The sequence below is a fragment of the Triticum aestivum genome, chromosome 2A, assembly GCF_018294505.1.
Source record: "Triticum aestivum cultivar Chinese Spring chromosome 2A, IWGSC CS RefSeq v2.1, whole genome shotgun sequence".
NCBI classification, from domain to species: domain Eukaryota; kingdom Viridiplantae; phylum Streptophyta; class Magnoliopsida; order Poales; family Poaceae; genus Triticum; species Triticum aestivum.
The window spans coordinates 484631399-484703487 of record NC_057797.1 but is presented as its reverse complement, the minus strand read 5'-3'; positions in this window follow the sequence as shown (position 1 = coordinate 484703487).

The following is a 72089-nucleotide window of genomic DNA, read 5'->3' as shown; positions in this document are numbered from 1 at the left end:
ATTTCAGATATAAGAAAACACAACCCATTACATTGTCTTCCTTGTCCAACATCAACTTTTTAGCATATCATATTTTAATGAGTGCTCACAATCATAAAGGATGTCCAAGATACTATATTTATGTGAAAACCTCTCTTTCTTTATCACTTCCTATTAATTGTAACGATGACCAAAACTATGTTTGTGAACTCTCAACAACTTTTATTCATCATACTCTTTATATGTGAAGTCATTACTCTCCATAAGATCAATATGATCTCGTTATTTCTTTTATTCTTTCTCTCCTTCCCTTTTTTTCTTCCTATATTCCCTTAAGATCATAACAAGATAACCAAGCCCTTGACTCAGAACTAATCTTTATTATATATAGCTCACAGACTTGATTACATAGATAAGGATCAACACAAAACTCAAAGCTAGATCATACTAAACTTTATTCTACTAGATCAAGATATAACCAAAAGGATCGAACTAAGAAAAACGGTAAAGATAGAAGTGTGATGGTGATACGATACCACGACACTCCCCCAAGATTGGCAGTTTCCAAGGGGAGTGCCCATACCCATGTATTTATGTCTCCTTCTTCGGAAATGGTGATGTGATATTCTTGGCGATGATACCCCTTAGGATATGATTCTCTTCCTCGAGCTTATTGACTTGCTGCTTGAGATCCATTATTTCCCTGCGGAGCTTACCCGTGATGGCTAGAGCTCCTTGCACACATGGATATTGCATAGCTGTGGGAGAACAAGTAACACTCTTTTTCATATTTTCATAAGAAAGAAATCTAACATTGGGAGGAATGACCGAGTTTGGAATTGCTGAGCTCTGAAGTTCCTCCGTCGTAAATCTGTCCTAGAGACGAGAGGTAACTTCTTGATCTTCCTCCATGGCGTCTATCCTTTTCAAGTTGGCCTCCATCTCTTCCTCAGTTTATGGCCCAAAGTGATCGGCGTCGCTGTTTGCTTTTGGCCATGGTGTCGGGTGAGATACCCGGTTCTCCCCGACCGACTCTTGAGAAGACATCTTGATCTAATCTGCGGCAAAAACAACTCAAAACAAAAACAAAGGATTTTGTCGTGGTATGGTGGTCAAAACCTTCGGGAGATTATATAATGAATTTTGACCAACCAAAAGAAGTATCGTGCAAGAAAACGGAGTCCTGAGGGCACACGAGGTGCCCATGAGGTAGGGGGCATGCCCAGGGGGTAGGGCGTGCCCTCCACACTCGTGGACGCCTCGTGTCCTTTTCGGACTGCTTCTTATTTTCCTATTTTCTTAAATATTCGAAAACGGAGAAAAATTACTATTATAACTGTTTTGGAGTCGGTTTACTTACCGTACCACATACCTATTCCTTTTTGGACTCTGAAACATTCTGGAAAGTGTCCCTTATGTACTCCTCCGGGGTTACGGTGTCAATAACATTGATTTCAACATTTATGGGATTACCTGAGATATAATGTTTGATTCTTTGATCGTTCACCACCCTCGGATTTGTGCCTTCGAAGTTGTTGATTTTTATGGCACCGGAATGATAGACTTCCTCGATAATGTAAGGACCTTCCCATTTAGAGAGGAGTTTTCCTTCAAAAAATCTTAAACGGGAGTTGTATAACAGAACATAATCACCTACACCAAACTCACGTTTTTGTATCCTTTTTTCATGCCATCTTTTAACTTTTTCTTTAAATAGTTTGGCATTCTCATTGGCATGGGTTCTCCACTCATCAAGTAAGCTAATGTCAAATAGTCTCTTCTCGCCAGCAAGTTTGAAATCATAATTGAGCTCTTTAATGGCCCAATATGCCTTATGTTCTAGTTCGAGAGGTAAGTGACATGCTTTTCCATAAACCATTTTATACGGAGACATACCCAAAGGATTTTAATATGCAGTTCTATAGGACCATAATGCATCATCAAGTTTCTTGGAGCAATTCGTTCTAGACCTATTAACAGTTTTTTGCAAAATTAATTTAAGCTCTCTATTACTCAGTTCTACTTGACCACTAGATTGTGGGTGGTATGGAGATGCAATTCTATGATTAACATCATACTTAGCAAGCATTTTATGAAAGGCACCATGAATAAAATGTGAACCACCATCAGTCATTAAGTATCTATGGACTCCAACCTTGGAAAAATAACTTCTTTAAGCATCTTAATAGAAGAGTTATGATCAGCACTACTAGTTGGAATAGCTTCTACCCACTTAGTAAAGTAATCAACAACAACAAAATATGTGTATACCCATTAGAGGAAGGAAATGGTCCCATATAATCAAATCCCCAAACATCAAATGGTTCAATAACGAGTGAATAATTCATAGGCATTTCTTGACATCTACTAATATTACCAATTCTTTGACATTCATCACAATACAAGACAAACTTACGGGCTTCTTTGAAGAGAGTAGGCCAACAAAATGGATCGCAATACCTTATGTGCAGTTCTATCTCCAGAAGGTGTCCTCTATAGGCCTCGTAGTGACACTTGCATAGGATCTGTTCCTGTTCATGCTCAGGTACACAATGTCTAATAACACCATGTACTCCTTCTTTATAAAGGTGTGGGTCATCCCAGATGTAATGTCTTAAATCATAGAAAAACATTTTCTTTTGCTGGTATGTGAAACTAGGTGGTATAAATTTAGCAACAATGTAATTAGCATAATCAGCATACCATGGAGCAGTATGAGAAGCATTTATGACAGCTAATTGTTCATCAAGAAAGCTATCATCTATAGGTAGTGAGTCATCAAGAACATTCTCTAGCCTAGACAAGTTGCCTGCAACGGGGTTCTCAGCTCCTTTTCTATCAATAATATGCAGATCAAATTCTTGTAGCAAGAGAACCCATCTACTAAGTCTAGGTTTAGCATCTTTCTTTTCCATAAGATATTCAATAGCAGCACGATCAGTGTGAACAGTAACTTTAGAATCAACAATATAAGGTCTAAACTTATCACAAGCAAATACAATTGCTAAAAATTCTTTTTCAGTAGTAGCATAATTTCTCTGGGCATTGTCTAGAGTTTTACTAGCATATTGGATAACATTTAATTTCTTATCAACTCTTTGTCCTAGAACAGCACCTACATCATAATCACTAGCATCACACATAATTTCAAAGGGTAAATTCCAATCATGAGGCTGAACAATAGGTGCGGAAATCAAGGCTTTCTTAAGTATTTCAAATGCTTCTACACAATCATCATCAAAGACAAAAGGAACATCTTTCTGTAAGAGATTAGTCAGAGGCCTAGAAATTTTTGAGAAGTCTTTAATGAACCTCCTATAAAAACCGGCATGACCAAGGAAACTTCTTATACCTTTAATATCCTTAGGACACGGCATCTTTTCAATAGCATCAACTTTAGCTTTATCGACTTCAATACCTCTTTCAGAAACTTTATGACCCAAGACAATACCTTCATTAACCATAAAGTGGCACTTATCCCAATTCAAGACAAGATTAGTTTCTTCACATCTCTGCAAAACTCGATCAAGGTTGCTTAAGCAATCATCAAAAGAAGTTCCATACACAAAGAAATCATCCATGAAAACCTCAACAATCTTTTCACAAAAGTTAGAGAATATAGTAGTCATACATCTTTGAAAGGTAGCAGGTGCATTACATAAACCAAAAGGCATACGTCTATAAGCAAATGTACCGAAAGGGCAAGTAAAACTGGTCTTTTCCTGATCCTCTTTTGACACAGGTATTTGAGAGAAACCAGAATAACCGTCTAGAAAGCAAAAGTGTGTATGTTTGGATAATCTTTCTAGCATTTGATCAATAAAAGGTAAAGGGTAATGATCCTTTCTAGTAGCTTTATTAAATTTCCAGAAATCAATTACCATTCTATAACCTATAACAATTCTTTGTGGGATCGATTCAACTTTATCATTATGAACAACAGTAATACCTCCCTTCTTAGGGACACAATGGACAGGACTTACCCACTGACTATCGGCAACAGGGTAAATCATACCTGCCTCCAGAAGCTTTAGTATTTCATTTCTTACCACTTCTTTCATCATAGAATTTAACCGTTGTTGGTGTTCAACAACCGGTTTAGCGTCTTTCTCCAATTTTATTTTGTGCTGGCGTAGAGTGGAACTAATGCCCTTAAGATCATCAAGAGTATATCTAATAGCAGCACGGTGCTTCTTTAGAGTTTTCAATAATTTCTCTTCTTCCTGCTCTGAAAGGTTAGCACTAATAATAACAGGATATTTCTTCTTTTCATCAAGATAAGCATATTTAAGAGTATCAGGTAATGTTTTAAGCTCAAACACGGGATCACCCTTGGGTGGAGGAGGATCCCCTAGAATTTCAACAGGCAAGTTGTGTTTCAAAATAGGTCCATGTTTAAAGAATACTTTATCTATTTCCTTTCTTTCATTCATAAACATGTCATTTTCATGGCCTAGCAAATATTGTTCTAAAGGATCACTAGGAGGCACGGCATTAGAAGCAAGACCAATAATTCCATCTTTACTAGGAAATTCTTTATCATGGGGTTGTCTATGAAATTTAGCAAAATTAAAATCATGAGACATATCCCCTAAACCAACATAAACAATATCCTTTTGCAGTCTATCTTAGCATTAACAGTATTCAAGAAGGGTCTACCAAATATAATGGGAAAAAGTCATCTTGTGGGGAACCAAGAACAAGAAAATCAGTAGGATATTTAACTTTCCCACACAAGACTTCAACATCTCTAACAATCCCAACTGGTGAAATACTATCTCTATTGGCAAGCTTAAAAGTAACATCAATATCTTCTATCTTAGCAGGTGCAATATCATGCATAATTTCTTTATATAAGGTATGAAGTATTGCACTCGCACTAGCACCCATATCACATAAGCCATGATAACAGTGATCTCCTATTTTAACAGAAACAACAGGCATGCCAACAATAGGTCTATGTTTATCTTTAGTATCGGGTCTAGCAATTCTAGCAGCTTCATCAAAGAAGTAAATAACATGCCCATCAATATTATCGACCAAGAGATATTTAGCCATAGCAATACTAGGTTCAACTTTAATTTGCTCAGGGGGTGTAGGTGTTCTAGTATTACTCTTATGAACCACAGTTGAAGCTTTAGCATGATCCTTTATTCTAACAGGGAAAGGTGGTTTCTCAATATAAGCGGTAGGAACAATAGGATCAATATTATAAGTGATAGTCTTTTCTTCAACTTTAATAGGTTCAACTACTTTTACTTCAATGGGAGGATGATACTTAAACCACTTATCCTTAGGGAGGTCAACATGAGTAGCAAATGATTCACAGAAAGAAGTTACTATCTCAGAGTCAAGTCCATATTTAGTGCTAAATTCACGAAAAGCATCGGTAGCCATAAAAGATTTAACACAATCAAACTTAGGTGTTATACCTGACTCCATACCTTTGTCGAGATCCCAATTTTCAGAGTTGTGCTTAATTCTTTCCAATAAATCCCATTTGAATTCAATAGTCTTCATCATAAAAGAACCAGTACAAGAAGTATCAAGCATGGAGCGATTATTGAGAGAAAGCCGATCATAAAAATTTTGAATAATATTTTTTCTTGAGAGATCATGATTGGGGCATGAATATAACATTGACTTAAGCCTCCCCCAAGCTTAAGTAGTACTTTCTCCTTCTCGAGGCCAAAAATTATATATATAATTACGATCATGATGAACCAGATGCATAGGATAACACTTCTAACGAAATTCCAATTTCAATCGGTTGTAGTTCCACAATCCAATATCATCACATATCCAAAACCATGTCAATTCCTTTCCCTTCAAAGATAAAGGGAAGACCTTCTTGTTGATAACATCCTCGGGCATACTTGCAAGCATAAATAATCCACAAACTTCATCCACATAGATTAGGTGCATATCGGGATGTAATATTCCATCCCCTGTAAAAGGATTAGCTAGCAGTTTATCTATCATACCCGAAGGAATTTCAAAGTAAACATTTTCAGTAGGTTCAGTAGGTTGAGGAGCAACTCTTCGCTCTACTGGTCAGAGTCAAGATACCCTGAACAAGCCCCTCAAAGGATTGTTTTCCATAGTAACAAGTGACGGTAAATTTCAGCACAATATATAAATTTTTCCTTACCAAAGGCGCTTCACTCACCGGAAACGGTGCCAGAAAAGAGTCTTGATGACCCACAAGTATAGGGTATCTATTGTAGTCCTTTCGGTAAGTAAGAGTGTCGAACCCAACGAGGAGCAGAAGGAAATGACAAGCAGTTTTCAGTAAGGAATTCTCTGCAAGCACTGAAATTATCGGTAACAGATAGTTTTGTGATAAGGTAATTCGTAACGGGTAACAAGTAACAAAAGTAAACAAGGTGCAGAAATGTGGCCCAATCTTTTTTTTAGCAAAGGACAAGCATGTACAAACTCTTATATAAAGGAAAGCGCTCCTGAGGACACATGGGAATTATCGTCAAGCTAGTTTTCATCATGCTCATATGATTCGCGTTCGTTACTTTGATAATTTGATGTGTGGGTGGACCGGTGCTTGGGTACTGCCATTACTTGGACAAGCATCCCACTTATGATTAACCCCTCTCGCAAGCATCCGCAACTACGAAAGAAGAATTAAGGTAAACCTCACCATAGCATGAAACATATGGATCCAAATCAGCCCCTAACGAAGCAACGCATAAACTAGGGTTTAAGTTTCTGTCACTCTAGCAACCCATCATCTACTTATTACTTACCAATGCCTTCCCCGGAGGCCCAAACAATGGTGAAGTGTCATGTAGTCGACATTCACATAACACCACTAGAGGAAAGACAACATACATCTCATCAAAATATCGAATAAATACCAAATTCACAAGACTTCTCCCATGTCCTCGGGAACAAATGTAACTACTCACAAATCATATTCATGTTCATAATCAGAGGGGTATTAATATGCACAAAGTATCTGAACATATAATCTTCCACTGAATAAACCAACTAGCATCAACTACAAGGAGTAATCAACACTACTAGCAACCCATAGGTACTAATCTGAGGTTTTGAGACAAAGATCAGATACAAGAGATTAACTAGGGTTTGAGAGGAGATGGTGCTAGTGAAGATGTTGATGGAGATTGACCCCCTCCCGGTGAGAGGATCGATGGTGATGACGATGGTGGCGATTTCCCCCTCCCGAAAGGATGTTTCCCCGGCAGAACAGCTCCGCCGGAGCCCTAGATTGGTTCCGCCAAGCTTCCGCATCTAGACAGTGGCGCTTCATCCTGAGAGCTTTCTTCTGATTTTTTCAGGGAAAAAGACACCTTATACCAGAAGATGGGCATCGGGGGCCTGCCAGGTGGCCCACGAGGCAGGGGGCGCGCCCCCACCCTCGTGGACGGTGGTTGGCTCCCCTCTGGTGCTTTCTTCGCCCAATATTTTTAATATATTCCAAAACTGACTTTTGTGTAGTTCCAGGACTTTTGGAGTTGTGTAGAATAGGTATCTAATATTTGCTCCTTTTCCAGCCCGGAATTCCAGCTGCCAGCATTCTCCCTCTTCATGTAAACCTTGTAAAATAAGAGAGAAAAGGCATAAGTATTGTGACATAATGTGTAATAATATCCCATAATACAATAAATATTGATATAAAAGCATGATGCAAAATGGGCATATCAGAGGTCTCATACCTCTCGATCCGGGCATTCTTCTCAAAAATAAAATTCATCTTCTAGAACATCTCATATGCTCCATGATGTTCAAAACACCTTTGAAGTCTCGGTTCTAAGCCATACAGCATGGCGCACTGAAGTACTGAGTAGTCATCAACACATGACTGCCAGGCGTTCACAATGTCCATAGTCGCTGGAGGGGGTGGCGCACCAAGTGGTGCATCAAGGACATAAGACTTTTGGCCAGCCATGAGGATAATCCTCAGATTATGGGCCCAGTCTACAAAGTTTCTTCCATCATGTTTCAGCTTAGCTTTCTCTAGGAACGCATTGAAATTCAGTGGAGCTACTGCGCGAGCCATTGATCTACAACATAATTTTCAAAGATAGTTTAGACTATTGTTCATGATAAATAGTTCAATTAATCATATTACCTAAGAACTCCCACTCAAATCAACATCCCTCCGGTTGTCCGAGTGTAACATGATCCAGATTCACCAACCCAAGTCCGATCATCACGTGACATGAGGTGATTTCAATGGTGAACATCTCCATGTTGATCATATCTACTATATGACTCATGTTCGAAATTTCGGTGTCTTGTGTTCCGAGGCCAAGTCTGTACATGCTAGGCTTGTCAAGTTTAATCCAAGTGTTCTTCATGTGCAAAATTGGCTTGCACCTGATGTATGCGAACGTAGAGTCTATCACACCCGATCAACACGTGGTGCTTCGAAACAACGAACTTTCGCAATGGTGCACACTTGGGGAGAACACAATTTTATCTTGAAATTTGTGTTAGGGATCACCTTATAATGCTACCATCATCCTGAGAAAAATAAGACGCATAAAAGGGTTAACTTCACATGCAAATCATAAGTGTAATGATATGGCCATCATCTTGTGCTTTTGATCTCCATCTCCAAAGCACCGACATGATCTCCATCGCCGCTGGCATGACACCATGATCTCCATCATCGTGTCACCATCAGGGTTGTTACGCCAACCATGCTTCTACTACTATTGCTATCGTTTAGTGATAAATTAAAGCATTACATAGCGCATAATGATTGACACGCGGGTCATACAATAATTAAAAACAACCCTATGGCTCCTGCCGGTTTCTGTCTTCATCAACATGCAAGTCGTGATGAACTATACAAAACATGATCATCTTATACATCAAATGTATCGCATCATGTCTTTGGCCATATCATATCACAACATACCCTGCAAAAACAAGTTAGACGTCCTCTAGTTTGTTGTTGCATGTTTTACGGGGCTGCTACGGGTAACCAGTAAAAACGATTCTTACCTACACAAAGACACAATGGTGATATGCAAGTTGCTATTTAACCTTCTACAAGGACCGCCTTTATTGAATCCGATTCAACTAAGGTGGGAGAGACAGACACCCGCCAGCCCTCTTTATGCAATAAGTTGCATGTCAGTCAATGGAAGCGGTCTCATGTACGTGGACATGTAAAGTTGGTCCGGGGCGCTTCATCCCACAATATCGCTGCATCAAGAAAAGACCAAGGTAGGAAGCAATCTGAATATCAACGCCCACAAACTCCTTTGTGTTCTACTCGTGATGTCATCGACATATAGACCGAGCTCATGATGCCACTATTGGCGAAAATTGCCCAGGAAACAAAAATTTCCTATGCTCACCAAGATCAATCTAGGAGATGAACATCTACGAGAGGAGAGATTGCATCCACATACCCTTATAGATCGCTAAGCGGAAGCGTTAAGAAACAGGTTGATGTAGTCGAACGTATTCGCGCATGATCCGTCCACGAACTCCCGATGAAGTGTCGAACGGACGACGCCTCCGCGTTCAACACACGTACGGCTTGATGATGCCTTCACCTCCTCGATCCAGCGATCGATGGTGAAGTAGTAGCCCGAGTCCTCCGGCAGCACGAAGGCATGGCGGCGGTGGTGGTAGAGAAATCTAAGAAGGGCTTCGCGAAGCCTCGCGGAGAAGAAGGAGGACTGCGAGGGAGAGGAAAGGCAGTGTCGTGGCAATGAGGGGTGCGGCTGCCCTCCCTCTGCACCTCTATATATAGTGGAAGGGAGGAGGGGAGGTGCCCTAGGGGGCGGCGGCCACCATATGGGGGTGCCCCTAGGGAAATCCTAGGGTGACTTGCCCCCCAAGCCAGGTGGGGCGTCGGCCCTAGGTGGGCTCCCCCACCCTTGGCCGAGTGGGATGGGGAGAGGGGGTGTGGCCAACCTCTTGTGGGCTAGTGTTCCCCTTCCCTTTGGCCACGAGCCCCCCCCAACACTTGTCGCCCCTCCCCCCAAACCCTTTTCGGTTCTCCGATGATAACCCGGTACACCCCGGAACTCTTTGGGACTCCGATACCCTTCAATATATATATATATATATATATATATATATATATATATATATATATATATATATATATATCAATCTTTACCTTCGGACCACTCCGGAGTTCCTCGTCATGTCCGAGATCTCATCCGGGACTCCGAACAATCTTCGGTCACCACCATAACAACTCAACTATACTTATATCATCACCAAACATTAACTGAGTAGACCCTGCGGGTTCGAGATCTGTCCAGACATGACCGAGACACTTCTACGGTCAATAACCAATAACAGGACCTGGATATCCAAATTGGTTCCTACATATTCTATGAATATCTTTATCGGTCGAACCTCGATGCCAAGGATTCAACTAATCTAGTATGCAGTTCCCTTTGTCCATCAGTAGGTTACTTGCCCGAGATTTTGTCGTCGATATCTCCATACCTAGTTCAATCTCATTACCGACAAGTATCTTTGCTCGTTCCGTAATACAAGATCCCGTGGCCAACTCTTTAGTCACATTAGTACTTCTCGAGCTTGCATTGCTTTTTCCCTTGAAGAGGAAAGGGTGATGCTGTAAAGTAGAGATAAGTATTTCCCTTAGTTTTCAGAACCAAGGTATCAGTCCAGTAGGAGATACACGCAAGTCTACAATCTATGTACATGCACAAACAATCAAACACTTGCACCCAACGCAATAAAGGGGTTGTCAATCCCTTCACGGTCACTTGCAAAGGTGAGATCTGATAGAGATAGATATAAAAGATTACTGAAACATAAAACAAAATAAAATTAAATAAATTGCAGCGAGGTATTTTTTGGGTTTTTTGGTTTATATATATGAAAATATGATGGAAAATAGACCCGGAGCCCATAGGTTTCACTAGAGGCTTCTATTTTGAAGGAAAATAATACGGTGGGTGAACAAATTACTGTCGAGCAATTGATAGAAAAGCGTAAAGTTATGACGATATCCAAGGCAATGATTATGAATATAGGCATCACGTCCGTGTCATGTAGACCGACTCCTGCCTGCATCTACTACTATTACTCCACACATCGACTGTTATCCATCATGCATCTAGGGTATTAAGTTCATAAGAACGGAGTAACGCGTTAAGTAAGATGACATGATGTAGAGGGATAAACTCAAGCAATATGATGAAAACCCCATCTTTTTACCCTTGATGGCTACAATACAATACGTGTCTCACTACACTACTTTGTCACTGGGTGAGATCACTGCAGGATTCAACACAAAACTAAGCACCTCTCCCATTGCAAGAAAAACCAATCTAGTTGGCCAAACCAAACCGATAATTCGAAGAGAAATACAAACATATCAAATCATGCATATAAGAATTCAAAGAAGACTCAAATAATATTCATAGATAAACTGATCATAAATCCACAATTCATTGGATCTCGACAAACACACCGCAAAAGAATATTACATCAGATAGATCTCCAAGAAGATCGAGGAGAACATGGTATTAAGGATCAAAGAGAGAGAAGAAGCCATCTAGCTACTAGCTATGGACCCGTAGGTCTCTAGTAAACTACTCACGCTTCATTGGAAGTGCAATAGAGTTGATTTAGAAGCCCTCCGTGATCGAATCCCCCTCTGACGGGGTGTCGGAAAAGGTATCTAGATGGGATCTCACGGGTACAGAAGGTTACGGTGGTGGAAAAGTATTTTTTTGGACGCTTCTGGTCGTTTGGGAATGTTTCTGAATTTATAGGCCAAGAATTAGGGTTGGAGGAGTTCCGAGGAGCCCACAAGCCCTCAGGGGCCCCCTAGGGCGTGCCCTTGAGGCTTGTGGCCTCCTCGACTCCTTTGACTTCATCTCCAAGTCCTACGTGTGTCTTCTGGTCCAAGAAAAATCATCATGAAAGTTTTATTCTGTTTGGACTCCAATTGATATTCCTTTTCTATAAAACTCAAAAACAAGGAAAAAACAGAAACTGGCACTGGGCTCTGGGTTATTAAGTTAGTCCCAAAAATAATATAAAATAGCCTATTAATGCATATATAACATCCAAAACACATAATAAAATAGCACGGAACAATCAAAAATTATAGATACGTTGGAGACGTATCAAGCATCCCCAAGCTTAATTCCTGCTCTTCCTCGATTAGGTAAATGATAAAGCAAAATTTTTGATGTGGAATGCTACCTAACATATTTATCCATGTATATTTATTTATTATGGCATGAATATCCAGATCCATAAGATTAAAAAGAAAAGTTTAATATTGACATAAACACAATAATACTTCAAGCATAATAAAAAGCAATTGTGTCTTCTCAAAATAACATGGCCAAGGAAAGTTATCCCTACAAAATCATATAGTCTGGTTATGCTCCATCTTCATCACACAAATTATTTTATCTTGCACAACCCTGATTTCAGTCAAGCAATTGTTTCACAATTTAGTATTCTCAAATTTTTTGAACTTTCATGCAATACATGAGCGTCAGCCATGGATATAGCACTATAGTTTGAATAGAATATGGTGGTTGTGGAGAAGACTGTCGAATCACGGGTTCCGGCAAACCCTTGAGGTTTGAACAGCGGGGTGCGTGCGAAGGTTTTCTCCCTATCGATCCACGCCCTATCTCTCTAAGATCTTGCAGACGAACTCAACGAACTCACAACATAGAAAGACACAAGATTTATACTGGTTCGGGCCACCGTTGTGGTGTAATACCATACTCCAGTGTGGTGGTGGTGAATTGCCTCTTGGGCTGATGATGAACAGTACAAGGGGAAGAACAACCTCCTGAGGTTGAGGTGTTCTTGTGCTTTGTGAACTTGTGTGGGTGAGATGATCTTGGATCCACCCTCGACTTGTGATGAGGCCAATCCTCTCTTTTCTCCATTTGTCTCTATTGTTCGTCCTCTCCACTGTGGTGGCTAGTTCTACTTATATAGTCCCTGGTCCTCTCCCAAATATTGAGCACGAAGGGAGGCAACAACGGCCAACTCGAAAGGGGACAACTAGTACAAGTTATCCTGACAAAAGGTGGTCTTCGCCTGCCAAAGGTTCTGGTGATGACGCCGTCTTGGGCTCCATGGTGACCTCCGTCCTGCCGTCCTTCTAGTCTTGGTCTCATTGCACCAATATGGAAACTTTTCCTTGATGCCTCGGTACTCCGCGCCAGCGCTTGCCACCTTGGCACCAAAGAGGAAACAAGGACACTGCGCGCGCTGGCACCCACCTGGTCTCGATCGTCATGGCTCATGTCACGAGGACCTCGCGACGTTTGCCTTGCCTTGATTTCTCCGCCCCTTGCGTCGTCCACCTCGCGAGGCTTGGCCCCACGCGAGGGTCTTGAATGCATTATTGATGAATATGGGCCATACAGACCTGCCAGCCCAGCCACGCGGCGGGCCGCAGGCAGGAAGTCTGGGGACCCCCGTTCCCAGAACGCTGACAGTAGCCCCCGGGCCCAAGGCGCGCTCAGGCTTGGTTTCAAGGCGAAGCCAAAGGATGAAGCCTAGAGTGCCGCAGGCCCCAAAAGCATACGACCTCGATTGACGCATGGTGGTTGATTGGATGTGGGTGTCTCCGCTTCCCCACGCTGCCTCGGCAACTGCCCGAGTTGACAAAAAGGCTGGCACGGACAGGACTTGCCTTCATTGCTTCTTCCTCGCCTTGCTCCAGATCCCCTTTCTCGCTTCTTGCTGTCGGAACTTCCAGATCCACTTCAACTTCGCTCCGCATCAGCGACCAATGGCGCCGCGCAAGGTCAAGTCCTCCTTGGTGCCAGCCTGGTTCGAGCCAGCCCTCGACGCGCCCAACGTCACGGAGAAGAACCTTGCCGCCACGCGCTTGCTGACGGCGGGGGCGAGCAACGAGACGGGGAAGAAGGAGCTCTGGCTTGCCTCCGACGAGCCGGAGCCTGAGGGAAGCACCTTCTTCCCTTTCTTCACGAGCAGCATCACTGCCGGGTTGGTTCCCCCCTTTTCTGATTTCTTTTTCGAGGTCCTCGACCATTTTGGGTTGCAGGCGCTGCATCTCCATCCCAACTCCGTTCTTCTATTGTCTATCTTCGCCTACTATTGCGAGGCGTACCTCGGCGTGATGCCGTCCGTGGCACTACTGCACCACTTCTTCTTCCTCCGTGTCACCGATGGCCATATCTCCGGGTGTGCCAACGTCATCACGGCCGGCCAGGCCAACTCGATATCGAACACCGGGAAGAGGGTTGACAACATCAGGGCCAAATGGGTCATGATGAGTGCCAAGTGTGCCCATCCACGCTTGGAACTGCCAACAGAGGCGCCCTAGTGTGACAACGGGTGGTCTCGTGTAGAGCTCACCGATGAGTGGGGTCGTCGGTGTTGGAGCAGATGAAGACCGATTTGAAGCCGAGCAATGCGAAGGCAGCCAAGGTGTCCGGGGTCATGCTCCTGAGGGAATTCTTGACGCTGCGCGTTGCTCCACTCCAGGCACGCACGCGCCCTTTGTGGAAGCTTGGAGATGAAGAGGACAAGGTTCGGCTGAGCCCGGTGGCCCTCCTTGATGACGAGCTGACTGCAGTTCTGCGCCTCTTGTTTGGGGACAACCAAGAGTACCCGCCGAGCGCCTTTCTTCCTTTGTTTCCATCGCCAGGACTGGTAGCAATTCGTTGCCTCCAGGCCAACCTTTGACGCGCGCGGGCTGGTACCGCCGGCGCTCATTGGGGCCTCCGCAACGCCGAAGCCAGTGGAGGTGTCTTCTGACGAGTACCGTGAGGAGGAAGAGGAGGAGGAGGAGACGAAGGAGATCCCCGAGGGAATGGGGGAGAACTCCCCCTTGAGCAAGGCCAACATCCTTTGCGCCCTACCAGACGACGCTGAGGTCGTCACCCGACAGGAGGTGTGTGAGCTACCCCTCATCCCGACAAGGGGTAGATCGTCGGTGGTCTCTCGAGATGCTGCCTCTGACGTGGTACCGCCTGGGGCGAGCTCCAATCCTTCTGTTACGCCGTCTTCTGCCGCCGGAGCCCGTGTGCCCACTCCTCAGGCGTCGACGCTTTCAGGTTTTAGGCTCACCAAGCGGAGGTTGGACTATGTCGCAGTGGATCAGTAAGTGCTTTGAGCTTCATCTTGTTCCTTCTCGTACTTGCTGTTTTCTGGCCAGTGTCTTCAACGAAGAGGAGGAAGGGGGATGCCGCAGCCATGCCCCCCTATACGGAGAAGAGGGGCGACAGCACCCGCATCTCCCCAGCCCGGTCGCCCTCACGAGGCCAAGAGGAGCATCAGCAGAATGAACCAGCCCCCGTGGCCCTGCTGGCTCCTGAAGTGCCGGCACCCGGCTCTGCTGATGAGGTCCCAAGGGCTCTGGAGCCCTAGACCTTCCAGGCTCTGGTAACGACATCACCTCCTCCTCCTGCTGCTTCTTTGGCCCCACATTCTTATGCTCCCTCTGTAGCCTTGGAGCGTCTCTTCGCGGGGATTGCCAAGCTGTGGGAAGACCTCCTAGGTGCGGACCCGCAACTAGTGGCCGAACGCCTGGAACTGGCCGCAGGATGGCTTCACTCTGACTCGGCTGTTCGAGCGTTGTTGAGCCAGGCCGTGTCGGCCTCCGAGAAGGAGAAGCAGGCCGCCGCCAGAGCTGCGGCCGATCGCGAGGTGACGCTGAAAGACGCCGCGGCCGCCCGCGACCACTGCCGAGAGCTAGAGCGTGAGCTGAAGGGGCTGCACGACGAGCACGCAAAGGAAGCATGCAACTGCGAAGCAAAGGAGGAGGAGATGAAAGCTCCGGAGGACGCCATCAAGGGCCGCGATGCTAAGCTAGGGGAGCTGACGAAGGCGCAGGCCACGGAGCGCAGCCGACTGGAGGAACTGGAGCAGAAGGCTGCTACCTCTTGAGCACTTGCGTTGGTTTTCCCTTCAAGAGGAAAGGGTGATGCAGCAAAGTAGCGTAAGTATTTCCCTCAGTTTTTGAGAATCAAGGTATCAATCCAGTAGGAGGCCACGCACGAGTCCCTCGCACCTACACAAACAAATAAATCCTCGCAACCAACACGATAAGGGGTTGTCAATCCCTACATGGTCACTTACGAGAGTGAGATCTGATTGATATGATAAGATAATATTTTTGGTATTTTTATGATAAAGAGAAATAAAAGATGCAAAGTAAAATAAATGGCAAAGGAAATAACTAAGTGTTGGAAGATTAATATGATGGAAGATAGACCCGGGGGCCATAGGTTTCACTAGTGGCTTCTCTCAAGAGCATAAGTATTCACGGTGGGTAAACAAATTACTGTTGAGCAATGAACAAAATTGAGCATAGTAATGACAATTTCTAGGTATGATCATGTATATAGGCATCACGTCCGAGACAAGTAGACCGACTCCTGCCTACATCTACTACTATTACTCCACACATCGACAACTATCCAGCATGCATCTAGAGTATTAAGTTCATACGAACAGAGTAACGCTTTAAGCAAGATGACATGATGTAGAGGGATAAACTCATGCAATATGATATAAACCCCATCTTGTTATCCTCGATGACAACAATATAATACGTGCCTTGCTGCTCCTATTGTCACTGGAAAAGGACACCACAAGATTGAACCCAAAGCTAAGCACTTCTCCCATTGCAAGAAAGATCAATCTAGTAGGCCAAACCAAACTGATAATTCGAAGAGACTTGCAAAGATAACCAATCATACATAAAAGAATTTGGAGAAGATTCAAATATTGTTCATATATAAACTTGATCATAAACCCAGAATTCATCGGTCTCAACAAACACACCGCAAAAGAATATTACATCGAATAGATCTCCACAAGAGAGGGGGAGAACTTTGTATTGAGATCCAAAAAGAGAGAAGAAGCCATCTAGCTAATAACTACGGACCCTTAGGTCTGCAGTAAACTACTCACACTTCATTGGAGGGGTTATGGTGTTGATGTAGAAGCCCTCCGTGATCGATGCCCCCTCCGGCGGAGCTCCGAAAAAGGCTCCAAGATGGGATCTCATGGATACAGAAAGTTACAGTGGTGGAAGTAGGGTTTTGGCTCCGTATCTGGTAGTTTGGGGGTACGTAGGTATATATAGGAGGAAGGAGTACGTCGGCAGAGCAACAGGGGGCCCACGAGGGTGGAGGGCGCGCCCAGGGGGTAGGCGTGCCCCCCTACCTCATGGCCTCCTGGTTGATGTCTTGATGTAGGGTCCAAGTCCTCTGGATCATGTTCGTTCCGATAATCACATTCCCGAATGTTTCATTTTGTTTGGACTCCGTTTGATATTCTTTTTCTGCGAAACCCGGAAATAGGCAAAAAAACAACAATTCTGGACTGGGCCTCCAGTTATTAGGTTAGTCCCAAAAATAATATAAAAGTGTATACTAAAGCCCAATAATGTCCAAAACGGAATATAATATAGCATGGAACAATCAAAAATTATAGATACATTGGAGACGTATCAAGCATCCCCAAGCTTAATTCCTGCTCGTCCTCGAGTAGGTAAATGATAATAACAGAATTTTTATGTGGAATGCTACTTGGCATAATTTCAATGTAATTCTTCTTAATTGTGGTATGAATGTTCAGATCCGAAAGATTCAAGACGAAAGTTCAATATTGACATAGAAATAATAATACTTCAAGTATACTAACTAAGCAATTATGTCTCTTCAAAATAACATGGCCAAAGAAAGTTATCCCTACAAAATCATATGGTATGGCTATGCTCTATCTTCACCACACAAAGTATTTGAATCATGCACAAATCTGATGACAAGCCAAGCAATTGTTTCATACTTTTGGTGTTCTCAAACTTTTTCAATCTTCATGCAATACATGAGCGTGAGCCATGGACATAGTACTTTAGGTGGAATAGGATGGTGGTTGTGGAGGAGACAAAAAGGGGAAGATAGTCTCACATCAACTAGTCATATCAACGGGCTATGGAGATGCCCATCAATAGATATCAATGTGAGTGAGTAGGGATTGCCATGCAACGGATGCACTAGAGCTATAAGTATATGAAAGCTCAACAAAAGGAACTAAGTGGGTGTGCATGCAACTCGCTTGCTCACAAAGACCTAGGGCATTTTGAGGAAGCTCATCATTGGAATATACAAGCCAAGTTCTATAATGAAAAATACCCACTGGTATATGAAAGTGATAACATAGGAGACTCTCTATTATGAAGATCATGGTGCTACTTTGAAGCACAAGTGTGGTGAAAGGATAGTAGCATTGTCCATTCTCTCTTTTTCTCTCATTTTTTTATTTGGGCCTTCTCCTTTTTGTATGGCCTCTTTTTTTATTCGCTCGTCTGGAGTCTCATCCCGACTTGTGGGGGAATCATAGTCTCCATCATCCTTTCCTCACTTGGGACAATGCTCTAAAGATGATGAGCATCACACTTTTATTTACTTACAACTCAACAATTACAACTCAATACTTAGAACAAAATATGACTCTATGTGAATGCCTCCGGCGGTGTACCGGGATATGCAATGAATCAAGAGTGACATGTATGAAAGAATTATGAATGGTGGCTTTGCCACAAATACAATGTCAACTACATGATCATGCAAAGCAATATGACAATGATGGAGCATGTCATAGTAAACGGAACGGTGGAAAGTTGCATGGCATCTCGGAATGGCTATGGAAATGCCATGATAGGTAGGTATGGTGTCTGTTTTGAGGAAGGTATATCGTGGGTGTATGATACCGGCGAAAGGTGAGCGGTATTAGAGAGGCTAGCAATGGTGGAAGGAAGAAAAGTGTGTATGATCCCTGGACTCAACCTTAGTCATAAAGAACTCATATACTTATTGCAAAAATCTACAAGTTATCAAAGCAAAGTGTTACGCGCATGCTCCTAGGGGGATAGATTAGTAGGAAAAGACCATCGCTAGTCCCCGACCGCCACTCATAAGGAAGACAATCAATAAATAAATCATGCTCCGACTTCATCACATAACGGTTCACCATACGTGAATGCTACGGGAATCACAAACTTTAACACAAGTATTTCTCAAATTCACAACTACTCAACTAGCATGACTCTAATATCACCATCTCCATATCTCAAAACAATTATCAACTATCAAACTTCTCATAGTATTCAACACACTCATAAGAAATATATTTATTAATCTTGAATGCCAAACATAATTAAAGCAAATTACCATGTAGGACTCTCAAAATAATTTAAGTGAAGAATGAGAGAACAATAGTTTCTATAAAAACAAATCCACCGACGTGATCTAAAAGATATAAGTGAAGCACTAGAGCAAAAACTATATAACTCAAAAGATATAAGTGAAGCTCATAGAGTATTCTAACAATCTCCGAATCATGTGTGTGTCTCTCTCAAAAGGTGTGTACAGCAAGGATGATTGTGGAAAGCTAACAAATAAAGACTCAAATAATACAAGACGCTCCAAGCAAAATACATATCATGTGGTAAATAAAAATATAGCTCCAAGTAAAGTTACCGATGGAAGTAGACGAAAGAGGGGATGTTTTCCAGGGCATCCCCAAGCTTTGGCTTTTAGGTGTCCTTATATTATCTTGGGGTACCATGGGCATACCCAATATTAGCCTCTTTCCACTCCTTGTTCCATAATCCATCAAATCTTTCACCCAAAACTTGAAAACTTCACAACACAAAACTTAAAGTAGAAAATCTCGTGAGCTCCATTAGCGAAAGAAAACAAAACACCACTTCAAGGTACTGTAATGAACTCATTATTTATTTATATTGGTGTTAAACCTACTGTATTCCAACTTCTCTATGGTTTATAAACTATTTTACTAGCCATAGATTCATCAAAATAAGGAAACAACACACGAAAAACAGAATCTGTCAAAAACAGAACAGTCTGTAGTAATCTGTAGCTAACGCAAGATCTAGTACCCAAACAATTATAAAATAAATTTCTGGACGTGAGGAATTTATCTATTAATCATCTTCAAAAATAATTAACTGAATAGAACTTTCCAAATAAAAATGGCAGCAACTCTCGTGAGCGCTAAAGTTTCTGTTTTTTTACAGCAAGATTAAAAAGACTTTCCCCAAGTCTTCCCAACGGTTCTACTTGGCACAAACACTAATTAAACACAAAAAACACAACCAAAACAGAGGCTAGATAATTTATTTATTACTAAACAGGAACAAAAATCAAGGAATAAAAATAAAATTGGGTTGTCTCCCAACAAGCGCTATCATTTAACGCCCCTAGCTAGGCATAAAAGCAAGGATAGATGTAGGTATCGCCATCTTTGGAAGGCAATCCATAAGTGGCTCTCATAATAGATTCATAAGGTAATTTAATTTTCTTTATAGGGAAGTGTTACATGCCTTTCCTTAGCGGAAATTGGAATCTAATATTCCCTTTCTTCATATCAATAATTGCACCAATCGTTCTAAGGAAAGGTCTGCCAAGAATAATAGGACATGAAGGATTGCAATCTATGTCAAGAACAATAAAATCTATGGGCACATAATTCCTATTTGCAACAATAATAACATCATTAATTCTTCCCATAGGTTTCTTAATGGTGGAATCCGCAAGGTGCAAGTTTAAAGAGCAATCTTCAAAATCACGGAAACCTAGAAAATCACACAAAGTCTTTCGAATCATGGAAACACTAGCACCCAAATCACACAAAGCATGGCATTCATGATCTTTAATTTTAATTTTAGTAGTAGGTTCCCACTCATCATAAATTTTTCCAGGGATAGAAAATTCCAACTTAAGTTTTTCTTCATAAGATTGCATCAAAGCATCAACGATATGTTTAGTAAAAGCTTTATTTTGACTATAAGCATGAGGAGAATTTAGGACGGATTGCAACAAGGAAATACAATCTATCAAAGAGCAATTATCATAATTAAATTCTTTGAAATCCAAAATAGTTGGTTCATTAATATTTAAAGTTTTGACTTCTTTAATCCCACTTTTAACAATTTTAGCATCAAGATCTAAAGACTCTGAATTTTTGGAACGCCATCTAGGTAAAGGTGGATCATATTCAGTCCCATCATTATCAAGATTCATATTGCAAAACAAAGATTTAATAGGGGACACATCAATAACTTTTAGATCTTCATCTTTATTTTCATGGAAACTAGAAGAACACGCTTTTATAAAGCAATCTTTCTTAGCACGCATCCTAGCGGTTCTTTCTTTGCACCCATCAATGGAAATTATCATGGCTTTGAGAGACTCATTGATATCATCCTTAGGTGGAATAGATCTAAGTTTCAAAGAATCAACATCAAGAGAAATTCTATCAACGTTCCTAGCCAACTCATCAATCTTAAGCAATTTTTCTTCAATCAAAGCATTGAAATTCTTTTGCAAGGTAATAAATTCTTTAATATTAGTTTCAAAATCAGAGGGAATCTTATTATAATTTCCATAAGAATTGTTGTAGGAATTACCAAAATTATTAGAGGAATTACTAGGATACGGCCTAGGATTAAAGTTTCTTCTATACGCGTTGTTACCAAAATTATTCCTACCAACAAAATTCACATCCATAGATTCATTATTATTCTCAATGAAAGTAGACAAAGGCATATCATTAGGATTAGAAGAAACACTTTTATTAGCAAATAATTTCATAAGTTCATCCATCTTTCCACTCAAAACATTAATTTCTTCTATTGCATGCACTTTCTTATTAGTAGATCTTTCAGTGTGCCATTGAGAATAATTAACCATAATATTATCTAGGAGTTTAGTAGCTTATCCTAAAGTGATTTACATAAAAGTGCCTCCCGCGGCCGAATCTAAAAGATTTCTAGAAGCAAAATTCAATCTGGCATAAAAAATTTGTATAATCATCCACAAATTCAAACCATGCGTAGGGCAATTACGTATCATTAATTTCATCCTCTCCCAAGCTTGTGCAACATGTTCATGATCAACTTGCTTAAAATTCATAATATCATTTCTAAGAGAGATGATATTAGCGGGAGGAAATACTTAGAGATAAAAGCATCTTTGCACTTATTCCATGAATCAATACTATTTTTAGGCAAAGAGGAAAACCAAGCTTTAGCACGATCTCTAAGCGAAAAAGGAAATAGCTTAAATTTAACAATATCATTGTCCACATCTTTCTTCTTTTGCATATCACACAAATCTACGAAGCTATTTAGATGGGTAGCGGCATCTTCACTAGGAAGGCCGGAAAACAGATCTTTCTTGACAAGATTCAGCATGGCAGCATTAATTTCACAAGATTCAGCATCGGTAAGAGGAACAATCGGAGTGCTAATAAAATAATGTAATGCGGGAGATAAGGGTTTGTGAGGGGTACTTGGTGTGTTGACTTTTGCGTAGACCTCCCCGGCAACGGTGTCAGAAATCTTTCTTGCTACCTCTTGAGCACTTGCGTTGGTCTTCCCTTGAAGAGGAAAGGGTGATGTAGCAAAGTAGCGTAAGTATTTCCCTCAGTTTTTGAGAACCAAGGTATCAATCCAGTAGGAGGCCACGCACGAGTCCCTCGCACCTACACAAACAAATAAATCCTCGCAACCAACGCGATAAGGGGTTGTCAATCCCTACACGGTCACTTATGAGAGTGAGATCTGATAGATATGATAAGATAATATTTTTGGTATTTTTATGATAAAGAGAAATAAAAGATGCAAAGTAAAATAAATGGAAAATGAAATAACTAAGTGTTGGAAGATTAATATGATGGAAGATAGACCCGGGGGCCATAGGTTTCATTAGTGGCATCTCTCAAGATCATAAGTATTCACGGCTGGTAAACAAATTACTGTTGAGCAATTGACAGAATTGAGCATAGTTATGAGAATATCTAGGTATGATCATGTATATAGGCATCACGTCCGAGACAAGTAGACCGACTCCTGTCTGCATCTACTACAATTACTCCACACATCGACCGCTATCCAGCATGCACCTAGAGTATTAAGTTCATAAGAACAGAGTAACACTTTAAGCAAGATGACATGATGTAGAGGGATAAAATCATGCAATATGATATAAACCCCATCTTGTTATCATCGATGGAAACAATACAATATGTGCCTTGCTACTGTCAGGACCCTGATTCCAAGTCACATCGATCTAGCCAGTAACACTTCATATCACTTTGTGGCCTCACGCATGGTATTCCCACGGGTGTCGCCTTACCATGGCCTGGAACCGTTTGCGCCTTTTGGCTCACGTATATGATAGTGTCGCTAGCATCCATATGACAGGGAATCCGGGCCGACTAGTCGTGAACCCAAAGCGGCACTAACCTATGGGGACAGGCATACATGAATCACATCGAGCATGTCGGTCAGCAGCGTGTGAATCCGGGCTGTAGCACTGGGCTAACAGGACTCCGGGAACCCGGGCTGTAGAAGGCCAGGCAGGACTCCGTATGTCACCACGTGACATTTCCCCGAAGGGATAGACACAGGAACGAAGTGAAACACATGCCGACCAGTCAAGTGTCCTGAGCAGTAGTGTTGGGCTAACAGGACTCCGGTGAACCGGGCTGTAGCGGACTACTATGGCTCATGGAAGCACTAGACTACATTTCCCCATAAGAGAGGCTGCCAAGGATAAACAACTAGATTGTCGGATCCCACACATACCAAGCATTTCAATCATACACACAATATGCTCGATATGTGTAAATTCAACAGGGCATCACAACATAACTCTACAACTCAAGTATTTATTCATTAGGCTCCGAGGAGCGAGATATTACAAACATGGGTCTCATGACCCAACAATCATAGCATACAAATCAAAGCACGTGCGGAAGCTTAACATGTCTGAGTACAGACATCTACAAATGAAAAAGGCTGAGAAGCCTGACTATCTACCAGATCCTGCCGAGGGCACAAGATCGTAGCTGAGGTATCAAGCTAAACATCAAAGTCCAGGCAGAACTACTAGTGAGACTGGAGTCTCTCTGCAAAACATAAATTAAGCAAACGTGAGTACAAAGGTACTCAGCAAGACTTACATCAGAACTAGCTACGTATGCGTCGGTATCAATAAGGGGGGTGGTGGAGTTTAACTCGAGTAAGCCAGCTTTGACTCAGTGGCTAACCTGAACTACGACTGCAAGCAACTCTTTTGAGGTGGCGCACACGAGTCCACATATTCACCATTCAATACACTACTATGGATCCGCTCCCGTCTCCCTACGAAAAGGCCATCCATAGCACTCACACTTATCTTGCGAGTTTTAGAGTATCCACTTTCACTTGTCTATGAACTGTTATAGGCAACCCAGAAGTCCTTTACCGCGGACGCAGCTATTCGAATAGTTTTATACCCTGCAGGGGTGTACTTCGTCACACATGTTTCCACCACTTAGCGTCTGCACATGACATGTGCTCGGTAGACTTCAAGCGAAAGCCGACGTGGGTGTAGACCACGACCTGACTAACCGCACAAGTCTCTAGTCCAGGTTTATTGCCTATTCGGGTTCCATCCGCGAGGAGATCCGGCCGGAGTTTCGCTCACAGCCCCAAACGATGTGTGCAGGGTTCCCGAGACACCAAACGGGCGCCTGGTACACCGTGCCACGGTGTATCTACCGCATCATAGCCCACCCCTAGGGTCAGCACTACACACGGCCACCAACACATATCCTATAAATACCAGAAACTAGTTGGAAATCCTGGACAGAGGATGAGAGGGTCAGTAAGTCGAGCGGGGTCATATTTCAGGGCCCAACGTGTGGTAGTGGCTGTTTCATGGATCACAAACACAGAACTCAGTTCCTGAGGACGGTTTCAATGAGACAACCCGCCATGTAATCCTACATGGCCTCTCACCGCTACCTTTACCAAATCGTGTTCACACACTTAGCTCACACACAGTAGGACAGGTTCACACACCTCCGATTCATCCCCGATGAACCAGACCTGACACGACTCTATGCAATAGCAGGCATGACAAACAAGCATGAATGAGTAGGCACATCAGGGCTCAAACAACTCCTACTCATGCTAGTGGGTTTCATCTATTTACTATGGCAATGACAGGTCATGCAGAGGATAAGGGGTTAAACTACCGCAGCAAGTAATAGATGAATCATTGTTGTCCTAATGCAGTAAAAGAGAGCAGGAGCGAGAGAGTGGGAGTGTATCGGAATGAGCAAGGGGGTTTTGCTTGCCTGGCACTTCTGAAGATAGTATAGTTCTTCATCGGTGTCATCGAACTCATCGCCGGGACCCGTCTACCAAGAGGGGACAAACACCGAGAACTGAGAAAGAACACAATCAATGCAATGCGACAATGTGATGCATGATCATGACATGGCAATATGCTGTGATAGCTAATGCATCTAGCTATGAATTAAATGAAGTTGGTTTGAATACAAGATTGAAATTCAAACTCCTTATATGATTAGTTAAATGCCATTTATTTGTTTTGTCCAAAACAGAGGACAAACATTGCTCAAACAAGCATGAAAACGCCATAAACAGATTCCTTGAATTTTTCTGATAATTTTTCATATATAATTTATTCCATTCTGAGTTACAGTTCATTTTATATGATTTTTAGAAGTTTTGGGTATTTTCTGAAAATAATAAATCATTTCTGATTTATTTCAAAATTCCCGAAAGTAATTACTGCGTCAGCCTGATGTTAGTGTGATGTCAGCAAGTCAACAGGGCTGGTCCGGGTCAAACCTGACCAGTGGGGTCCACTGTTCAGTGTCTAACTAAACTAACCTAGTTTAATTAGCACTAGCCTAGGTTAAACTAATTAAATTTGAACCTAAACTAGATTAATTAGCCGGGCGGAGCCCGCATGTCATAGACCAGTGGGTCAAACAGCGCCCACCCAGGTCAACTCGGTCAGCGGGGGGGGGGGGTCAAACCTGCCGGAGACTTGACGCCGGCGAGGCCAGTCGCGGCACCGAGCCTCGGGTTTACATCTCCGGCGACAAAACGGGCGGCCGAGGCCATCTACGGGGAGCTGGAGCTCACCCGCATCCAGTGTTGCATGTGGCGGCAGCGGGGACGGCCGGAGCTCGCCGGAAACGAGCTCGGGGCGGTGCTGGAGTTCGGGTGATTGCGGGGTTGGTGCTACGGTGCACGTCGGAGCGAGTGAGTTTGTGCGTTAGGCTCCTGGGGGCTTCCTGAGCATGGTGACGCGCTCTGTTGTGAGCTTGCGCGGCTGTGGCCACGGCTATGCCATGGCCGGCGGCGAGATGCTCTCGGCCGCGGTGGGAGATGGAGCTAGGGGACGAGCGCGAGCACGAGAGAAGAGGGGAAAGGAAGAAGGGCTCACGGCGAGTCTCCTGGAGCGGACAGCACGGCCGGGGACGGTCTGGACGGAGCCAACCGTCGATGGCGATCTCGGGTGCCCGAGGTAGAAGAAGACGAGGTAGCCGGTGATGCAGGGCATCCGGCGTACCTTGGCTCTGCGTAGGTGATGAGGGCGACGCTGCGGACCCTCTGGACTGGTCGACGAGGCGAGGAAGGGCCAGTGGCCGCGGTGGCAGTGGATGGTGGCGACGAGCTCGTTCGGCCGAGCTCGAGATCGAGCGGGGAGAAGGGGGAGAGTGACCAGAGGAGAAGGGGGTCGGTTCGGGGCTTCGTCCACGTCTCCTGGGCATCGCAAGAAGGGCCGGGAAAGGAGGAAGCAGACAGGGAGGTGGCCACGGTGATCGCGCGCGCGTCGACACGCCTCTGCCAGTAGGCAGAGGTTGAAGACAGCGGTGCCCCTGGTGGGCTGGGCCGCCAAGTGGACATGCCAGGTGGGCTGCCCAGGTGAGCACTCTCTCTCTGTTTTCCTATTTGTTTCCTCTTTTCTAATTTTTGCAGTTTGTTTTTGATTTAGTTTTAACACCAAAACAATTTTAAACTTCATGAAAATAATTGTGTGAACTAAATGGACTTACCCAAAGCCACGCAACAATATTTATGAATTATTGAACATATATTTATTATATAATAAATATAGATCCAATTCAAATATTTATTGGATTAATTCTAATGGCCAAAATAAATGTTTCTGAGCTCCTAAAAATATTGGTTTGAATTTTTCCTCTTGCCAATATTTTTATAGAATACCAGGGACATTTTCTTGGACTCATTAGAGAAGATTTTAAAGTTGGTTATTTTTGAACTGATTTCTGAGGGTTTCAACAAACCTCAATTCAACTTTCAAAAATAGTATACATGATGCATGAGTGCAGATGCAACTATTTCACTCAGGTATTCTAGGGCTGTGACAACTCACCCCCACTAAACAGGAATCTTGTCCCGAGATTCAAGACATGAGGTAAGAAGACAGAGGGGCACAAGACTATCACAATCTTCACGATCCAGATGTCTTGCTTTGAGAACTACAACTAACATGACAATGAGAGGAAAGGAAAAACTCTAGAAGGATTGATCTTATCGAAGGTCGAACAACTCAGGATCAACTCGTGGAGCGAGACACTGAAGCAACTCTTGAGCTGAGACACGAAGCATACATCGAGAGGAATGGAGTGAAACACATGACAAAGCTTCACTAGGTAGGCAAACAATTCCACACCTAAGAGGGTGGTGGTCGGTTGCCAACGTAGCGAGGAATTGAGTTGCCATGACACCAAAACGAGATATGTTGGAGGAGGGTGACCCGTAGGATCATCCCTTAAGCGGCAAAAAGAATTATTTTTGATCCAGAGATCAATAAAATTCTCTATACCAGCCTAGGGAAAATCTCGAGCAATCGTTTGGCGGAGTAAGTAGGGTTGGCATACCAAGACTAGAATGGATGATGTGGACTACCTTGTTGAAGACAATGCAATGGATGATTATGCTTATCATCGGAAATGGATGGGACCCATGGTATGTCCACTTCGAAGATGATCCTGAACAACAACTACTGAGGTGCAAGCTGGGAACAAAATGCAAATGTTGGGAATGATTCTCGTAACTGGGAAAGAATTCAACAGTCGAGAGTGAGTCCACTGTTTGAAAAGGTTATAACATAACCGAGGAAACTGGAAGCAAATCCTAGTTAACGCCAATGATAAAACCTAGTGCTTGTGCATGCTCTCAAGAACTTGAGCATCTCCATAATCATCAAGATTTTACCAATATCCGTGACAAGGGTCCTGGCAACACAACATACCACCATGATGAATGGTGATGGATGATGCAGATGCAAAGGAATATAACACTTTCTCAGATTTCACCTTAGCGAGGCCAAGGGGACATAAACTGGATAATCGAACGAGAGACATTTAGCACTCCGCTTCTAATGTTCTCCTTGATGTGCTAGCGTAATCATTCATAGATATGGTTGGATATCTAGAAGATCAAGTAAAAGGTCGGACATTCGGAAGCTCAAGAATCCATAAGGAATAACTACTGAGGCAGATCCTGCGAGATCCTTATGGGGAGGTGACCAATTTCTTCAACCAAGATACTACAATAATAGGCCTTCCAGCTAGGTGTGTTGGCCACGACATCCATGTTACCGGTTACAGAGAGACCAACATTATAGTTCTTGGAGTACGTTCCAACCATCATATCTGCCTAAGATTTAGATCTGGTTGGTGTTAGGATATTCCAGACCCATCCAGTCTAGAAAGAAAAGTAAAAGTTTGCAACACAAATCGACGAGATGGCGTTGCGAGATTCTCGAGAGATGAACTTGGTAGCAAGCTCCAAAACATGAGCGGGTTCTGCTACAAACATGTGAACACGTTGTCCCAGACAAACATGACCACATAGTAGTCTTACAACAAAACACTACCGAGTCCTGGTTGGGAACCATCAACGAGGATAACGAAGTCCTTTCATAAGTCCGGATCCTAAGAAAGAACTTCTTCTCCTTGAACAAATCAATCAGTGGCTTGGTGTGCTAGGAACACATACAGAATGGAGGCGGCCAACCTATCAAACCATAGAGTACTTCACACATATGCATGACTAACTTGGGATGATTCCAGAGGAAACAAAACAAACCTTTCTCAAATTCTTGGCGGCAACTTACACCAAATGCACATGAATTCGAGGAAGTCACTTCTTCCATCCAAGCATATGCTTCATGAATGGAACATGAAGGCATTGTTTACAAAGTTTCCAACACTAGCTTAATGTTTAACACGAATCATGGGGAAGACATAATGCTGCTAATGGGCTCAACAGCAACCCATCGGAATTTCCATATCACTGGACTTCCACCATCATGTGAACACAGTGATAGCATTGGTCAGACCAAAAGATGTAATGGTGTATGCTCGAGGGATCATCCACGAGTAAGACAACATTACGGACATCGTTGGTTCTGATTTGACTTGACGATAGCCCATACTCAAGTCAAAGTTTTGACAAGGAAATAGATCCAACAACTGATCACGAGGACCAATCGATGGAGATATCACCTTCGTTCAGCACACACACACACACAAAAGGATATCCCTTAAAATGAACTAAGTCAGACAAGTTTCTATCTTCCAACTCCCCAAATTGTTGTTTAGCTTAACCAACCAGCTCAGGGATTTCCAACACGGATTCTTGGAGAAGGGGTGGTTTACAAGAAACCAACTTGATCACGAACTTAACATAGCGGTCAGCTGACAACCTTGTAGCACGTCCGAGAAGATATTCGGAGAGTCATGAACCACCGATATGTTACTAAGCTCGAGAACAACCTTGTTTTTCAGGGCAAGTTGATATGATCAAAAGAGTGAGGGATTGACACAATCCTAACTCATTGATCGAAGAGTGCACTAGAAATAAGGACTAGGTAGCACGATCAATCTTAGGATGATGATTTAATAATCGGCACGCTAAGGATAAGATTATTGTCCATTAACTACCAAGCAACGGGGTTGCTAGGAGTATTGATTTCACACATCATGATTCACTTGTCGGCATTCCGGTTGCGACAACACGGGACCGAGGAATGAATAATGATAGCAAGAAGTATTACTGCGTCAAGAATTCATAAGAGGTGGTGCAATTCTCATGACAATCCTGACATAAAGATGGCAATACCCCAAGGTAGAACAGAGCAAAAGCTGGATTGGCATTTGATCTGCGGAATACAACTTCTTTGACCCAACCCTAGAAATGGATGAGGTACTAGAGCTTGTTTCTCCTAGTCATTCTGGAATAGAACGACTTGACAGACCACAAGAATAATTAGGCATCGATGAACGAATGCATGCATACTCTTGACTATCAATTGATAGAAGATGGTCGGAATACAACTGAAGATGGACAACTCAAGGAGCATATAACTTTCTGAGTTGTGGATGCATAGCTTAATATGTCGAACCAAGTTCAACAGGTTTTCTTCCAGATAACCCATGCAGAAAAGTAGAACTGGCAAAATCACAATTATGAATGGAGAACTCCTTAAGAGCACTCTGGTTGTGATCTTTTGGTTCAGAAGAACTTCTGCCATAAGTGGTTCATAGTATTTGGAAGAAGGAAAATACCACGGACCTCGAGGACTAATGCAAAGGTTACTAATATCTTAAGGGAACTAGCAAATACTACCAACAGGAGGTAAGTGGGTGAATCTCGGGTTCAAGAACCCAGGAATAGAATACCTACTACTAAATGGCATCACGGGATGCTTTCGAGAGTGGTGGCCAGAATCATCACACCAGAACACAAAACATGGCTAGATTACTAGGTGACTCCCTAAAACACCTAGGGTCATAATAATAGCTCCAACATATATGTCGAGGTAGTAGAGTACCTCAACAGACCGTTAGTGTGCTTAATCTAGCCCAAAAGGACATCGGAAATGAGAAGAAGGGATTTGCAATTGCATCAGACTATTTAGAGACCTGGGATGACTCGGACAGCATAACGGTTGTAAATGCTCAAAATGATTTGAGACATCCTGCAAAATGGTGGCATAACCACTTAACATCACAATATCAAAGTTCTGAGATGAACTGCCAACACACAGAAGTAGTAGGAACCGAACTCGGCCTTAAACTCAACAATCCTAGGCAACTACGGTTTAGTAACACGTCATCCTGATAGATAGATGAGAAGGCCTAGTTCTTAATCCCCGTAGAAAAGAAGAGGTTGACTCAGATCAGAAGGACATAAGGTAAAGGAGTAAAAAGAGCCATACGTTCCCTTCCACAATCAATTCCCTTACATAACTAAAGCATTTCTAGACTCGACTTCGACCAGTTTGGCTTGGTAATCCTACAGGCAGTCAGGCTCTGATACCAAAGCTGTCAGGCCCCCGATTCCAAGTCACATCGATCTAGCCGGTAACACTTCATATCACTTTGCAGCCTCACGCACGGTATTCCCACGGGTGTCGCCTTACCATGGCCCGGAACCGTTTGCGCCTTTTGGCTCATGTATATGATAGTGTCGCTAGCATCCATATGACAGGGAATCCGGGCCGACATGGCTAGTCGTGAACCCAAAGCGGCACTAACCTATGGGGACAAGCATACATGAATCACATCGAGCATGTCGGTCAACAGCGTGTGAATCCGGGCTGTAGCACTGGGCTAACAGGACTCCGGGAACCCGGGCTGTAGCAGGCCAGGCAGGACTCTAGATATCACCGCGTGACATTTCCCCGAAGGGACAGACACAGGAACAAAGTGAAACACATGCCGGCTAGTCAAGTGTCCTGAGCAGTAGTGCTGGGCTAACAAGACTCCGGTGAACTGGGCTGTAGCGGACTACTATGGCCCATGGAAGCACTAGACTACATTTCCCCATAAGAGAGGCTGCAAGGATAAACAACTAGATTGTCGGATCCCACACATACCAAGCATTTCAATCATACACACAATATGCTCGATATGTGTAAATACAACATGGCATCACAACATAACTCTACGACTCAAGTATTTATTCATTAGGCTCCGAGGAGCGAGATATTACAAACATGGGTCTCATGACCCAACATTCAGAGCATACAAGTCAAAGCACATGCGGAAGCTTAACATGTCTGAGTACAGACATCTACAAATGAAAAGGCTGAGAAGCCTGACTATCTACCAGATCCTGCCGAGGGCACAAGATCGTAGCTGAGGTATCAAGCTAACCGTCGAAGTCCACGCGGAACTACTAGCGAGACTGAAGTCTCTCTGCAAAACATAAATTAAGCAAACGTGAGTACAAATGTACTCAGCAAGACTTACATCAGAACTAACTACATATGCATCGGTATCAACAAGGGGGTGGTGGAGTTTAACTGCAGCAAGCCAGCTTTGACTCAGTGGCTAACCTGAACTACGACTGCAAGCAACTCTTTTGAGGTGGCGCACACGAGTCCACATATTCACCATTCAATACACCACTATGGATCCGCTCCCGTCTCCCTACGAGAAGGCCATCCATAGCACTCACACTTATCTTGCGAGTTTTAGAGTATCCACTTTCACTTGTCTATGAACTGTTATAGGCAACCCAGAAGTCCTTTACCGCGGACACGGCTATTCGAATAGATTTTAACCCTGCAGGGGTGTACTTCGTCACACATGTTTCCACCACTTAGCGTCTGCACACGACATGTGCTCGGCAGACTTCAAGCGAAAGCCGACGTGGGTGTAGACCACGACCTGACTAACCGCACAAGTCTCTAGTCCAGGTTTATCGCCTATTCGGTTCCATCCGCGAGGAGATCCGGCCGGAGTTTCGCTCACAGCCCCAAACGATGTGTGCAGGGTTCCCGAGACACCAAACGGGCGCCCGGTACACCGTGCCACGGTGTATCTACCGCATCATAGCCCACCCCTAGGGTCAGCGCTATGCACGGCCGCCAACACATATCCTATAAACACCAGAAACTAGTTGCAACTCCTGGACAGAGGACAGGGTGATCAAGAAGCCGAGAGGGTCATATTTCAGGGCCCAATGCGTGGTAGTAGCTGTTTCATGGATCACAAACACAGAACTCAGTTCCTGAGGACGGTTTCAATGAGACAACCCACCATGTACTCCTACATGGCCTCTCACCGCTACCTTTACCAAATCGTGTTCACACACTTAGCTCACACATAGTAGGACATGTTCACACACCTCCGATTCATCCCCGATGAACCAGACCTGACACGACTCTATGCAATAGCAGGCATGACAAACAAGCATGAATGAGTAGGCACATCAGGGCTCAAACAACTCCTACTCATGCTAGTGGGTTTCATCTATTTACTGTGGCAATGACAGGTCATGCAGAGGATAAGGGGTTCAACTACCGCAACAAGTAACAGTTGAATCGTTGTTGTCCTAATGCAGTAAAAGAGAGCAGGAGCGAGAGAGTGGGATTGTATCGGAATGAACAAGGGGGTTTGCTTGCCTGGCACTTCTGAAGATAACATTGTTCTTCATCGGTGTCATCGAACTCGTCGCCGGGACCCGTCTACCGAGAGGGGACAAACACCGAGAACTGAGAAAGAACACAATCAATGCAATGCAACAATATGATGCATGATCATGACATGGCAATATGCTGTGATTTGAGCTAATGCATCTAGCTATGAATTAAATGAAGTTGGTTTGAATACAAGATTTAAATTCAAACTCCATATATGATTAGTTAAATGCCATTTATTTGTTTTGTCCAAAACAGAGGACAAACATTGCTCAAACATGCATGAAAATGGCATAAACAGATTCCTTGAATTTTTCTGATAATTTTTCATGTATAAATTATTCCATTCTGAGTTACGGTTGATTTTATATGATTTTTAGAAGTTTTGGGTATTTTCTGAAAATAATAAATCATTTCTGATTTATTTCAAAATTCCTGAAAGTAATTACTGCGTCAGCCTGATGTCAGTGTGATGTCAGCAAGTCAACAGGGCTGGTCCGGGTCAAACCTGAGCAGTGGGGTCCACTGGTCAGTGTCTAACTAAACTCAACTAGTTTAATTAGCACTAACCTAGGTTAAACTAATTAAATTTAAACCTAAACTAGATTAATTAGCCGGGCGGAGCCCGCATGTCATAGACCAGTGGGTCAAACAGGGCCCACCCAGGTCAACTCGGTCAGCGGGGGGGTCAAACCTGTCGGCGACTTGACTCCGGCGAGGCCAGTCGCGGCGGCGAGCCTCGGGTTTGCGTCTCCGGCGAAAAACAGGCGGCCGAGGCCATCTACGGGGAGCTGGAGCTCACCCGCATCCAGTGTTGCATGTGGCGGCAGCGGGGACGGCCGGAGCTCGCCGGAAACGAGCTCGGGGCGGCGCCGGAGTTCGGGTGATTGCGGGGTTGGTGCTACGGTGCACGTCGGAGCGAGTGAGTGTGTGCGTTAGGCTCCTGGGGGCTTCCTGAGCATGGTGACGCGCTCCGTTGTGAGCTTGCGCGGCTGTGGCCACGGCTACGCCATGGCCGGCAGCGAGATGCTCTCGGCCACGATGGGAGATGGAGCTAGGGGACGACCGCGAGCACGAGAGAAGAGGGGAAAGGAAGAAGTGCTCACGGCGAGTCTCCTGGAGCGGACAGCACGGCCGGGGACGGTTTGGACGGAGCCAATCGTCGATGGCGATCTCGGGTGCCCGAGGTAGAAGAAGACGAGGTAGCCGGCGATGCAGGGCATCTGGCGTAGCTTGGCTCTGCGTAGGTGATGAGGGCGACGCCGCGGACCCTCTGGACTGGTCGACGAGGCGAGAGAGGTCCAGTGGCCGCGGTGGCAGTGGATGGTGGCGACGAGCTCGTTCGGCCGAGCTCGAGATCAAGCGGGGAGAAGGGGGAGAGTGACCAGAGGAGAAGGGGGTCGGTTCGGGGCTTCGTCCACGTCTCGTGGGCGTCGCGAGAAGGGCCGGGAAAGGAGGAAGCAGACAGGGAGGTGGCCACGGCGATCGCGCGCGCGTCGACACGCCTCTGCCAGTAGGCAGAGGTTGAAGACAGCGGTGCCCCTGGTGGGCTGGGCCGCCAAGTGGACATGCCAGGTGGGCTGCCCAGGTGAGCACTCTCTCTCTCTGTTTTCCTATTTGTTTCCTCTTTTCTAATTTTTGCAGTTTGTTTTTGATTTAGTTTTAACAACAAATCAATTTTAAACTTCATGAAAATAATTGTGTGAACTAAATGGACTTATCCAAAGCCACGCAACAATTATTCAGAATTATTGAACATATATTTATTATTTAATAAATATAGATCCAATTCAAATATTTATTGGATTAATTCAAATGGCCAAAATAAATGTTTCTGAGCTCCTAAAAATATTGGTTTGAATTTTTCCTCTTGCCAATATTTTTATAGAATACCAGGGACATTTTCTTGGACTCATTAGAGAAGATTTTAAAGTTGGTTATTTTTGAACTGATTTCTGAGGGTTTCAACAAACCTCAATTCAACTTTCAGAAATTTTAGACATGATGCATGAGTGCAGATGCAACTATTTCACTCAGGTATTCTAGGGCTGTGACAGCTGCCCCTACTGTCACTGGGAAAGGACACCGCAAGATTGAACCCAAAGCTAAACACTTCTCCCATTGCAAGAAAGATCAATCTAGTAGGCCAAACCAAACTAATAATTCAAAGAGACTTGCAAAGATAACCAATCATACATAGAAGAATTCAAAGAAGATTCAAATATTGTTCATAGATAAACTTGATCATAAACCCAGAATTCATTGGTCTCAACAAACACACCGCAAAAGAAGATTACATCGAATAGATCTACACAAGAGAGGGGGAGAACTTTGTATTGAGATCCAAAAAGAGAGAAGAAGCCATCTAGATAATAATTATGGACCCGTAGGTCTGAAGTAAACTACTCACACTTCATTGGAGGGGCTATGGTGTTGATGTAGAAGCCCTCCGTGATCGATGCGCCCTCCAGCGGAGCTCCGGAAAAGGCCCCAAGATAGGATCTCATGGATATAGAAAGTTGCGGCGGTGGAATTAGGGTTTTGGCTCCGTATCTGGTAGTTTGGCGGTACATAGGTATATATAGGAGGAAGGAGTACATCGGTGGAGCAACAGGGGGCCCACGAGAGTGGAGGGCGCGCCCAGGGGGTAGGCGCGCCCCCCTACCTCGTGGCCTCCTAGTTGATGTCTTGACGTAGGGTCCAAGTCCTCTGGATCATGTTCATTCGGAAAATCACGTTTCCGAAGGTTTCATTTCGTTTGGACTCCGTTTGATATTCTTTTTCTGTGAAACCCTAAAATAGGCAAAAAAACAGCAATTCTGGGCTGGCCTCCGGTTAATAGGTTAGTCCCAAAAATAATATAAAAGTGTATAATAAAGCCTAATAATGTCCAAAACAGAATATAATATAGCATGGAACAATCAAAAATTATAGATACGTTGGAGACCTATCAAAGGAGAAGATGAGGGAGGCCGTGCTCGATGCCAAGGCAAAGGTCCTGGCTGAAGACCGCGAGGCCTTCTCGCTTCTTGAGAAGAGGTCCAGTGTGGCGCTGAAGTCACTGTACGAGAAGGGCCTGGAGAAGCTGCTGACCACCAACGAGGATGTCCCTGCTCAGCTGCTTCCCCACTTGGTGAAGGCGCTTGAGGAAGTCATGGAGGGCATCGGTCCTATGGCTGAGGCAGAGGCTCGTGTCCATTCTTCAGCTACGCTGACACGTTTCTTCAGCCATCTATACCTTCGGGACCCCAATGCTTGTCTTGACGAGCTGCTGGAGCCTGTAGCTGATGAGCATTGTGCGGCCACCACCGCAGCCGTGAAAGGTCAGGTCGAGGCCCTGCTAAAGAAGTTCCGCGGCTTCGTCCTCACTCCCTCGACCAGCGATGCCACCGTTCCTGTAGATGGCAGTGTCCAGGGGTGACCTGCGGCTGCTTTCTTGTTTCATTCCTGCAATATGCATCAGGCCTCGTGGAGGCGTTAAACTTTCATTTGATATTGTTAGAACAATATGCCTTGTAATATTTTCTTCGAGATTTTGCGGTTTTCTTCCTATTTGCTTTGTGTCTGCATCAGCGGAGTCCAGCCCCGCACATACCTCAACAGCCTTGACCAGGACGGACCAAGGAGTGAGGGGCTACGTGAGACCAGGACGGACCAAGGAGTGAGGGGCTACGTGACCAGTTAGGCTCCTGAGTCGTTGATGCTCAGGAGTACCCCTTGACGCGCAAACAGCTTACAGGGAGAGTAGGTGAGGGTAGGTTGATGTTTACGTTGGCAGAGCCCGGTCCCGCGCATACCTCAACCGCCGTTGGGCCGACCGGAGACCAGGACGGACCAAGGAGTGAGGGGCTACGTTACCAGTTAGGCTCCTGATTTGCGCTGCTCAGGAGTCCCCCTTGACGTGCAAACAATCTTTATACCTTCGCCCTCGCCAAGGCTCGGCTCGGGAGGGGCGTGTGACGACCAGGTCCGAGAGACCTGGCTGGGTCGCGTACGCTTGGGCGTGACCCGAGCGTACCCTCGTGCCCAGCCCCCTCGCGCGGCTCTCCCGAGGGGAGGCATTGCAGTGTGGCCGGACGCTGAGCTCTGGGGCTCCCTGAGGTTGGTACGACTGTGAAGCAGCCCTCAGTTGTTTATCACCAGCACGGAGCATAGTGCTTTCGCTTGTGCATGGGCATAGCCGCTCCTCGGCAGTGTTGACGGCCAGCGCGGAGCATGGTGCTTCCACTTGTGCGTGGGAGGGGGGCTCCCTCTGCGGGGAGCCCCCAGGGCGTGTACAGCACCGCCCTGACACATGGCTTGCATGGCATGGCTAGACGAGGTGTATGTAGGCACCCGTGAACCAGCGCGGGACTCACAAGGCCCTACCTCAAGGCGGGTTGCGCCTGGTCTTGGTTCTTGTTTGCGGTGCTGGACCTGCGAGGTGGTTAGACAACTTGCGCCGAACGAATTTCCTGAGGTTATTGCGTGAGAAGGCCAAGCACCAACGGCCCTAGGAGGTGACATAAACGGGGCCGGCCCGCCAGACAGAGCTCAGCCATTTGATTTATCGATGCTGCAGGGACGGACCCGAGCATAGATGCCATGCTCAATTTACTCACACGAAGGGTCCTAAAGAAAGATGGCCGGCGCGCGGTCCCCATGATGGGTGCACTACTAGGAAAAGGGCTATAGATAGGATTGACACTAATGGCGCACCAGGGAAGTAGTGCGCCACTACTATATACTAATGGCGCACCAGTTGGTGATGCGCCATTAGTGTGGAAGACACTAATGGCGCACCAGAAAACTGGTGCGCCACTAGTGATAATTTTTTTTCATTTTTACATACATACTAATGGCGCATCCTACCGAAGTGCGCCATTACTAGTTCTAACTAGTAATGGCGCACCAGACATGGAGTGCGCCAGTACTGAATTTTTTTATTCTTTTTTTTGCAAAACTACTAATGGTGCACCGCCTCACAGTGCGCCATTACTAGTTTAAACTACTAATGGCGCACCCTGTAAAAGTGCGCCATTAGTATATATATATATATATATTTTACTTTTCTGCAAAACTACTAATGGCGCACCACCTGCAGGTGCGCCATTAGTAACCAGGGTTACTAATGGCGCATTTGCAGGTGGTGCGCCATTAGTAACCTGGGACCCCAACAAGATATTTTGGACAGCCCCACACCTACCCACTCACTTTCCCCACTTCATTCCCTCCACCTCCTTCTCCAAGCTTTCGGCTCCCTCCTCCTCCTCACCTCATTTCCACCATAGATTCATCAAAATTAAGTGGTGAAATTACCTTTTTTGATAGGTAAGTAAGGGGAAAGCTATCTTCATGATGTAGATCTACTTTTTTTCTCCCTAGCTCGCTCCAACAACGTGCACATGCACTTTTTGTGGCCTAGCTAGATCTATGTATGTTTGTGGTGTTTCATGTGTTTGTGGTGTTGCATATATGTTTGTGTTTGCATGTACAGGTATTTGAAATGCGATAGTTGCCAATATTTTGCCGGAATGTTGATTCATTTCCGTTTCGGCGAGAATTTTGGCACTATGCATTCTTTTTGGTCCTATTTTTAGGGAAGGTCATGCCAAATTTTTTCTTGGTTCTAAAATATCGTTTTGCTCTACCCCGCAGGCGACCATGGTCCGCACGATGACCGAAGGCATCGTGAATAGGTTTTTGAGCTCCGCGAAGGCCGAGATGCTTCAAAAGAACGAGACGGAGATAAGATGTCCGTGTCGAAGATGCAAGCTGAAGAGCCTTATTGCGGACCCGGATTCCGGGCAGGTGCGGGACCACCTGCTCTTGCGTGGTTTCATGGATGGCTATCGGTGGCAAGGTGATGAAGATGACTATGAAGTCGTCCATGGGGGCCGGGCAAGAAATGAGGAAGGGCAACAAGACAAGTACCACCGCGGCGAGGGCGGGCGAGAAGACGAAGAATCTCCAGGACATGATCACGACGGTGATGCTGTACACAGTCATCATGTAGAAGATGTCGTACATGATGATGAGGAAGATCAAGACGAAGGGCATGATCATGAAGATGAAGATGCCGGAGCAGACGACGATGGAGGCTGGGTGCAGGACCCTCATATTCAAGAGCTGCTTCTCAAGCAGACGGATAACGCAAGAGCTGCCGCCCGAGAGAAAGCCAAGCTGGATCAACTGGAGATAGACGCGGTTACTCCATTGTATGAAGGATGCAGGCCCGAGGATACCCGCCTGAAAGTAACGCTCATGGCTCTGGAGATGAAGGTAAAACACAAAATGACCGACGCATGCTTCGACGAGAACATGTCATTCTGGCACGAACGTCTTCCCAAGGGGAACAAGTGCCCGACCAGTTTCGAGGAGGCGAAGAAAATCGTGTGTCCTCTGGATTTACCGCACGTGAAATACCATGTGTGCATGAACAATTGCATCATTTATCGGGACGAGCACGCGGAGTCTACCATATGTCCGGTGTGCGGCGTCACTCGATACAAGAAGAGGAAGAAAGCTCCTCGAAAATCGGTGTGGTACTTTCCGATCACTCCTCGTCTGCAGCGGTATTTCGCGGACCCTAAGGTAGCAAAGCTCCTGCGTTGGCACGCGGATAGGGAGGAGAAGAAGCGGGAAGATGACGGAAATGATCCGGAGATAAATAAAAAAGACAAGATGCTGAGTCACCCTAAGGATGCGAGCCAGTGGCAAGCGTTGAACTTCGAATACCCAGAATTTGGGAAGGATCCAAGGAACATCGTGCTGGGCGCGAGCACCGATGGAGTCAATCCGTTTGGCAGCCAGAGAAGCACACATAGCACGTGGCCTGTGTTTGTGTGGATGTACAACCTTCCCCCCTGGTTGTGCATGAAGAGGAAGTACATTCACATGAGTATGCTAATTGAAGGGCCGAAACAACCAGGGAACGACATCAATCTGTATCTGGGGCTGCTGAAAGAGGAGCTAGACACGCTGTGGAAAACGCCAGCCAATACGTGGGACGCCGCAGAGAAAGAATATTTCCCTATGAGAGCCGCACTGCTCACGACGGTGCACGACTATCTCGGTTACGGATATCTCTTGGGGCAGGTAGTCCACGGATTTTCTGGATGCGTAAGGTGCATGGATGACACAATGTATCGCCAGCTAGATAGAGATCCCGGATCTTCGAAAACCGTGTTCATGGGACATCGAAGGTGGCTTCGCGACGATGACCCGTGGAGGAAACGCAAGGATCTGTTCGATGGTGAAACCGAACCCCGAAAACGCCCGCGTACGAGGAGCGGCGAGGAAATAGACGAGCTGTTGAAAAATTGGAAAGATTGCCCACTGCCGGGAAAGAAGCAAAAGGCGCCAGAGCCGGGAAAGAAGCGAAAGGCGCCAGAGCCGCTGCTGAAGGTATGGAAAACAAGGTCTGTTTTCTGGGACTTGCCGTACTGGAAGATCCACCGTGTGCCTCACAGCCTTGATGCCATGCATATCACGAAGAACGTGTGCGAGAGTCTGCTTGGTACCCTGCTCAACATGCCAGAGAGGACCAAAGATGGGCCGAAAGCAAGGGCAGACTTGAAATCAATGGGCATCAGGCAGGAGCTTCACGCTAATGATGATGATGATGATGATGATGAGGCGAAGCAGGACACAGAAACTCGTCGCAAAGGCAAAAAGGCCAAGAAGACCGGAAGTGACTACCCTCCCGCGTGCTTCACTCTAAGTCAGGAGGAGATCGAGCAGTTTTTCACCTGCCTCGTAGGAGTAAAACTTCCTTACGGTTACGCGGGGAAGATAAGCAGATACCTAGACCCAGCGAAGCAGAAGTTCAGCGGGATGAAGTCTCACGACTGTCACGTGCTGATGACGCAGATACTTCCAGTTGCAATCCGTGGGATCATGGACGCGCACGTCCGTGAAACGCTATTTGGCCTATGCAACTTTTTCGACGTCATCTCTCGGAAGTCGATTGGCGTGAGGCAACTCAGAAGGCTACAGGAAGAGATCGTGGTGATACTATGCGAGCTTGAGATGTACTTCCCGCCTGCATTCTTCGACGTTATGGTGCATCTGCTGGTCCATATCGTGGAGGATATCATCCAACTCGGGCCGACGTTCCTGCACAGCATGATGCCGTTCGAAAGGATGAATGGTGTCATCAAAGGATACATTCGCAACATGTCACGTCCAGAGGGAAGTATAGCCAGGGGCTTTCTGACCGAAGAGTGCATCTCCTACTGCACGAATTATCTAGGCATCGAGAACCCCGTTGGTCTGCCCGTCAACAGGCACCTCGGCAGGCTCGCTGGATGGGGTCACCGTGAGGGTCGCCGCGAAATGCATGTCGACTTCGAGGGTCGACTCGCCGACTTTGAAAGAGCAAACCTAGTCGCGCTACAACACATAGACGTGGTCGATCCTTGGGTGGTAGAGCACAAAACCTTTATTGAGAAGACGTACAATGACCGAGGCCAACAGAGGACGGACGGAGATATAATCAAAGAGCACAACTCATGTTTCACGCGTTGGTTCAAGCAGAAGCTTCTGTCGTACCCTTTACATGAGGATTCTTCTGCGGAAGAACAACTCATATTCGCCTTGTCACAGGGCGCCGAGCACAACCTGATGACCTATGAGGCGTACGATATCAATGGCTACACATTCTACACCGAGGACAAGGACATGAAGAGCGATGGTTATCAGAACTCCGGGGTAACGATGGAATCCTACACCGGTAACGACAAGGACAGATACTACGGAAGGATCGAGGAGATCTGGGAGCTGAGCTACGCTGGAGAGAAGGTCCCGATGTTCCGTGTCAGATGGGCCAAGAGCGTCCTAAAAGAAGACCGGTATTTCACCACCATGGTTATACCCGAAGCCAAATCCAAGACCGTGGGCGCAAATGTCACCGTGAAAAATGAGCCATGGGTACTAGCTTCCCAAGTGGACCAATGCTTCTTCATTACCGACCCGTCAAAGCCCAGTCGTGTTGTCGTGAGGAGAGGCAAAAGGAAGATCATCGGAATGGATGGAGTAGCCAATGAGCAAGACTTCGACAAGTACGGCGACCCGAAGATCGAACATGACGATGACGATGAAGTAGCAGCACACGTCCGTTCCACAGAAGAACTCCATTTGCGAAAAAGAAGGGCAAGAAGATTGTGAACTGATAGCTAGCTAAGATCGATTGTATTTAAATCGTAGTCTTCATTTCTTGATTGTATTTCATGGGCACTTTTTGATATCATGAATATTTTTAAATTTCACAGGCCCTTTTTGAATTCATGAGGACACTTGATCTCGATCCCCCTCCACCGTCGCCGACGAGCACCCGGCCCCCCGCACCCTCCCTCGCGGCACCGCCGCCAACGGGCACCCCCCACACCCTCCCCCGCTCCACCGCCGCCGCTAATGATATTTTCAAGTAACAAATTTGAATATATTTTTAAAAAAATTATTACTGTTTTTATAAAAAAATATTACGGTTATGATTTAAACAAGTTTGAACATATTTAAACACAAATAAATATCAAACAGCATTTAAAATGCAAAAAAAAATATTGCGAAGCCTGGGAATCAAACCCAGGACCTCCTGGTGTGTGTGCTGCGTGCTGACCAGTCGGGCTAGTGGGCGTGTTCTGATGTGGATTGGGTTAGGTTGAATATAACCTGTGCTCGAACTATAATAAAAAAAATTCTAATGGCACACCGCTTTGGGGTGCGCCATTGCTATCTAAAAAAGATTTCTAATGGCGCACCACTGCGGGGTGTGCCATTGCTATCTAAAAAAAAGATTTCTAATGGCGCACCGCTGCGGGGTGCGCCATTGCTATCTAAAAAAAAGATTTCTAATGGCGCACCGAGGTGTGGTGCGCCATTAGTAAGCTTCCCCCTAGCTATCTCCCTCTCCCTCGCCAGATCCCCTTCGACCCTCTCTCCCTCGCCACCAGATCCCCATCGATCGATCGACCCACCCCCAACCCAACCCCAGAAGCGAGCGAGCGACCGCCTAGGGCTTCGACCGCCGCCATCCGCCGCGCCTCATCCTCTCGTCCCGTCGCCTTCGCCGCTCCGTCGCCCCGTCGCCCTCGCCGCTCCGTCGCCCAGTCGCCATCGTTGCCCCGTCGCCCTCGCCGCTCCGTCAACCCTTCGCCCTCTCCGCTCTGGCCCAACCAAGGTGCTCCCTCCCTCCACTTCTCCTCTCCCCGCCCACCCCAAGGTTGCTCTACAATTCTTCCCTTCCATCTGGTAGCTAGGTATAGGTCTAGGTCTAGCTGCCACCCGACCCGACCCAACCCCAGTACGTAGTGGTGAAGGAAATGGGGTAGCTCACGCTAGGGATTCTATGATTATATTCTACTACGGATTGTTTGATGCAAATCTGTCAGTGCTCTGCCATATTCACTGAATTCCCTTCCTTCATGGAACGATGCCTGCCGCTAAATTGAGTTTACTTCCATTTGACTGCATTGCATCCATGATATCATCTCTTTTGTTTGTTACTGTCGCCTGGAGTAGAGTAGAGTAGAGTAGAGTGGATGCATATGATCCAGCGGCAGGACCAGGGCAGGTAGTGATGAATCTATGTACCCTTTCCTTTGTATAAGCAACACCTCACCTGACATGGCATGGGACTAGTGTCTGTCTACGAGTATGCTGCTGGCTGCTAAGGTTTGGCTTCTACCAAGCAGGCCGGTGATTTTCTTTCTTTCTAATAAAACCCTGAACCAGAGCTCAACAAAATATGCCTCATGGTAACAGCCATGAAGCGACAGTCTGTATGCTCTTAACTGTACGCTGTTTGCAGTCACCAGCTTCTCTTCTACGATACACTCCTCAACCACTCGGTCCTGGATACTTATTCTACTTGTGTTTTCTTTGCTTTGTTTTCAAACTCAAGCACTTGGCAGCAGCTAAAGTTCAGATATGTACATGTCGTGTGTGTCTCCTAGGACGGCTGCATTTCCTCATTGCTAAAATCCGCACATTTGTATGATGTCCTGACTAGCTTGTTTCTCTATGTTGGATTGGAAGGGTGGCTCAGATGCAAACTTTTTATTATTTAAGATTTCTTTTCTTTTAGGATTTATTTTCTTCTAGGACTAGGTTTTTATTATTTTTCTGTTGTGATTGTTTTTTGAGCTCTTCTTTTTCATTTCCTACTATCCTTATCTTAATTATCTTAAATTGTTATGATGTGTGTAACAGGATTAGATCTTGGATTTGCTAGTGGACTTTGGGAGTTTCTTAGCCAGCTTGGTGACTCCATATTTTTCACTATTTCAGCAAGTCTTTTGTAAGCATTAAACTTTTAGCACTACATTTCTATCTTATGTGTACAAAAAAATTGTACAGAAATATGCTAAATTTTCTGCTCTAATTGTTGCTCAAAGAAATTTAGCAAAAAAATGGGGTCCTGGGAGACGCCGCTGCTGCTTGAGGCCCTTGAGAGGCCTTTCGTGTCGTGATGATTTTGCAGGTACCCCGAGAGGCCCTTGAGTTTGCCGGAATGTCGATTAACTTCCGTTCCGGCAAATTCGGGGACTCCATATGTCCTATTTTCAGCAAAGGTCATGCTGAAATTTTCCGTGAATTTTAGCAGCATGACTTTGCTAAAAATCGGACATATGAGGTACTTGCTACTAATGCATGGGCCGGGGTATCTTAGTACGTAATTAAGTAGGATCAACTGCCCCTTTATTCTTGTTGCATTAAACCATAGGTGGCAATAGAGCCAAGTGATTAGGCCCAACTTAGAAATTCTCCTAAGCATCGATAAACCCTAGATGATAAACCCAATATAGGTGGCAATAGAGCCAACAGATTAGTGCCAAGTGATTAGGCCCAACCTAGGGTGCCTCGGCATCGATAAACCCTAAATGATGAAAACTTAGCATTTAGGGTGCCTCGGCATCGACAAACCCTAAATGATGAAACCTTGGCTTTTAGGGTGCCTCGGTGTCGATGAGAACCTAAATGATGTACGCTTAGGCTTTTAGGGTGCCTCGGCGTCGACAAACCCTAAATGATAAAAGCTTAGCTTTTAGGATGCCTCAGTGTCGACAAACCCTAAATGATGAGACCATGATCTTGTTCCTTGACAATAACCAACTTTTTGACCAAACTTTTTTCCTATTTAGAGCGAAACATGGCCCACAACGATGAGGCCGGCGGTTCGGGCGGCAAGCAATTCTGGGAGCTGTCCCAGGAGTTGGAGGAAGAACCTCACCGCTATGAGGACGCCGCGGAAGACACTGATCCTGACTACACAACCCCTAGTGGCGTTGGGGATGACACCACTGATGATGGCGCCGCGGATGCCACCACCGATGATGGCGGCGCACACACAGATGGCAGCCAACCGAAGAGGCAACGGAAGGACCGGCACCCGAACATGATCGGCACCGTCAGGGAGGAATTTACTAAAGTGAACTCCGACGGGCATCCGACGGAACCCAAACACGTAGTCCAGGGGTACTCGATTCAGCTCGGGTGGATTCTCCGGAGCACCGCCTCGATCAACACCGAGAACCTAAGGCATAAGGACCGAGGGAATTTGCGTAGCCTCCTCTTCACGAAGCTGCACAAACGATACAAGTTCCCCGCTGAGTTCGCAAACACACGCCTCTCGGGTAATAAAGTGAACGGTGCTGCCCTCACGACGATGAGCACGACCCTGTCTACTTGGAAAAGCATGGTGAAGGCAATGATTGACAAAGGTGATAGTTATGAGAAGATCAAGGCGAAATATCCTTTGATGAGCGAAGATGACTACAAGGAGTTCAAGATCAAGTGCGAGAGCCCCGCAACCTCCGAATCAAGTCAGTGGGGGAAATAAATGCGGCGGTTGAACATAGGGGTCCACCAACTCGGTCCCGACGGTTACAGAGTGGCGTAGCCTGTATGGGACAAGGAGGATGCGGAGCGTGCCGAGCAAGGTCTACCGCCCCGCTTCGAGAAATACAGTGACAAGCAGACCAGGAACTTTCTCAGGGCCCGGTACATGGAGGACCCGGTAACAAAGGAGCTTACCACGGATCCAAAGACCAAGGAGCTTGAGCTTGTTCTGGTAAGGAATACACCCCCGCGTAATTAGCTCCATATGGTTGCATTCTAATTAATCCCCAATATTTCTAAATGGTTCACGTTCCTTCCATAGGACAAAGAAAGCAGTAGCGCGGGGTCGTCTCAGAGCTCCCCTTTCAACACCCCTTTGAATAGGGCGTTGAACGTAATGAAAAAAATGTATAAGCTCAATAAGCCGACGTCAGCTGGTCATGTGGCCGGCAAAGGCTTGTCCACAAAATGGTCGTCATACTATGGTGCTGGTGGGCGAAAGGAGAAAAATACCAGCTCGGAAAGCGAGTAGCGCGAGGTTGAAGCACTCAAGGCGCAAGTGGCGCTGATTCCGGAGATGGTCCAAGAGCAAGTGCAACAACAACTAGGATCGACGCTTACCGGCATTATGCCTACCTTGATTCATGGGATAACGACGTGGATTGCGGGTGGCCAACAGGGGCCGCCCCCGATTCACACAACGCGCAGGCGGCACCATTGGTGTCTCCGACGGTGGCGGTATTGGTGTCTACGGCGGCGGCACCATTGGTGTCTCCGGCGGCGGCGGTATTGGTGTCTCCGGCGCCAGCATTGGAGCTTAATGCACCCGGGTGTACGCCGGCCAGCACCTCGCCAGCAAGCGGCCCCTCCGTCAGTTGCACGCCTGCCGTTTGCGGTGCCTCGACATTAGCCGAGCTTGACGGCATCACGGTAACTAAGCCTATTGGCCGAGGACTTCATCTCCTTGCCTTTGACTGGGCATCCCTGACGCCCTACATGTTTTCGCAGGGCGCCGCCAATGTTCCTTGCACTCTCCTGCACTTCGTGGGCGGCGAGTTGGTCGATGTTGCTAAGGGCAGAATCGTTCAACCGGGCAAACCCATGTTCCACGGTAATCCGATGCCACCCACAATGTATAGGGTTGAAGTGGTTCGGGTGCTGCCAGGCTGCGACGAGCTGTTACCTCTGATTCGACCCGCTGGGGCCTACGAAGAAGATGAGATGACCCTCAGCGCCTGCTTAAGCTGGCCCCTGCTTTGGCCGAAGAGCCAGATTCGTTTGGGGGCGGGGGACACCACCCCACAGACAAGAACGCCAGTCGTGCCGGTGCCAAGCCATGGCAAGAACGCCGCAACGCTACCAGACATGTCGGACATCCCTATGGCACAGGATTCGGACATGCATATGGCACAGGATCCGGACAACGACAACAACAATGGTACATTTACCAACGTCGATAAGTACTTTGCCGAACATGGGTACGGTGACGAGTTCTGCGGGCCTCCTTCTCAAGAACCCAAACAAGACGACCGCGATCTAGCTGGTACGACGGAGAAACCCAATTGCAACAGGCGTCGTCTGGCGTTCAGTTCTCAGGAGACGCCTCCAGCTGCCGCCTTCACCGAGCCTCAGATAGCGGAGGTACCAAATATTATCAGCCCCAACACGCTCAAGAAGGCGGTCTGTGAGCAGAACTCGGTCCCATTACAGCAGATCAAGAAGAAGGGCCGGAAACGGCCGACTAAAAAGGCTGCCGGTGCGAGCCAGCCTGCACCGAGTACGATCTGTGCTCAGGACGGGCCACCTTCACCTAAGGATATCTCGAGGAGGGTGCATGTGGCGGGTAGGGCGATGCTACCGGCAAATATGCTCAGTGCCGCAACCGGTGCTATGCGGAGTCTGCACAACAGTGTTCTTTCTTTGGAGAAGCGGCGTCTCAGAGAGACTGATGAAGCATACCCGGTTTTCGTGGCCAAGTTGCCAGAGGGCAAGGGCTTTGTGGATGGTGCCATCGGGGGTACGATCGTCCTGCGGTTTGATGACATCTTTGCTATGTTCAACCTTCATCCGCTGCACTACACCTTCGTTCGGCTGTTTTCGCTGAGTATGGAGATGCGGATCATTAGAGACAAGACCCCGGACATCGTGATCGTCGACCCCTTCTACATGCGTGCCAAGCTCTTGAGCAGCACTGGGGACCGCCAAGTCGCGAGTTCACACCTCGAAGACGTCATTCTGGCAAACCCAGATAAGGATAACTTCCTTGTGCCTTACTTTCCCGAGTAAGTCATCCCTTAACCGCCCCGTAACATATGATTTCTTAGATTTCGATCGTTCTTTTTTTTCTAACATTTCGTGTTCTGTGCAGTGACACACATTGCACACTCATCCTCTTAAGCCCGAAATATTCCATGGCCACGTATTTCGACCCGAACCGTAACTCCAAGATAGACTACACAAATATCAAGAAAGTTCTTGATGATGTTCTCCCTGGCTACGCCAAATCTGGAGGCACGTTCATCAAGGAAGTTCGTAAGTACGGCAAGCATGTGTTCGCCCACAATACGATGTTCTGCTGCGTCAAGCAGCCGCCTGGCGGTCAGAAGGATGCCTACTACGCCCTCCATCACATGCGGGCGATCGTAAGGGACCATCATCACCTTCTGCTACCAAATAATCTCAAAGATTGGGCCGCGAGCTTGTCGGCAATCCAGGACGCGGACATCAGACAAGAATTCTTTCGCATCTAGTCGGAGTTTGCGAACATCATCCATCAAGATGTCCTTCATACCTCGGGGCAGTTCTTCCTCAGATATCAACCGTCCAACATTGAGATAGACGGAATTCTACAAATGCAGGCTGACAACGCCCGCAATTTCATGACCATCACGACAGACGGCGACTTCATCCACGCTCCTGTCCATGAGTCGAGTCGAAAGTAGTGATGTGTAGTTCTGAAACATTGATTGGCTCATGTTGTAATTAAACTTTAATGAATTGTATGTCTCTTTGGTTTGGACAGTCGTGCAACTTAGATGTAATTGATGCTATTTATTAGTAGGACCATGAATCGTGCTATTAATGTCTTGCTTTTCTCTTCCGATCCTTTTGTTGCATACTTATATATTGCTTATGTATGTATTGTCTGTTGTTTGGCTTGTGCATAGAGATGTCATCGTATGTCGTGTACAAGGGTAAGGTTCCTGGAGTCTACGACGACTGGGAGGAGTGTCGGAGACAGGTTCACCGTTTCAGCGGTAACAGTTACAAAGGGTACACCACTAGGGCGGAGGCCGAATCTAGATACGCCCGCTATCTAGCGGGAGAGAGGAGGGAGCGTTGGAGGAACCGGATGAAGACCAGTTTGATCGCGATGATGCTCATCGTGATGACCGCACCTCTCTTCTATGTGACGGTAGTTTAGATGATTGATATCGACTTGTAATGTGAAGACAAACTCGATACTCGCGGTCTCGAGATTTGTAATGTTTTATCTTTGTTCGGTCTTTTGAATTCGGAGACTAATATGATGAATTGTATTTGAAGACTAATCTTCTATTGTATTCGATGAATCTGCTGTTGCTGTGTGCTACTGTCTATATTCTGTCAAATAATATATTTTGTAACCGGTGCAAAAATCAGAAAAGTAAAAAAAACAAATATTCATACTAATGGCGCATCACCACAAGGTGCGCCATTAGTATGCCAAAGGATACTAATGGCGCATCAATACAGAGTACGCCATTAGTATGCCAAAGGATACTAATGGCGCATCAGGACAAAGTGGGCCATTAGTATGCCAAGTATACTAATGGCGCATCTATCCGCAGTGCGCCATTAGTGTGCCAAAGCACATGGTTAAATATGGCCCCTGGAGGCACACTAATGGCGCATGGTGTTATATACTAATGGCGCACTGGATGGTGCGCCATTAGTAAAAATTACTAGTGGCGTGCTACTAATGGTGCACCGGTGATGCGCCATTAGTAGGCAAAACCGGTGCGCCATTAGTAGGCCTTTTCCTAGTAGTGGTGGCGATCGAGAAAGTAGTAATCATAGGTAGATCGAACATGAGAGTAGCAGGCTTAAGCAAGTGCATGAGTGATACGTGCCACTGGGTCAGGCCCGAGCGGCTTGGGGATGATGCAGCCCGAGGGGCGCTCCCAACAAGGTAAGCTAAAGACATAAAAAGGTATACATGCCATAGGGATGGACCCATGCGGCCTGGGAATGATGCAGCCCGAGGGGCGCTCCCAGCTGAATGAACATGGAAAGATGCCACATGGTTATGTTGACGAAGGAGAGTTGGGGCAGCTGAAGGTGCGCAGCGAAGGGGTTGCTCCTCACGAGCCTCCAGAGCTCTGAGCCTCGGGAGGCCCTGGGGGCTCAGGTGGTTCCTTGAGGACCCTCTCCATATCCATAAGGACGGCGTGGTGCCTGGCTTCCTGATTCACTATGATGCGCCGCAAGTTGCGCTGGTAGGCGAACGATACACTCGGCAGGCAAAAGGGCATGCGAACGTAGCTGTGCAGTGGGCCCTCGTTGCGTCCCACGCACGAAGGCCAGAAAAGCTCTTGCGAAGCGGCCCTGTTGAGCCCTGGAACGTCGATGCGGACACACAGCCTGGTATCCTCGCCTGGATGGGAAGCTACGTCTCGTGAGCGGCGGTCGCCGCGCATGGCCCTTGCATCTTGCAACTCCTGGATGGTCTTGGTGATGAACTCCTGAACGGTGGGCAATCCTTTCCTTGTGCCCTCCTGAGGGAAATGTGCCGCGAAGCACGCCTCCAAGTGTTGACCGAGCGCCTCCCTTGTGATGTGGGCAAAGTCTGAGGCCTTCTAGAAGAAATCCCCCGAGCCCTGCCCGAGAAGGGCGTCGGGCACGCCTTCCTATGCAATGTTGGGAGGCGCCCCTGGAGCGGGCGCTGATCCTGACGAGGCTCCAGCTATGACGCCACCCTCCTGAGGTCCTGCACGGCACAGCTGCTTCTTCTTCTTGGGGATGGCATCAGGTGGGCCCTCGCCCTTGCTGTCGGGGTCGTCGATTCCTGCAGCTTGGAAGGCACGCTCGAGGGAGCACACCGCATCTCTTTCTTCACATGGGACTGTGATGATCCCGCCGCTTACCGAGTTCTTGAGGACATTGTAGCCGTGATCGGTCACCGCCATGAACTTGGCCAGGGCTGGATACCCGAGGATGGCATTGTACGGCGGACGGGTGTGCGCGACGTCGAAGTCGATGAGCTCGGTGCAGTAGTTCTTGCGTTCCACGAAGGTGACACGGAGGTGGACCTGCCCTACCGGTGTGGTGGAACCGTCGGTCACTCCTGAGAAAGGCTTGGTGGGTTGAAGCTGGTCATACGGCACTTGGAGGCTATCGAACGTGTCGAGGGTAAGGACGTTGAGCCCTGCACCGTCGTCGATGAGCGTCTTGGTAACTTGCACATTGCTGATGACTGGGGAGCAAAGCATTGGGAGGGCGCTAGCGGTAGCTGCGCACATGAGCTGGTCTGCCGAGTTGAATGTGATAGGGCATTGGGACCATTTGAGCGGGCGCGTGGCTTCGAGCTTGGGGAGGACTGCATTCACTTCACAAGAAAACTGCTTGAAGATACGCTGCGAGGCTGGGGCCTGGGCTCCGCCCAAGATGCAGGCGATAGCACGCGGTTCCTGGAAGCCCGCAGCCCCTCGTCCTGATGGTGTTCGTCATTCCTTCTTGGCAGTGCCGGCAGCGGAGGGAGTCCGGCGTTGCATTAAGGACGATCCTCACGAGGCTGATCCCTTCAGGCGCCCTCGCGAGGCTGATCCTGCAAACGGTCCTCACGAGGCCGGTCGCGCCACTCCTGGCGCGGGCCACGGTCGTCCCAGTGTCCGCCACCACGTCCTCCTCCTCGGCCGTAGCCCCGGTCGCTGCACTCGGGGCGCCAACTGGAGCATCCTTCGCGAATGGCTCTGAGCTCTTGACAGTCACTGGTGTTGTGGGTGTTCAGGTTGTGGAAGGCACGGAATAGACGGCTACCCTTGGATGACTCTGGCTGGTCTCTGCCACGCTTGGTGTCTAGTTCCGCTGTGAGCACGGCTGCTCCCTTGCGCTTCACGTCCTTGGCCTTGGCTTTCTTCTCCTCTGGGTCCGCAGCAGGGAGCTAGAGGAGGGAGAGGTGCCCCTCCTCATCTCTAGCACACTTGGTCACGATGTTGAAAAACTCCAGCGTCGTGCACAGCTCTTCATGGATGGCGAGCTCCTCCTTCATCTTGACATCGCGGACGCCATCAGAGAATGCAGAGATGATGGCCTCGTCAGTCACCTTGGGGATCTTGATCCGTGCGATGTTGAAGCACTGAATGTACTTCTTCAAGGTCTCTCCTAGTTGCTGCTTGATGTGGCGCAGGTCGCCCGCGACCGGGGGCGGTCACGAGTGCCCTGAAAGTTGGCGATGAAGCGGGTGCGCATCTCGTCCTAGGAGGAGATTGAGCCCGGCGGCAGGTTCAGGAGCCTGGAGCAGGCGCCCTCCTTGAGAGCCATGGGAAACTAGTTCTCCAAGACTTTCTCATCGCCGTTGGCCACTTCGATGCTCAGCTCTTAGAGCTGCAAGAACTCCTCGGGTCGGGGGTGTCTTCATAGCGAGGAGGCAGATCTGGCTTGAACTTGCCCGGCCAGGCGACGCTACGCAGCTCGGGGGTGAAGGCATGGCAGCTAGCTATGGTCACCAGGACCCGCCTTGGGGGTGGAGCTTGGTCTTGATGCAGTCCACGCCCTGCCGCTACGGGTGGCACGTGATCTTGCCGCAGCAGCAGGTCCCGGTGCGATGGTGCGAGGAGCGGCGGAGCGGCGAAGCATTTTCTTGCGGTCGAGGGACTTCTTGACAGCTTCTTTCTTCATGCACGGGCATGGGACGCAGCGGGTCGTGTCGCGGAGCCACACGTCTTGGCACCAGGGCGCCGTCTTGGGGCTGAGGTGGTGGAGGCGCTCTGTGAGCTACATCGCCCGTAGCTGGCGGAGGGCGAGGCGGAGAGAGGGGCGGGACTGGGAGCCCCCTGTGGCGCGGACAAGCTCGGCGATGCGGTCGAGCCAGTCCTCGTAGATGTCGTCCACCGGACTGTAGCGCAGGAACTCGTGCGCCATGAGGAGCGTGGCCCGTGTGTCCATGGGAGGACGACATGCATGGGAAGAAGAACCGGCCGAGGTCAGCGATGGAGTGGCGATGGGGCCGTCCCGCCGCACCGAGGGATGCAGCGAGGATGCTTGCTGCTTGTTCCCTGCTAGGCCGGTGGCGGCGTTGGCGATAGGCGACGGGGAACGACAGGTGGCCCGCCGACGGGAGCCGTCTGAGAAACATGGGCGGCGAGGGTAGCCTGGCGCTCAGCACAAGCCCGGCGCGCGTCTTCCATGGAGACGACGAAGCAACGAATCATGGAGCGACGGAAGGAAGCTTCGGCGCACCCCTACCTGGCATGCCAAATGTCAGATCATGGGTTCCGGCAAACCCTTGAGGTTTGAACACTAGGGTGCGCGTGAAGGTTTTCTCCCTATCGATCCACGCCCTAGCTCTCTAAGATCTTGCAGACGAACTCAACAAACTCACAACACAGAAAGACACAAGATTTATACTGGTTTGGGCCACCGTTGTGGTGTAATACCCTACTTCAGTGTGGTGGTGGTGGATTGCCTCTTGGGCTAATGATGAACAGTACAAGGGGAAGAACAGCCTCATGAGGTTGAGGTGTTCTTGTGCTTGGTGAACTTGTGTGGGTGAGATGATCTTGGATCCACCATCGACTTGTGATGAGGCCGATCCTCTCTTTTCTCTGTTTGTCCCTATTGTTCGTCCTCTCCACAGGGGTGGCTAGTTCTACTTATGTAGGCCCTGGTCCTCTCCCCAAATATTGAGCGGGAAGGGAGCCAACAACGGCCAATTCAAAAGGGGACAGATAGTACAAGTTATCCTGACAAAAGGTGGTCTTCGCCTGCCAAAGGTTCTCGTGATGACGCTGTCTTGGGCTCCATGGTGACCTCTGTCCTGCCGTCCTTCTAGTCTTGGTATCATTGCACCAATATGGAAACCTTTCCTTGATGCCTTGGTACTCCGCGCCTGCGCTTGCCCCCTTGGCACCAAAGAGGAAACAAGGACACCGCGCGTGCTGTCGCTCGCCTGGTCTCGATCGTCATGGCTCATGTCATGAGAACCTCGCGAGGTTTGCCTTGCCTTGATTTCTCCGCCCCTCGCGAGTCTGCCTGGCGAGGCCGCTCTTGAGGAGGTCTTGCGTTGTCCACCTCGCGAGGGTCTTGAATGCATTGTTGATGAAGATGGGCCGTACAGACCTGCTAGCCCAGCCACGCCGCGGGCCGCAGACAGGCAATTCTGGGGACCCCCGTTCCCAGAACACCGACAAAGACAAAAAGAAGAAGATAGTCTCACATCAACTAGGCGTATTAACGGGCTATGGAGATGCCCATCAATAGATACCAATGTGAGTGAGTAGGGATTGCCATGCAACGGATGCACTAGAGCTATAAGTTTATGAAAGCTCAAAAAGAAACTAAGTGGGTGTGCATCCAACTCGCTTGCTGCCGAAGACCTAGGGCAATTTGAGGAAGCCCATCATTGGAATATACAAGCCAAGTTCTATAATGAGAAATTCCCACTAGTATATGGAAGTGACAACATAAGAGACTCTCTATCATGAAGATCAAGGTGCTACTTTGAAGCACAAGTGTGGAAAAGGGATAGTAGCATTGCCCCTTCTCTCTTTTCTCTCATTTTTTTGGTGGGCTTCTTTGGCCTCTTTTATTTTTGTACAGTCCGGAGACTCATCCCAACTTGCGAAGGAATCATAGCTTCCATCATCCTTTCCTCACATGGGACAATGCTCTTATAATGATGATCATCACACTTTTATTTACTTACAACTCAAGAATTACAACTTGATACTTCGAACAAAATATGACTCTATATGAATGCCTCTGGCGGTGTACTGGGATGTGCAATGATCTAGCTTAGCAAATGACATCAAAAAATGGACAAAGCCATGAAAACATCATGCTAGCTATCTTACGATCATGCAAAGCAACATGACAATGATGGTATGTGTCATAATAAAATGGAATAGTAGAAGTTGCGTGGCAATATATCTCGGAATGGCTATGGAAATGCCATAATAGCTAGTTATGGTGGTTGTTTTGAGGAATGGAATATGGTGGGTTTAATGCACCAGCGAAAGTTGCACGGTACTAGAGAAGCTAGCGATGGTGGAAGGGTGAGAGTGCGTATAATCCATGGACTCAACATTAGTCATAAAGAACTCACATACTTATTGCAAAAACATATTAGCTATCAAAACAAAGTATTAGAGGCATGCTCCTAGGGGAGAGGTTGGTAGCAGTTAACCATCTCGCCCTCCCAACCTCCACATAAAGGATGACAAACAAAAAAAATCAGGATCCGACTTCATCAGATAACGGTTCACCATACATGCATGCTACAGGAATCACAAACTTTAACACAAGTATTTCTACCAATCCACAATTACTCACTAGCATGACTCTAAGATACCATCTTTATGAAGGAAATATGCCCTAGAGGCAATAATAAAGTTGTTATTTATATTTCCTTATATCATGATAAATGTTTATTATTGATGCTAGAATTATATTAACCGGAAACTTAGTACATGGGTGAATATATAGACAAACAGAGTGTCACTAGTATGCCTCTACTTGACTAGCTCGTTCATCAAAGATGGTTAAGTTTCCTAGCCATAGACATGAGTTCTCATTTGATGAACGGGGTCACATCATTAGAGAATGATGTGATTGACATGACCTATCCGTTAGCTTAGCACTATGATCGTTTAGTTTATTGCTATTGCTTTCTTCATAACTTATACATGTTCCTATGACTATGAGATTATGTAACTTCCGAATACCGGAGGAACACTTTGTGTGCTATCAAACGTCACAACGTAACTGGGTGATTATAAAGATGCTCTACAGGTGTCTCCGATGGTGTTTGTTGAGTTGGCATAGATCGAGATTAGGATTTGTCACTCTGATTATCGCAGAGGTATCTCTGGGCCCTCTCGGTAATGCACATCATTATACGCCTTGCAAGCAATGTGACTAATGAGTTAGTTACAGGATGTTGCATTACAGAACGAGTAAAGAGACTTGCCGGTAACGAGATTGAACTAGGTATGATGATACCGAGGATCGAATCTCGGGCAAGTAACATATCGGTGACAAAGGGAACAACGTATGTTGTTATGCAGTTTGACCGATAAAGATCTTCGTGGAATATGTAGGAACCAATATGAGCATCCAGGTTCTGCTATTGGTTATTGACCGGAGATGAGTTTTGGTCATGTCTACATAGTTCTTGAACCTGTAGGGTCCGCACGCTTGATGTTCGATGACAATATGTATTGTGAGTTATGTGATTTGATGTAACGAAGGTTGTTCGGAGTCTCAGATATGATCACGGACATGACGAGGAGTCTCAAAATGGTCGAGACATGAAGATTGATATATTGGAAGGTTATGTTTGGACACCATAAAGGTTTCGGATAGGTTCGGGCATTTTCCGGAGTACCGGGGGGTTACCGGAACCCCCCCCCGGGGGGGGGGGGGTTAATGGGCCTTCATGGGCTTTAGTGGAAGAGAGAGGAGGTGGCCAAGAGGAGGGGCGCGCTCCCCCAAGCCCAATACGAATTGGGGAGGGGGTCGGTTCCCTTTCCTTCTTCCCCTCTTCCCTTTCCTCCCCCCTCCTAGTTGGACTAGGAAAGGGGGGGAACCTACTCCTAGTAGGAGTAGGATTCCCCCCTTTGGGGTGCGCCCTATGAGGCCGGCTGGCCCCCTCCTCCACTCCTTTATATACGGGGGAGGGGGCACACCATAGACACACAAGTTGATTTCTTAGCCATGTGCGGTGCCCCCTCCACAGATTTCCACCTCGGTCATATTGTCGTAGTGCTTAGGCGAAGCCCTGCGTCGGTAACTCCATCATCACCGTCAACACACCGTCATGCTGACGAAACTCTCCTTTGGCCTTAGCTGGATCTAGAGTTCGAGGGACGTCACCGAGCTAAACGTGTGCAGATCGCGGACGTGTCGTGCCTTCGATACTTGATCGGTTGGATCGCGATGACGTTCGACTACATCAACCGCGTTACTCAACGCTTCCGCTTTTGGTCTATGAGGGTACGTAGACACACTCTCCCTTGTCATTTCTATGCATCTCCTAGATAGATCTTGCATGATCATAGGATTTTTTTGAAATAATGCGTTCCCCAACAGTGGCATCCGAGCCAGGTCTATGCGTAGATGTTATATGCACGAGTAGAACACAAAGGAGTTGTGGGCGTGTGTATATACATATTGCTTGCCGTCAATAGTTGCTTCTTGATTCGGCGGTATTGTTGGATCAAGCGGCCCGGACCGACATTACATGACCTCGTTCATGAGACTAGTTCTACCGACGTGCTTTGCACATAGGTGGCTAGCGGGTGTCTGTTTCTCCAACTTTAGTTGAATCAGATTCAATGAACATGATTCTTTCTGAAGATCAAAAAGCAATCGCTATACCATGTTGTGGTTTGATGCGTAGGTAAGAAATGTTCTTGCTAGAAGCCCGTACGCTACAAAAAAAATACACTTCCGTGATGATACGTGTTTGTCATAGTAGGTCGCGTTTTTTTCATGCATGTACATCCATGACAAATTTATGACAGAATCAAGATAGTCATACATGTGTTGTCATAGAAGTGTTCCATGACATTACCAAAATTATCATCACGGAAGTGTCCACTTCCATGACGACAAATTGCGCGTCACAGAAGTGCTTTCGTCAAGGGTGACCGACACGTGGCATCCACCGTAACGGAACGCTGTTAAGCTATTGGGTCAGGTTTTGGATCCGATAACCCATTAACAGCCCCGACCAATGGGAAATTTCCACGTGTAAAATTCTTATTGGCCGGACGAAACACGTCTCAGCTCGTCAGTGGGTCAGATAGGCGCCTATGATATGTCGACATGTGCCATGGCCCAACAGTGGCCCATTTAGCTTACAAGGCCGGCCCGTTTGACTTGGCCAAAAGTTAACGTGTTGGCCCATGAAAAGCCTGTTAACGGTCTCTTCGCAAATAGCCCATTTTACGGCCCGTTTACTCACGGCCCGTTAGGCCCTAAAGGAAATCGGCCCAACAACGACATGTGGGCCATCGAATATAATACCAGCCCATTTCACTTTCAGCCCATGTATGGCCCACGACGTCTTTCGGCCCATATGAGGCCTTCTTATCTTTCGGCCCATTACAAGCCCACGGTGACTCTAGCCCATAATGAACAGTAATTTTCATTATACCCGCTAACGGCCCGTGATTTACATGGGCCGTTTCCAGCCCGTGTTAGCTTTCGGCCTATTGACGGCCCATACGTTCTTGGGCTCCTTTTCGGCCCTCGATTACTTCCGGCCCGTTATTGGCCTGTTCCCCTAGTGGGCCAAATTCGGCCCATGGCAAGAGTTGGCCCGTTACTGGCCTGTTCCACTAATGGGCCAAATTCGGCCCATGGCAAGAGTCGGCCCGTTACTGGCCTGTTACCCTAATGGGCCAAATTCGGCCCATGGCAAGAGTCGTCCTGTTTCTGGCCTGTTAACCCATTGCACCGTTTCCAGCCCGTCCTATATTCTGGCCCATTAATGACCTATTATGCCTGTGACAGAATTAAGCCTTTGCTGTCCTATGGCCTGTTAACGGCATGTTACCGTGCTGGGCCGATACCAATTACGCCTGATTATGGCCCATGTAGACCCATTTATTCGACGGCCCGAGGCCCACCGATTACAGGCCCATTTATCGGCGGCCCGTAGGAGACCCATGGATCCTACGGCCCATATATGGCCCATGGTAGTTGCGGCCACTAGCAAACCAGGGAAAAAGAAGAGTAGGAAATAAATAAGGCCGAAACTAACGCTAGGCTATTAAGGCGATTGCACAGGTTACATCCACTCCGCATCAAATATCGCCACCAGTGCAAATATAGGGAACACCCTACACTATACAAAAATGGCTTGCTATTTTCTTCAGGCGGTGGCTACACGTTCAGAATAAATTTTGTATCGCACCAAAACAAATTACAACTATATAACAAAAGGAAGGTTGGCATAAAACTTAACAGTCTAGTAGATAAATGCACCACCAGAAGTTCAGAAGCTCTGTTCATTTGACCTGACTGTTATGTTTTCATGCTGTATTGTCCGATGGAGCACCATAACCCTCGCCTTCATTTCCCTTAGGCTCCCGAACAACATAGCAAATGTCTGATAGTCTGGTTTCAAAACCATGCATATCTTGACGACATTGAGCAATGTTTCTCCTTGTTTCACAAAGGGTCTCTGTTAGGGAATGGACTTGTGTCTGGAGCGCAGATACAACATTGCTTTGAGCTTGCATATCTTGATCATGAGGCAGTTTGGACGATATTGCCTTAACAACCAACCCAGTATTACGCAGGAACATGCTTTTGGCACTGTTAGTGGACAGGTACTGACCCACTGCAGCAAGAGCTGACATTGCGGTTATAGTTGCCTCGCCACCTTCAGAAGGCGGTGGTTCCACCAACAAAATAGCTTTGGTCTATATACAGAACTTATTCTGGTGAACCCATGTAAAATACTAGTTGTATTTTATTGCAAAGTACATAATAAAACCAGGTTCCAAACATATGACCATGTACCCTCGCTAATGTATTGTCTATTTCTTCACATTGTATTGAGGGCTAAGGATAAAGAGACGAAGTTTATAATACGGTAAGCATAGTATGACGTCATTCATATCACAAAACAACTGAGAACAGACAAACAGGCAATTGTAACATTGTGTGGGCAAGTCCAGCACGGAACTAGATTATGGGTCAAGATTAAAGGAACATCACTCCTCTCTTTTAAACCTTGTAAGGTGCAATGATACGCTAAGACAATTGTGTATAAAATTGAAAAGAGTAATAGACATTGGCTGCAAACTATGCAGTTCAAGGCACAAGTCAGAGTAAGTAGTAGTTAAAAGGCATGAGGATTAAGGACTTACAACAGCGGCTTTGACTGGTGTAGTCATGCCCTTCTTCTTGCTGGTGTGACAGTCCTTGAAGATTTCCACAGCATTTGGTTCAGGTACTTTTTGGTCCTTGCGGGCTTTCCTATGCATTTGGAACAAGTCAATATAGATCTGATAATATGGTATAGCGAAAAGAGTGAAACAGCAGCTAATTACAAGAGCCTCGCAGTGTGCAATATAGCTACGAGATCCTGTCGTCTGTTGGAATTTCACTTTCGTACGGTTGGCCTTGTTCTTTGAACAGTTCACCTACAAGAAGATAGATTTGTGTGGCACATGCGTAAATAAGACTTCAACATGTGATCTGATGACATATATACAATGTACCTGATACTTCGAATCGGACCAGTGTTTAACGAGGCCTCTCCAGTCTTCATCAGATATATTTTCCACTGGAGATGTTTGGGCAAGTTCACTGTTAGCCTTGCCTTCAAAGTGAGTTTTCCTCAAGTTATACCGATACTGTCACAAAGCAGACTTGAAAACATGGGTGCAAGCTTGTCTGGTTGCATCATCTTGGCTATCCAACTTGAACCTCATTTGTTGAAAATTATGGGACTCTCATTATCAGCAACCTAGAAAGTATTGGACAGAGCAAGACGATATTACTAGTTTCCATACATAACCATACTTACAGATAAATGGTCGACGAAGATGTTGAACCGGGTTTCGTCTTTGTCATTCCTGTACTGAATACATGTTGGGAGGATATGTACATGACACCTAACAGCAACCGCTGCCTCTGATACTAACTTGGCTGACTCTGTAGCATCACGTGGACTTTTTAAACCTGCCTCAAAATGGATCTCCATTCTTCCTCCTCTATATTTAGTTAACGTATCGAGCATGATCCCTGATGTTTGTTTCCTCTTACGCCTAGGTGCTAGTCCAACAGCAAACATAGGAAGTGTTAGTGTACATCAAACTATGAGACTACATATAAAGAAGCATGCAACTGTAACTTGACTCCAGCAACGACCTTCTTTCTGTTGAAGCTCACAAGGTTCATCTGATATTGCCAACTCGTCTTGTGTCAAGAGTGCTTGGGAAGTAGTTGTAACACCCCGGATGTAACTTTCCCTATTTGTACTCCAACTCTTGCCGTTTCCGGCGTTAAGTTATTTTATTTCCTCGGGTTCGGGTCTTTGTCTTTGTGTGTTGTTGTCGTTGTCATGCATCTCATATCATGTCATCATGTGCATTGCATTTGCATATGTGTTCATCTCGTGCATTCGAGCATTTTCCCCGTTGTCCGTTTTGCATTCCGGCGCTCCGTTCTCCTCCGGTGGTCATTTCTAGCTCTCTTTCGTGTGTGGGGATTAAACATTTCCGGATTGGACCAAGACTTGCCAAGCGGCCTTGGTTTACTACCGGTAGACCGCCTGTCAAGTTTCGTACCATTTGGACTTCGTTTGGTACTCCAACGGTAAACCGAGGGACCGAAAAGGCCTCGTGCGTGTTTCAGCCCAACACCCCTCCATTTTGGCCCAAAACCAACCAAACTCTGCTCCATGTCCTAGAGCGTTCGATCACGATCGCGTGGCCGAAAACCGCACCTCTTTTGGACTCTCCTAGCTCCCTCTATGCCTATATATACACCCCCCATTCCAAATCCCGGGTCTCCCCTCGTCCCTAACCCTAAATTCCAGATCCGCCGCCGCCGGACACATTCGCCACCGACGGACACGTCCGGTCCGCCCGCCGCCGCCACGTGGCATGCCACCATTGGCCCGCCTCCGCCGCCATTCCACCCCGCCGTTAGGCCCGGGAGGCCCGTGGCCGGCCCCCGGGGCCCATCTCGCCTCGCCCCGCCGCCCGGTGAAGCCGCCTCCCCGGCCCGAAGCCGCCTCGCCGCCCGCGCCCGGAGAACCCACGCCGCGCCGCCTCCCTCCTCGGCTCCGGCGCCGCCACACCAGCTGCCGCCGCCCTTCGCCTCGCCCGCCGCGCGCACCGGCCGCTGCCGCCCCGCCCGCCATGCCTCGCCGCCCCTGCCGCGGGAGCCCTCCGCCAAGGAGCGCCGCACCGGCCCCGCTCCTCCCCATCTCCGGCAAGCCCCAGCCGGTCCTCCCTCCTACTCCGGCGAGAAGCTCCGGTGAGCTCAAGATCCGGCCTCGGTTCGCGTGCCCGCCGAAGAACCCTAGATCTGGTTGTTTTTTTCTCCAAGTCCTTAAATTTTCAGTCCATATGTTCCTGTTCGAGGCCCCGTAACTTTGCATCCGTAGCTCCGATTCATGCATATAGCATATCAAAATGTTCATCTCAGAGAGTACATCATTTCATTCCATTGCATCATTTTCATTTGAGCTCATCTTGATGCCCGAAATGCTATTAGAAGAGGGCTACTTGAGTTAATTGTCAGATCTACTACTTCATCTTAGACTTTTGTCATTTTTGCCATGATTATTGTGTGCATGATATGCCCGTGAGTTCTACATATGTTTTGTTAAGGGTTTTGTCATCTCCAGAGGTGCAACCCATGTATTTTTAGGATGTGTGTGGTGACTTGTGCAAGCTTGCAAAGTGGTGCACTTGCTAATTCTGTTTTCAGGGGCTTAGTGATTTCACTAAGTCCTGGGATTTGTTTATCTCATGATGCCATATGTTCTTGTTGTTTCCTAGTGATCCGTGCCTCTTTGGAGGATGATCAGTAAGGATGTTTGATTACTATTGTAGTGCTCTATCCATCCATATCTTTGTTTGGAATTATGGAGCACCCTAGCTTGAGTCAATCGAGCTCTACTTTTGCTTCGTTGCGAATCTGGGCAGATCGTCAACTTGTCTGCGATTTTGCCGGTGATGTTGTAGTTGATCCGTGCATGCTATGACATTGTTCTTGCCATGTCTAGCTTGCATTTTGTGCCTTCTTAAGGGATGTATGCTTGTCTTGCCATGTATTGCACCGCGGTGAGTGCATCGAGCTCGTAAACATGCCTGCATGAGTTATGTTTTAGCATGTCCCAGTTTTCACTAAGTCTGAAAACTGATTATGTTTTTGCTATGTTCACGTGCTTGCAATTGTATTTTCTGATCCCTTTTGGCTCAAGGTCACTAAGGGACTTTTGTTAAGCTGGTTGAGTAGCTCCATGCCATGTCTTTCTTTGTCATGTTCAGGTCCTGTAGCATGTTGTTTTGTTGCTCCGAAGAGGGCTATATGATCTGAAATTCCAGACAAGTGTTAATTTCACAAGTCTGAGATCTGTTTTACCATTTGCGTTTTTGCCATGCTTGTTTGAACCTCCTAATGGATGAATTGGCTGTAGCTCAGTGCTAGACTTTTGTTAAGCATCTTGAATGTTTCCCTACCATGCATTTTGTTGTCATGTTTGGGTGCTGTAGCATGTTCATTTCGTTGCATTTAGATGCCTACTTGCTGTAAATCTAAGACCGGTGTCATATTTGAATCGCTTGCCATTTCCAAACCGTAACTCCGATTCTGGCGTTCTTTATATCGTTTTCAAGAGATTTCATCTCATCTTTCCAGTGGCTCACTTGGTTTCCCAAGTTGAGGCCAGGTTCATGCCTTTCTTGTCATATCTTGCATTTTGCATCCCGCATCGCATCCCGCATAGCATATCATCATTTCATCATATTGCTTGGTCTTGCACGTGGTTGATTGTATCCTTGTTGCTTGTTTGTCTTGTTTGGGTAGAGCCGGGAGACGAGTTCGCTAATAAGAAGCCCGTTGAGTTTGCTTTCGAGGATCCAGTCAACTCTGACAACTGTGCAGGCAAGATGATCATACCCTCGAAATCACTACTATCTTTGCTATGCTAGTTTGCTCGCTCTTTTGCTATGCCAATGCTACAATGCCTACCACTTTCTTGCAAGCCTCCCAAATTGCCATGTCAAACCTCTAACCCACCATTATCCTAGCAAACCATTGATTGGCTATGTTACCGCTTTGCTTAGCCCCTCTTATAGCGTTGCTAGTTGCAGGTGAAGATTGGAGGCTGTTCCTTGTTGGAACATTTATTTTCTGGTTGAGATATCATTATATTATCTTGTTATCTTAATGCAGCTATATACTTGGTAAAGGGTGGAAGGCTCGGCCTCTCGCCTAGTGTTTTGTTCCACTCTTGCCGCCCTAGTTTCCGTCATATCGGTGTTATGTTCTTGGATTTTGCGTTCCTTACGCGGTTGGGTTATAATGGGAACCCCTTGATAGTTCGCCTTGATTAAAGATTTTCCAGCAATGCCCAACCTTGGTCTTACCTTTTGCCACCTAGCGTTTTCTTTCCCTTGGGTTCTGCAGACTCAAGGGTCATCATTATTTTAACCCCCCCCCCCCCCGGGGGGGCCAGTGCTCCTCTGAGTGTTGGTCCAACTGAGCGATGTCCGGGGCTACCAGGGGTAACTCTGGGCTGGCCTACCCGACGTCTAGCTCATCTGAGTGTGCCCTGAGAAAGAGATATGTGCAGCTCCTATCGGGATTTGTCGGCACATTCGGGCGGTGTTGCTGGTCTTGTTATAACCTGTCGAAGTGTCTTGAGTTACCGAGATACCGAGTCTGATCGGAACGTCTTGGGGGGAGGTCTATTCCTTCGTTGACCGTGAGAGCTTGTCAAGTGCTAAGTTGGGACTCCCCTGCAGGGATTGAACTTTCGAAAGTCGTGCCCGCAGTTAAGGGCAGATGGGAATTTGTTAATGTCCGGTTGTAGATAACTTGAACCTTAATTAGTGTAAAATGAATCAACCGAGTGTGTTACCGTGATGGCCTCTTCTCAACGGAGTCCGGGAAGTGGACACGGTGTTGGAGTAATGTTTGCGCAGGTTGTTCTCTAGCTTCTCGCTCGTGCTTTGCCTCCTCTTCTCGCTCCCCTTTGCGAATAAGTTAGCCACCATACTTGCTAGTCGCTTGCTGCAGCTCCACTCATATTTTACCTTGCCATACCTATAAGCTTAAATAGTCTTGATCACGAGGGTACGAGATTGCTGAGTCCCTGTGGCTCACAGATTACTATATCACCAGATGCAGGGCCTGATGATTCCGCTCCAGGAGATGCGTATGATCTCAAGTGGGAGTTCGACGAAGACTCTCAACGTTACTATGTTTCCTTTCCCGATGATCAGTAGTGGTGCCCAGTTGGGGGTGATTGGGACCGTGTCGCATGTTGGGTTCTCTTTTATTTTGGCATCGTAGTCGGGCCATGAGTGTTTTGGATGATGTAATGTTATTTATGTACTTGATTGACATGGCGAGTGTAAGCCAACTATGTTATCTCTTTTATTATTATTATATTACATGGGATGTTGTGAAGATTGCCTAACTTGCGACATATGCCTTCAATGCGATTATGTCTCTAAGTCGTGCCTCGACACGTGGGAGCTATAGTCGCATCGAGGGTGTTACAAGTTGGTACCAGAGCCTTCCCCGACCTTAGGAGCCCCATTGCTTGATCGTTTTTAGCGGCCGAGTTGTGTCTAGAAAAATGTTTTGAGTCTTTTAGGAATTATATATCGGAGAGATTAGGAATTCTTTTTGCTTCCCAGTCTCCTCATCGCTCTGGTAAGGCATCCTGACGTAGAGTTTTGACTCTTCTCTTCTCAAATTTCACTAAAAAAATTTAGGATCACGCGGGTATCTTGGAATCGTTCCGATGGTTTTATGATGAGAACATTGTCTTGGTGCCTCCTGTCAGGGGTTTAGTGGAAGTGTCCCGGGGAGTTGAGCTCTGAGGTGTTGTCATCATAATTTTATCGTTGCAGTTCTGGAATACCTGAGTTTAGTACGCCGACATCGAAAATCTCTTTTATGCAGTTCGTTGGTGAGATAACCTCGACGCCACCCAGTACTGGGGCGGGAGTTCGGGAGTATCGCCATAACTTGTATAACGGATGCTTTTCGAAGGTTGAGGTAGATGGTTTCCGAAGTTTTCTTGGTTATGTGTTGAAGGATGGATACAGCTGGATGTAGGATTTGCTAGTTTGGGTGAGATATTATGCTTCCCCTGTATCCCCAACACCTGATTGCATAACCGGAAAGGTTCGGGAGTTTCATAGGTGGGAATTCTAGTAGCTCTAGTTCTTCTTCCACGGATATTGGTTTGAGATTGGGATTTCTTACCGATTATTCGTTCTTGATCCGTACCTTGTTGATTTATTTCTCTACCTTAATTCTACGTGGCTTCTCAATTTATGGATATGTGACCATTTCAAGAGGAATGCATTCGTTCATTTTGTTCGGATGTGAAGACTATATGTTGCAATTTTCATTCCGTTGGATTCAGCTTCAATATTTATCTATCAATGTGCTAATGGTGGTCAACCTCTTCAGGATGGCTCCTCCAACGCGCACGACTCCGAATCCTGATCCGCCACCACCTCCACCTCCTCCGGAGGCATGGCAAGCTGTGATGGCCGCAACCAATGCAAACACACAGCTGATCATGCAAATTCTCCAAGAGTGCAATCAAGGCAGTCAAGGGAATCAAGGCAGCAATCAGAGTCACTTTGCTACACTCAACCAGTTCCTTGCTAACGGGCCAAAGACTTTCAGCAATTGTGTTGAGGCAACCGATGCTGACGATTGGCTTGTGGATCTGTGTAAGCATTTCGAGTGCAGTAACGTCAGGCCTGAGGACTTTGTTAAGTTCGCTTCCTTCCAACTCAAAGATCAAGCTGCAGAATGGTTCCAGCAGTACAAGGACTCCAGAGGCGGACGTGTTATCACTTAGGATGATTTCCGTCGAGATTTCCGAGCTCATCATATTCCCCAGAGCGTGGTTGAAAGCAAGCGTGAGGAATTACGCAATCTGAAGCAAGGCTATTTGTCTGTCTATGACTACAACAAGTTGTTTCAGAAGCTCGCCTGCTTTGCCAAGAAGGACGTGCCTGATGAGAAGAGCATGATATATCAGTTGAGGGGTGGTCTCAGAGAAGAAATTCAGCTCGCTCTTGTTCTCTTTGAGCCCTTGAGGTATGATGAGTTCTACAACATGGCACTGAAGCAAGAGGCTGCTCAGTTGAGGTGTGATGCTTCCAAGAAGCAGTCAGAGATGTTACTCCTTCTTCCTCTATTCAAGTGGCCAAGCAACAGAAGTTTTGGCTTCCTCCTCCTCCGTTCCGTCAGCCGTATCAGCAGAAGAGCAAAGGTGGCAGTGGTTCTTCCCACCCACCCAACCCTGGCTTTCAGAACAAGACTTCGTCTCAAGCTCCAAGATCGAGTGCTCCGTATCACCGTCCGCTTTCAGAGGTCACGTGCAACAAGTGCCAATAGAAGGGTCACTATGCTAACAAGTGTCTCAACCAGAGGCCTCTTCCTCCTCCTCCTCCTGTCAGATCGGCAAGTACAGCTGTGGTCAAGCATAACCCCAAGTCCGCCAAGGTCAACTTGATGAATGCAACTCAGGCAGAGGACTCGTCAGATGTGATCATGGGTAACCTTCCTGTTAATGATATTCCAGCTAAAGTTCTTTTTGACACGGGTGCATCGCATTGTTTCATTTCGAGGCCATTTGTTTCTAAGCATGAGTTGCCTTTGCAAGATTTTCCTAGACAGTTATCTGTTGTTTCTCCGAGTAAATTCATGAATGCAAGCGCTTTTGCCCCAGATGTTTCTATCACATTGGGCGATTACAAGTTTCTCTCTTCTCCGGTGGTTCTTGGTAACTCGGTTGTTGATCTTATTCTCGGAATGGATTGGCTTTCTAAGCACAAGGCACATCTTGATTGTGCTGCCAGGCAGATTCAATTGACTCATTCGTATGAGGATGTAATTGTCTTTGCCGCTCGTGATGATACTATCCGTCTGTTTTCTCTCAATGAGAAGGGTGAATTGGATGCCATCTCTCAAATTCCAGTTGTTTGCGAATATCAAGACGTCTTTCCAGAAGAGCTTCCAGGAATGCCTCCGCACCGGCCAGTTGAATTCGTTATTGATCTTGAGCCTGGCACGGAACCTGTGTGCAAACGTCCTTACAAGCTCGGACCTGAAGAGTTGAAGGAGCTGAAGAAGCAACTCGATATGCAAGAGAAAATGGGTCTCATCCGGCCTAGTTCTTCTCCGTGGGGTTGTGGTGTTCTTTTTGTGAAGAAGAAGGATGGAACGGACCGACTTTGTGTTGATTACCGTCCAGTGAACAAGAAGACCATCAAGTACAAATACCCACTTCCCAACATCAATGAGCTGTTCGAACAACTCAAAGGTGCCCAAGTATTCTCCAAGCTTGATCTCCGTATGGGTTATCACCAGATTCGCATTCGTGAAGAAGATATTCCCAAGACAGCATTCAGAACAAGCTTTGGTTCATATGAATACACTGTCATGTCTTTTGGCCTCGCCAACGCTCCTCCGACGTTCTCTCGCATGATGAACTTCATCTTCAACGCCTACACCAATGACTTCGTTTTGGTCTATCTCGACGACATTCTGGTTTTCTCAAAGAACAAGGAAGATCATGCCAAGCATTTGCGTTTGGTTCTTGATAAGCTCAGGGAACATCAGTTCTACGCCAAGTTCTCCAAGTGTGAATTTTGGCTCGATGAGGTTCTTTATCTTGGTCATATCATCTCTGCCAAGGGCATTGCCGTGAATCCTGAGAAGGTGTCTGCAATTGTGAATTGGGAACCTCCTCAGAACGTGAAGCAACTCCGCAGTTTTCTCGGTCTCGCAAGCTATTGCCGAAGATTCGTTGAAAACTTTTCTAAGATCGCGAAGCCTCTCTCTAATCTTCTCCAGAAGCACGTCAAGTACGTTTGGTCTCCGGAGTGTGATATTGCTTTCAACACTTTGAAAGAGAAATTGATCACTGCTCCAGTTCTGACTCCGCCTGATGAATCCAAGCCGTACGAGGTCTTTTGTGATGCCTCTCTCCAAGGTCTTGGCGCAGTATTGATGCAAGAGAAGAAAGTTGTTGCTTATACATCTCGCCAGTTGAAGCCTAATGAGAAGAACTACCCCACTCATGATCTCGAGTTGGCGGCAGTTGTGCATGCTCTTTTGACTTGGAGACATCTTCTATTGGGAAGAAAAGTGGACATTTTCACTGATCACAAGAGTCTCAAGTACATCTTCACTCAGCCTAATCTCAACCTCAGGCAAACTCGATGGGTCGAAATGATTCAAGAGTATAATCCGAGTATCGAGTATACTCCAGGCAAGGCCAATGTGATTGCTGACGCTTTGAGCAGGAAAGGCTTACTGCAACAGTCTGATTCTCAAGCCTTATCAACCCGAGCTTTGTGAAGCTTTCCGCAAACTTAATCTGCAAGTTGTTCCTCAAGGTTTCCTCGCCAACCTTCAAGTCTCTCCTACCTTAGAAGACCAGATTCGCCAAGCCCAGCTTCTTGATGCTATGGTGAAAAAGGTGAAGATTGGGATTGCCAAGAGTCAGTCCAAGTACAAGTGCTACCGCCTTGATGACAAGGACACTCTCTTCTTCGAGGATCGTATTGTTGTTCCCAAAGGTGACCTCCGTAAAGTGATCATGAACGAGGCTCACAATTCTCTCCTCTCCATCCACCCTGGGAGCACGAAGATGTATCAGGACCTTAAGCAAGCTTATTGGTGGACTCGAATGAAGCGCGAGATCGCTCAATTCGTGAATGAATGTGATGTCTGCAGAAGAGTGAAGGCAGAACACCAAAGGCCAGCAGGTCTCCTCCAACCTCTTGCCATTCCAGAATGGAAGTTTGACCACATTGAAATGGACTTCGTGACTGGGTTTCCAAAGTCCAAGCGTGGCAATGATGCTATATTTGTTGTCATCGACAAACTCACCAAAGTGGCTCACTTTCTGCCTATCAAAGAGTCGATCACTGCAGCTCAATTGGCGGAACTCTATACCTCTCGTATTGTCTCTCTGCACGGTATTCCTCAAGTGATCTCTTCAGACCGTGGCAGCATCTTTACCTCGAAGTTTTGGGATTCTTTTCAGAAGGCCATGGGCACCAACATCCGCTTCAGCACAGCTTTCCATCCTCAAACAAGCGGTCAAGTCGAGCGTGTCAACCATATTCTTGAAGATATGCTCAGGGCTTGTGTGATCTCCTTCGGCATGAAGTGGGAGGATTGTCTTCCTTATGCTGAATTCTCATACAACAACAGTTTTCAAGCAAGTTCGGGCAAGGCCCCATTTGAAATTCTGTATGGCAGGAAGTGTCGTACCCCTCTCAACTGGTCTGAAACCGGTGAACGTCAGCTTTTGGGTAATGACTTAATCACAGAGGCAGAAGAAATGTGCAAAGTCATTCGAGATAACCTCAAAGCAGCCCAATCCCGCCAGAAGAGCTACTATGATAGTAAGCACCGTGATTTGGCTTTCGAGATCGGAGATCATGTTTACCTCCGTGTCTCTCCTATGAAAGGTACTCGTCGCTTCGGTATCAAAGGGAAGCTTGCCCCTAGATACGTGGGACCTTTCAAGATCGTCAGCAAGAGAGGCGACCTCGCCTATCAACTCGAGCTTCCTTCAAACTTTGCAAATGTTCATGACGTGTTCCATGTCTCTCAGCTTCGAAAGTGCTCCAAGACTCCTGACCGCACCGTCAACTTCGAGGACATTGAGCTCCAAGAAGATCTCTCTTATCGTGAGCACCCAGTTGCTATTCTTAAAGAGACTGAACGCAAGACTCGCAACAAGTCAATCAAATTTCTCAAAGTCAAGTGGTCACACCATTCCGACCGTGAAGCTACCTGGGAATGCGAGGATCACCTCCGTTCTGAGTATCCGGCGTTCTTTCAGTCCTAGATCTCGGGACGAGATCGTTCGTAGTGGTGGAGTGTTGTAACACCCCGGATGTAACTTTCCCTATTTGTATTCCAACTCTTGCCGTTTCCGGCGTTAAGTTATTTTATTTCCTCAGGTTCGGGTCTTTGTCTTCGTTGTTGTTGTCGTTGTCATGCATCTCATATCATGTCATCATGTGCATTGCATTTGCATACGTGTTCATCTCGTGCATTCGAGCATTTTCCCCGTTGTCCGTTTTGCATTCCGGCGCTCCGTTCTCCTCCGGTGGTCATTTCTAGCTCTCTTTCGTGCGTGGGGATTAAACATTTCTGGATTGGACTAAGACTTGCCAAGCGGCCTTGGTTTACTACCGGTAGACCGCCTGTCAAGTTTCGTACCATTTGGACTTTGTTTGGTACTCCAACGGTTAACCGAGGGACCGAAAAGGCCTCGTGTGTGTTGCAGCCCAACACCCCTCCATTTTGGCCCAAAACCCACCAAACTCTGCTCCATGTCCTATAGCGTTCGATCATAATCGCGTGGCCGAAAACCACACCTCTTTTGGACTCTCCTAGCTCCCTCTATGCCTATATATACACCCCCCATTCCAAATCCCAAGTCTCCCCTCGTCCCAAACCCTAAATTCCAGATCCGCCGCCGCCGGACACATCCGCCACCGACGGACACGTCCGGTCCGCCCGCCGCCGCCACGTGGCACGCCACCATTGGCCCGCCTCCGCCGCCGTTCCACCCCGCCGTCAGGCCCGGGAGGCCCATGGCCGGCCCCCGGGGCCCATCTCACCCCGCCCCGCCGCTCGGTGAAGCTGCCTCCCCGGCCCGAAGCCGCCTCGCCGCCCGCGCCCGGAGACCCCGCGTCGCGCCGCCTCCCTCCTCCGCTCCGGTGCCGCCACGCCAGCCGCCGCCGCCGCCGCCCTTCGCCTTGCCCGCCCCGCGCGCCGACCGCTGCCGCCCCGCCCGCCATGCCTCGCCGCCCTTGCCGCGGGAGCCCGCCGCTAAGGAGCGCCGCGCCGGCCCCGCTCCTCCCCATCTCCGGCAAGCCCCGGCCGGTCCTCCCTCCTACTCCGGCGAGAAGCTCCGGCAAGCTCAAGATCCGGCCTCGGTTCGCGTGCCCGCCGAAGAACCCTAGATCTGGTTGTTTTTTTCTCTAAGTCCTTAAATTTTCAGTACATATGCTCTTGTTCGAGGCCCCGTAACTTTGCATC